We start from the raw sequence: 72,089 nt of genomic DNA, 5'->3' as shown, positions 1-72,089 counted from the left end.
AATGTAACCCTTTTCTTAACCCTAAGGGGTTAATTTAAATACTGGCTTAAATAAGAAACCTGGGTGCCCGGCAGTTGAATGGTGAATTTGTGTTTTTTCTTTAACTTTGAAACTGTTGCTAATTACTTTTTTTCCCTTTGTACAAAACGTTGCTCAGCAATTACTATGAAAATGAATTCTGTAAAACAGTTCTTATTTATATTTTTCCTCAGAATTTGTAACTTTGTTGAATGAATTAACTATTTAAAAAAACAATGAAATACCCGATTATAAGAGAAAAGGAATAACAAAGGTTTATTTGTACGCTAATAGGACAACGTTTTAAGGAAAAGCAATAAAGAGTGAAACAAATAAACAATATAAATTTATGAAAAATAGAAAATTCACAGATGAAGATAAACTCTTTTACCCAAGGGTATATGAAGGAATGGTTTTCAGTAAAGAAAAGATTTGTAACACCTTCTGTGTCTTAAGATTTGTTATTCGTCTGTTACTATACTTCTTAACCTTGTTTCCCTTACTTTTTAACCTCAAATCAAACCGAGGTGAGAATTCACAAACTTGTCTAGGTTGAACACCTCAGAAACAAGAAACACAAATTCAATGTCACACTTATCAGAAAGAAAAAAAACCCGGGGTTCACAATTTTATAATGTCTCTTTCAGTCCCGTATGCAAACTTGGTATGAATCAGTAACACAGTCACAAATGTACGCGTACTTTCACGTTGGGGCCCAGTTCGTTGGTGCACATAACAGCTGAAGAGTTCGGAATAATCCTTCACAGTAAACAAGGCTCAAAAAGGAATTCACTTACGTCCTTTCGACGATAAAGGGGCAATGTTGAAATCAATCACGACAGAAACTCGCTGCTTTCAGTCTCGCTCAGTTCTAGCACACGTCACCAATCCGTCGATCAAAGTCCCACGACGAAACCAAACGCGTCCAGTCCAGAACAAACTCAGCACCGCGAGTCCACGATGAGCTTTATCAACGCAGTCACTTTTCGCGTCTGTGAATGTCTTCTACTGTCGGCACACACGGGGTGACTTAACGATTGCAAATTAAACAACAGGGAAAGGGAAAAAATACTTAAACAAACAAACCAAGTAAACGAGGGTTGTTTCCTTACACTTTGGGCCTTATACTACAAATATAATCGGTCTCCAAAATGACGACGACACAGAATTTCAGGCACACGGTTCACATGCAGCCTCTCCTTGCCATGTGCGATGCTCCTCCCCCTTCTTCCTCGTATAACTCACGTTAGGACGCAACCTTAAAGAAGCTCAACAGTCATTGGCCCACAATAATACACTTGAATTAAACACATCATGTCAGTGGATATAAATAAAAACATCTGAAAAATGGAATAATGCTGACGCATGTATTAGAAATAAACAAAAATAAAATACATACATTTTAATATTCTGCATCATTAAAACCCAAGCATGTTTTAGGGGTCCCTACACAAATATAGAAACCTCTTCAGTAAGCTGGATTAACTGCATGACATATGTTACTGTACTTTATATGGCTGCTGTTAGTTTTTCATTCAGATAAAGTGCCTCCATTGACTGCAATTCAAATACTTTTTAATTTCAAACACTCCTCTTGTCTTACTCTTCATGAACTCTGTGTATTCTGGCTCAAGACAGTTAGGGTATGTCGAAAAACTCCAATCGTATTTTCTCCCTCAACTTCAAAAATCATTTTCAAAATCATCCTACATTGATGCAAAAGTTCTAACCCAGTCTTTGCAAAGTAAGCATGCAAAGATCAAACACCCTTAACAAAAAAGGTAAAACAGCGAGAAATAGGATGATTTTGAAGTTGAGGGAGAAAATACGGTCAGGGGTTTTCAACATACCCTAACTGTCTTGAGCTAGAATACACAGAGTTCATAGAGAGAGAGACAAGATGAGCATTTGACATTAAAAAGTATATAAATTGTATTATTTAATACAATAATACCCTTCTTCCTCAGCTGGGATCGTTTACAACCGCATTTGGAATCGTTTGAAACCACATTTACACGGCATTTTTGAAGTTCAAAATCGGGGCACTTTATCAGTCCATTATATGGAGAAAAATCCTGAAATGTTTTCCTCAAAAAACATAATTTCTCTACAACTGAAGAAAGAAAGACATGAACATCTTGGATGACAAGGGGGTGAGTACATTATATGTGAATTGTTGTTCTGGAAGTGGACTTCTCCTAATTCAACTGAAACATTTAAGGCAGCAACTAAACTTACATTTTTAAGTTGGAGTACGTAGAAATTTTTGGTGTCCTGTATGAGGAAATGATGCGTGTGGGGAAATGCGATTTAAAGATTCTGTACATTTTCCGAAACTATCGGTATACAGGTTATTCTTGTAATGTTTTCTATTGTGCTTTTTGTGTCTGTTTGGGGAAGTACTGTTTAAACATGCAGCGAACTGAATAGCAGACGTTGTTGAGTGTATGTGGGCAGACAGTTCTTTACACGCACATACTTTTACTGCATCACAAATGCTCATGTTTTTGTTTCGCTGCCTTTACAAAACAATATCTGGATTTGATGCCACAAAACCAGTTTTTTTCTATCCCCTATGCTAACTATACTAACTATCTTTACTTTTCTCAGCAGATTTTTCCCACTGTATAATTAACACACTACAGCGAGGAGCACCAGAGCAATTAAAAACCCCCAGGCCCCCCTTGCTTATTACAAAAGCCTCTACTTCACTCCACAGAGAGCTGAACTCTGTGACCTCTCACAGAGAGTGAGAGAGAGCGAGAGAGAGAGGAATGTTACTTGAATGTTTTCCTTTTTTTTTTTCACTTGTCACTTTGAAACTGGCTTGCCACAGCACACACATAATTAAAAGTATTTTAATTACAGCAAAACTGGTTTGCTACACTACTCAATATAAATAAGAGGGCAATATATTATATAAAAATAATGGGTCAGTTATATAGTAAGAATGATTATAAAATTGTGTGAGAGAACAATTGGTTACAATACTAATAATAACAAAAAGAAATCAGCACATTAAAATGATTTTTGAAGGACCATGCGTCATTGAATACTGGCGTAACCTTTTAAATCATTGCTGGTTCTACTGTATTTTTGATCAAATGCAGCCTTGGTGAGCATAAGAGACATCTTTCAAAAATATTTATAATATCTCGCTTTTAGATGGTAGTATATTGGCTGTTTACACTATTAATGTGATCATGCCTAAACTCAATAATAAATTAAAAAATAAATTAAGGTTCTTAACTGGCCATATCCACAGAAAGAAATAAAGTAAAACTATGGTAACACCTTTCTATGAAGCCCATATTTATAACACATTATAAGGGTATTCTTAAGGAATTAAAATGAATGCAAAAAATGGGTGAATATCCATTAATATTCATAGGAACAGTTTTAATGTATTATATTTACTTTTTTGTGGTTATAGCTTTTAAGAGTATGATGATTTAAACACAATGAACATGTTGCATCCACTTAAGTTACAATTGATTATATTTCTCATAGTTATAATGTATTATAAGTCATATCTTGTTACTTATGTTAACCCCTAAACACGTTAATAACTTTTTTTTTTACATAAAATCTCAGCAACTGTAATGAATCACAGGGGAACTGGGGAATGGCCATTTCCTAATATCATTAATAAGATAATATGTACAATATTTTACTGTAAATTAAATTTCTCTGTAACATTTCCAAATAATTTAACATTATTATGAATAAAATTGCTAGTATTTTTTTAAACTATATTTTATCCTTTTTTTCTTTAAAATCACATTCCACTTTCATTATACATTAACCTCCCAATGACATTCTATCTATCTCTTTTCAGAAGTAAAAGAAAAAGAAAAGAATACTGGGGTGGAACGGCATGTGATGTTTTCAAATTGTTCCTTAGTGCTCTGTCATATATCAAAGATATTGCCAAAACTCTGATAACAATAAATTGAACAGAAGATGGAACAGCATGAAAGGTTCTTTGTGGAACACACCCTGCAAAGACATCACGCTGTCATTCAGTATGTATCTTGAGGGCAAATTTCTGTCATTTTGATTATTCTTGCTGACTAACATGCAATTCTACATAGGTACACCTAAACTCAAAATATGAGACACTGAGAAACACAGCGATTAAGCATCCACCCAGAATCAACGTCACAATACTGTTCTCAGTAAGCAAAATACAATAACTCCCAACACTGAAACCAAATTTTTATATTTTTACACCAGTTTTGTCTGCATCTGAGTGGCTAGGCTATAGTTGAGACAGGCCTGTCTGTAACAAAACAGATCATAATCTAAGAGGCTGGATTTCAACTGCGTTTTGCCTTCGTGTTACAGATAGTAGCATGCAAAGTATGTGTGAAGAATTTGACCAGTGCTCTTGGAAAATTATTTAAAGGAAGTCCCAAAAAAATTCTTTTGTTACTCACCTCAAGCTGTCTGACTGTTTCTTACGTCAAAGGAACGTCAGGTTGTTCACACTGCTCTGTGATACTGTGGAAATAAATGTGCACTGAAGGTAACAAGCCAACAGACCAAAAAGACTGAGTTGTCCATTTGTAAAAATCTTCTTAGATTCATAGCTTATTTCCATATATTCAAATGTGGGGCTTTTACACCTCACACTAGTTCAGTGATGCAAATGCCATTGTCTGCCACTGCCACTGTCATTTCATAAGTTATCACAAGGTAATAAGTTTAAATGTTCATGAATATGAATGAGGTTTGAGAGCTACTGAGGGGAAATTGTCCAGTGAATAATGACTTATTTCGGTCTGTTCCTCACACAAGGGTAAAAATTCCTTCAGGAAACTTTGTGTAAGGCACACAAATAGAAAAAGAAAATCAAGTGCGTCCAATTTTCTCTGTTTTGCACAAAGCCTTTTGATTAAATATGAAATGAGAAGGTGAATAATTAACAAGGATTAACAGTGTTACTTTTCATTCTCTTAATCTATTGAATACCATACTACTATTACTCTGTTTCTGCAGTATATACCATGTATACTGTGCATATTTTCTGTACACATAAAATTATGTTAGGTATTGTATCCCACGATGCAATGCAATGCTCGACTTGACCTTCTATTTTCAGTGAGACGAATGAACCAAAAAAACCCATAAAAATGACATTTAAGTCACAAAATCCCAAGCTGATAACACCACTCTTTTTTTTTTTTAAATATGCAAAGTAATAAGGTCAGTTTTTGAAATGTTTATCATTCCGTAATCCAGTATGATCAGTGCTATTTTAGTATTATTTACATGGAATTAAAATAATTTGCAATATTCTGAATTAACTTTATATTTGTAATATTTTCATTTTGATTTCAAAATAAAAAAATACAGAAATAAATACAGAAATACAGAAAAAAAAAAACTGTAATTTTGTGAAATATTATTGAAATTTAAAATAACAGTTTTCTATCTTAATATACTTTAAAATATCATTTATTCCTGTGAAGCAAAGCTGAATTTTCAGCATCATGTTACATGATCCTTCATACATCATTCAAACAGTTTTGCGGCTTAATATTTTTTGGAGCCTGTTATATTTTTTTCAGGATTCTTTGATAAATAAAAAGTTTAAAAGAACAGTGTTTATTCAAAATAGAAATTTTGTGTTACAATAAACACTACTATTCTACTATTCTATTACTAGTCTGGGGTCAGTACATTGTTTCTTTCATGTTTTTTTTTTTTTTTTTTTTTTTTTTATACTTTTATTCAGCAAGAATGTGTTAAATGGATGAAAAGTGATAGTAAAGATTTATATATGTATATTGTTAGAAAAGATTTCTTTTTTTAACTTTTTATTCATCAAAGAAAAAAAGTATCACAGGTACCAATATATATATAGTGTATATATATATATATATATATATATATATATATATATATATACAGTAGTCAAAAATGAAAACAATGCACAATTCTTGTCTTGGGACAACTTTTATTAACTATAATAATAATTAACTATAATAGTGTAATAGCTATATATATAATAGCTATATAATATAATATATAATAGCTATATATATATATAGCTATTACACTGAATACTGGAGTAATGGCTGAAGAAATTGAAGAAATTGAAATGATATTTCACAAAATTACTGTTTTTTCTGTATTTTTAATCAAATAAATACAGCCTTGATAAGCATAAGAGACTCATTACAAAAAAATACAAAACTTTTGAATGGCAGTGTATATATACGTTACAAAAGTGTATAGTAGATACTGGCTAGTATTCATATTCACAAAGCAGTAACCTAGTATTCCATTCACTCAGAATTTCATAATATAGAAGACAGAATTTTATTTATATATCAGCCTCTTATCTGCTCTATTTTTGGAAGCTGACTCAGAGAGCTTTTTGTTACAGAATGTGTGCTCGATTGTTCAGTTTTTGTAATTCACATTTTTGTAGCATAATTGTAATACGGAGCAGGTCTGTTTCATGCCCATGTACTACAGACCCGTGATTCTAAAAAGATTTCCTTGTGTCTTCTGAGCCAACGGGAAAACCACTGCAAATTCCCGGCTAGCCTTATCTTCACAGACATCCTGCAGAGAATCCGATATAGGTCATGATGCCATTGTCCCAGCATGAGACACACTCTCACTTCTTCAGTTACTCTGTCCATCTCTATCTCTCTCTTTCAGAGCCACCTGCTACTCTGCCGCTGTCTGTTGTGGACCGGCTTTGAGCGAGAGCAGCTCAAAGGATCATGTCATGCCGTGTTACTCACACCTCTGTCTGTCTGGCTCCTCACTAAAGTGAAGTCTCGGCAGATGTAATCTTCACTTCCCAGACCTATTCGCACTCAACAGACATTTCACAGACTTGAATTGAAGTGAGTTAGGCCTCGCAAAAGAGACTGCTAAGATGTTCTGCCAGTACTCTCATTTTTCTACTCTGTATGAGGATATTTTATTCACTATGTTGGATATGTTTATGCCTGTGCATTTGATCAGTTGAAGTATACTTTGGTTTTTTACACGTGTAGAATGCATGCAGCACACGTGACATAAATTCCATCATCGGCATGGTAAATGTGCACTGTATATGTGCAGACAGTTTTGTCCAGTGTCTGCACTATTTCCCTCCAAAAGTTTTGAGCAATAAAAAAAAATGTGTAAAACATTCCCAGACAGTATTGTTTTATTGTGGTCAAAAAAGGCGCATGCGTGAGCTGTTAGAAAAAGAAAATTGTGTTGCAGGCATATTGTGTTTTTAACACCAAAAGAGGGTTTGCTTCAGTGCCAGCTATTATTACATGATATATAAGCCATATATAATAAATAATAATTGCTAAAAGCCAGGTGATTTAAAATTCATTTACTACAGTTGAAGTCAAAGTTTACATACACTTTGTAGAATCTGCAAAATGTTAATTATTATACCAGAATAAGAGGGATTGTACAAAATGCATGTTATTTTTATGTAGTACCGACCTGAATAAGATATTTCATATAAAAGATGTTTACATTCAGTCCACAAGAGAAATTAATAGCTGAATTTATATATATATAATTATATATTTTAAAAAAGTTAAAAAGTTTACATACATTTGATTCTTAATACTGTGTTGTTACCTGAATGATCCACAGCTGTGTTTTTTGTAGTTGTTCATGAGTCCGTTGTTTGTCCTGACCAGTTAAACTGCCTGCTGTTTTTCAGAAAAATCCATATTGTTTCCAACAATAACTGTATGATTTCAGGATCAATCTTTTCACAGTGAGGACACCCCTGGCTCTTAATGCATTGTTTTTACTTCTGAAGCATCACTGAGCGTTTGAACCTTCTGTAATAGTTGCATATGAGTCCCTCAGTTGTCCTCAGTGTGAAATGATGGAACTCAAAATAGAGTCATTGTTGGAAAGGGTTCAAATACACAAAAATGCTGAAAAACCAAAGAATTTGTGGGACCTGAAGGATTTTTTTTGAAGAACAGCAGGCAGTTTAACTGTTCAGGACAAACAAGGGACTCATGAACAACTATCAAAAAAAAAAACAGCTTTGGATCATTCAGGTAACAACACAGTATTAAGAATCATGTGTATGTAAACTTTTGAGTGGGTCATTTTTATAAATTCAACTACTATTTTCTCTTGTGTACTATATGTAAACATCTTTTATGTGAAATATCTTATTTAGGTCAGTACTAAATAACATGCATTTTGTATGTAAACTTTTGATCAACTGTATGTAGTGACCTTTTTCTAAGCAAGAGAAACTGGGAAAGTCTGCATGGTTAGTTCATCATCTGTATACTCTGGTTCAAAAAGGCAGGGCAGGGCGAAAAACTCCAACTCATTTCTCCTCCAACTTCAAATTCATCCTACATTGTTTTACCTTTTTTATATTTTTTATTGACTTTGCAATAACTGCAGTTTGGATCTTCAACCCATTGATCCGCATTAAAGTCCACTATATGGAGAAAAATCCTGCCGTGTTTTCCTCAAAAACCTTGATTTCTTTTTGACTGAAGAAAGATAGACATGAACATCTTGGATGGCATGGGGGTGAGTACATTGTCAGGACATTTTTATTCTGGAAGTCATCTAATCCTTTAACCAGAACTTAACCTGCCCTGGAAAAGTTAGCCATTACTGTGGTGATGAACACTGTTAAAAGCCAAGCCATTTAATGGTGATAAACCCCAGCACTGGCACAAACTATAATTGAACTCACCTACCTAGCCAGCCAAACTGGCTTCAAGGTATAGGCCCCTGGAGTCAGCAATTACAGTAGATGCCCATGTTGACAAATGCTTGTGAGTTAATGAAGTGAGTTTTTTTGTCTATACAATTTAAGTTAACCGGACAAATGTTGATTTTTACCCCACTGACTACTAGTGTTATCCACCTTTTTCTTCAGTGTGAAAGCAAGCATATGTGTGAGACTTCTGGTTCATTATCCGCTATAGGGAAATAACGAGAAAAATAATAACGTGCAGTAAATGGTAAAACTCTTTGCACTACAAACCAGTGTGTTCATAATTAAGATAATACATTAATATAAAATGGTAAGACACACCAATTTGCGATATCAAGCAGCAAAATTAGCTGTTTTGTACAACTAAAAATAGCTGGATGCAGACCCATACAAATTTACAAATGGCCACACCCACTTTTATGGGAAGAACAAGATGAATAGAGTATTGTTATAGAGTTTCTGTAGAGAATGCCAGTTGAAAGATTCTTTAGAATATTTTCTATTGTTTTCCAGCAGTCATACAGGTTTAGAACAACATGAGGGTAAGAAAATCATGACAAACTTGTGCTTTGAATGAACTCTCCCTTTAAGTAAACAAGAGCTGTACTGGAACTGAAAATGAAACAGAACAACAAGAAAAGTGGAGTAACAACCATTTTAAAGTGAATTTAAGAATAGTTCTTTAATCAAGTTTTATTTTTTGCTCCCCAGTTGCTGTTGAGAGAAACCCTGCTCTCAGCGATCCCTAGAGGAAAAAACACTCTGGACACTTTGCATTTTCAACAAAACTGCTCCTCACTCTAGGTAAATGGTGCTACGTATATTAGAAACAAGGTCACCGATAAGGGGGACAAATGGACCTTTTGTCCCAGGCCTAAGTGGGCCCCAACTGTGATTTCAGCTAGGGGGTCCATGATAAAGGTATTGTTCCTTCCTGCTGCCCTGATTGCAACTGTTTATATTATGAAATACATTCTTTTCAGCACTGCACTCAGTTTGTCTTCCGTTTATATTTCCACAGCATGAAGGTAAGATTTTTGAATGAACCGCTTATTTTAAAAATGTACCAGTCTACTGACATTTGTCAAGACATCTGCTTCAAACATTACAATGCTCATGATAACTTCCGTTAGAAGTTCCGTTAAAGGACTTCCATAACAAAATGTAGAGATAATTTACTCACTCCTTTGTCATCCAAAATGTTAATGTCTTTCTTTCTTCAGTCGTAAAGAAATAATGTTCATTTCAGGAATGCTCTCCATATAGTGGACTTCTATGGTGCCTGTGAGTTTGAACTTCCAAAATGCAGTTTAAATGCTGCTTCAAAGGGCTCTAAATGATCCAAGCCAAGGAAGAAGGGTCTTATCTAGTAAAACGATTGGTTATTTTCTAAAAAACTTTTTACAATTTATACATGTTTTAACCTCAAATGCTCGCCTTATCTAGCTCTGCGATGCACATGCGTATTCTGTGTAATCCGGGTCAATACAGTTAGGGTATGTCGAAAAACTCCCATCGTATTTTCTCCTCCAACTTCAAAATCATCCTACATCGCTGAAGAAGTACCGACACAGTGTTTACAAAGTGAAAATTTACAAAAAAGGTCAAACAGCGATGTAGGATGATTTTGAAGCTGGAGGAGAAAATGAGATGGGAGTTTTTTGTCATACCCTAACTGTCTTGAACGCATGTGCATTGTAGAGCTAGACAAGATGAGCATTTAAAGGGGTCATCGGATGCTAAGTTCACTTTTTCATGTTGTTTGAACATTAATGTGTGATGGCAGTATATGTACAAATCTACCCTATAATGATAAAAATCCATGCAGTGGTTTTTAATTAATCTGTAAAAATAATATCCCCTTTTTCAAATCGAGCCACACTGACAGAGGCCACTCCTACGATAGTTGATTGACATGAGCTCTTACCTCAGACCAGCTGTCACAGTTCAGTAATTTTCCTTGTTTTGATGCTGGAGTAGGGATGAAAGTTAGACAAGAATATCTCTGATTGAGCGATTTAGGTGTTGTGTTGCTGGATGTAATAATGAACATAGTAGTCGTCATTTACTCCCGACATCTGAGCTGCTGAAGATGCAGTAGATTACGTTTGTTTGTGAATGGAATGCGCCTCCCGATCTACATATATCCGTCTATGTTCGTGCGAATCATTCGTGATCCAGCTTCACTTACAGCAGAAGTGTGTATAAGTGTTTTTTTAATGAATCTTTGCAATCACCTTTCCTTATAACGTGGTAGTTAGGAAGTTTAGCGGCTAAACGTGGCTAATTGCGGCTAAAGTAAACAGACTCGTCACTCCACAGAGAGAAGAGAGGGGCGGGGTGAGCAGAGCTCATTTGAATTTAAAGGACAACCCCTTAGAATGAGATGATTTTTGCAAAGCTCATTTTGACAAGGTAAAAAGGGTGTTGTTTTACAAAACCTTTGAGAATTTTTAATCAAAGTATATTAGAGACTTTTCATTAAGACCCTAAAGAATCATATCAACTTGTGGAAAATGCATACTGACCCCTTTAAGGCTAAAAAGTGTATAAATTGTACATTTTTTTAGAAAATAACCAATCATTTTGCTGGATAAGATACTTGTTCCTTGGCTGGGATCATTTAGAGCCCTTTGAAGGTGCATTTGAACCATTTTGGAAGTTCAAACTCACGGGCACCATTGAAGTCTGCTATATGGAGAACATTTCTGAAATGTTTTCCTGAAGAAACATAATTTCTTTACAACTGAAGAAAGAAAGACACGAACATCTTGGATGACAAGGGAGTGAGTAACTTATCTGTAAATTTTTCTACAACTTCCACTTCAGCAGCTAATTACTCTTCAACAGCTATGCTTATAGAGCTACCGCAAAAACTAAAGTTCAAAGACAATATTCTAAAGATGGCTGCACGCTTGTTTGCTATCACGCATAAGGACTATATTTGTATTAGTGTACATACCGTATGAGAACTGCATGACACATTACAATAAATAATTAATGACTGTGCTTTCATAACCCATGGATCTAAGATCACAGGTTCCCCAATCAAATAGGTTCCCATAAATTTTTAATCACGGGATAGGTTGTAAGTGGAAGCAAAGCAGTGAAATTAGCATATTCAGAGCAGGCAGTATGCTAATTATTCCTCACGCCGAGGTCAGTGGAGAGACAAGCCGATGCATATGCATGTCTGCATCTGAGATGAGTCTAAAGCTCTCTAGTGTTCACTGAAATACAACAGGGGCTTTGCTAATGCATTTATGGCACTAAAAAACCCAATGCATTAACACTTAGATGATTCACCATTTATTTACCTAACTGATGCTGCTAACGATAACTAAACTGCTTGGAAAAGACATCCAAAAATATGGACAACATACTTCATTATTTTAAAAAAAGTAAAAAAAAAATGTGTAATTAGTGCTTATTGGGAAATTAGCAGGGATTTTGTTTGGGAAAGATTCCTTTTGCATCCTTTCATTCCCCCAGGCCATCTAAATACACTCCATCTTCTCAGCTGTCCTCGTCTACATGGTCACCATCTGCTCCATTTGCATGATGGGCATCACTGACCATGTAACCATGACAACTGCATAGAGGAGTCTCTGTGGCCTTAGCAATGAGTGTGGCAGTAGATGACAATGAGACTGCATTTGGAGTGTTAACAGCATTTGTGGTCACAAGAGCAGTCAGTCAAATTACCACTCGCAAACCTCAAGTTTATCCCGTGCTTGACTTTGTCATGTGTGAGTGTTTATATTCACTTAATTGCTGGCTGTTTGTTTCAACTTGCTATTTTTATTTCTCAGTCTCTTTGAGCTGATGAAGTCAGCATTACATTCTAGATCCACATTTGCTTCTAGAAAAGTTAGGGTTAGTGTTACACGTGTGATTAGGAATGAAGACTGCAAATATCTGTTTCTGTTCTGTTTAGTATAAGTTCTTATTTACATGGGGTACAAATTAAGATGCATATTTCCGATAGTAAATGCATATGAGCTAAGATTTGAAAACTTTTATACTGTATACTACAGTTGAATGTTTGTGTGTGTGTGTGTGTGTGTGTACACAGCCGTTCAAAACTTTGGGATCAGTAAGATTTGTAATGTTTTTAAAGACATTTTTTCTGCTTATCAAGGATGCATTTATTTGATTAAAACTACAGAAAAAAGTGTAATACTGTAAAATATTATTAGAGTTTAAAATAGTGGTTTTCTATTTTAATACACTTTAAAATGGAATTTATTCCTAAATTTTCAGCATCATTATTCCAGTCTTCAGTATCTCATGATCCTTCAGAAATCATTCTAATATGCTGATTTATTATCAGTGATGGAAACAGTTGTGCTGATTAATATTTTATTTTATTTTATTTTATTTTATTTTGTTTTGGAACCTGAGACACTTTTTTCAGGATTCTTTGATGAATAAAATGTTAAAAAGAACAGTTTTTTTTTATTTAAAATATAAATCTTTTGTAACAATATACACTACTGTTCAAAGTTTGGGTTAAAAAAAATATTAAGCAGCACAACATTTATAATAAATCAGCATATTACAATGATTTTTGAAGAATCATGTGATACTGAAGACTGGTGTAAAGGCTGATGAAAATTCAGCTTTGCATCACAAAAATAAATTATATTTTAAAGTATATTAAAATAGAAAACAGTTATTTTAAATTCCATTAATATTTTATAATATTACTCTTTTTTCTGTATTTTTGATCACATAAATGGAATTTTGATGAGCATTAAGAGACTTCTTAAAACAATAAATAAATAAATAAATAAATAAATAAAATAACTTAAAAATCATACTGATCCCAAATTTTTGAATGGCAGTGTGTATATATATAACAAATTACATTAATAAATGATAATATTAATAATAATAAAAACGCAAAAGCTGTAATTTTATAAAATATTATTACAAATTAAAATAACTTTTCTCTATTTTAATATATTTTAAAATATAATTCATTCAGACGATGCAAAACTGATTTTTCAGCATTATCAGTCTTCAGTGTCACATGATCCTTCAGAAATCATTAGATATTTATTATGATGTCTTTTTACTATTAAAAAGAACAGAATTTACTTTAAATAAAAACATATGGGACAGATACTAACAATGAATGCTAATGTGTTTATCTATTTATATTATAGTGCAATTACATTAGAAAAAGTGTGGTAATACTATGTGCATTTAACATTTATTTCCTTTAGTGGCCAGCCTAAGGCACACCTGTGCAATAACCATGCTGTCTAATCAGCATCTTGATATTCCACACCTGTGAGGTGGACGGATTATCTTGGCAAAGAAGAAGTGCTCACTAACACAGATTTAGACAGATTTGTGAACAATATCTGAGAGAAATAGGCTTTTTGTGTACATAGAAAAAGTCTTAGATCTTTGAGTTCAGCTCATTAAAAATGTGGGCAAAAACAAAAGTGTTGCGTTTATAATTTTGGTCAGTGTATATCATTTTTTTTTTACCTCTGATCCACCACGATGTCCAACTGTTCTGAGCGCGTTCACAACAGCCGGTGCCTGACGCATCAGCGTGCTCTGGCATAGTAGACGAACGCACGGAAGCGATCTGTCATGCATATACGTCACTTATCGTTGACGCCATGCAGAGAGATTGTGGGTAGGACGGCTACTCAAACTGGTAATTATTTGTGCTTATCCTGATTGTTGTAACTGATTAAAAACTAAAAGTTAATGTTTGTTTGCGCAAACTCATCCGTGAGTGCTGACTTTTCACCCACTCCCAACTTTTGAGCTTGATCGACTGAAGTTATGGTTGCTTGCACTTCGGCTGGATATCAACACAAACATGAAGTTACTAAGAGTGTGGAGGGTCTGCAGCGATCATTTTCCAGAAGGGGATAAAGTACTACTAAAATCATCTGCTGTGCCTATGTTTTTTTTTTTCGTAACAAACTGCGGTCACACACTGGTCCTAGACAGTTGGACATTGCTGTGGATCAGAGGTAAAAAAAAAAAAGGTTTGTATATGTTTTTTTTTTTTTTTTTTTTTGACTCTCAAAACTATGGGTCCCATTGACTGCGATTACATGACTGACAGACTGCAATGGTTTGAGTTAAAAATCTTTGTTTGTGTTCTACTGAAGAAACAAAGTCACCTACATCTTGGATGCCCTGTGGGTAAGCAGATAAACAACAAATTTTCATTTTTGGGTGAACTATCCCTTCAAGTTTCACTTTGTTCTGTTGATGTTATTTGTTCTGTTGCTTGTTCATTTAACTACTGTTTAACTGATTGAAAAGCCATGCTTAATAAAGAAACTTGAAGTGTAAATACATAGTATATTCATGTTTAATAAGATACAACCTTTTAAAATTCATATGCAATCGTATATTAGGTTTTTCCGTGGTACAGAGAATCACACATTTAATTGTAATGGATATGGACTACTGAAATGTTGGTATTCTGACAGCCATGAGTCAACACTTTTCAGTCATGTGTGTCCAAATATTTTACAAGCAGTGTACGTTTACAGTAAGCTGCTTATCTTAAACATCCTGTATTACTGGAAGTGTCATCAGGAGGTCATAGTGCTATCAGGGACATCCAAGAAGTGATTTCAGGTTTCTCTCTCACCTCACGTTCCCTTTACAACAGCAGGATAAGGGCACAGAGATGGCGAAGGGCCAGGGCACTTGCCGGGACCCGCATTGAGCGCCAACAGATCTTCAAGCCCAGCCATTCAGCACCCACTCCACATCCAGCCCTCTGCTCCCGACCCATCAGGGGCCTCCCCACCCGCAGCTGCTATTTGTGGAGAACAGAGGCTGCTCTCTCGTGGTTTCCCATTGCTCAATCGCTCTCACACACTGCTGCAAGAGACGCTGTAGCCCACTTCACAGAATCAAGGAATCATAGTCACTGGATACCCCTGAGAGACAGACTGATTGTCTCAGATTTGCGGTCTACTACAGTTGACAGTTTAAAGAGCATCTACATCACTGACATGTTAGGAACAGAGCGGCTGGCACTGTTGTTTCCCTGATATTACAGACGCTTGGCTCTTAAAATAGCTTTTGCACTGGTACAGACGTCACTATAGATGCGTAACGGTAACCTAGTTTATTCTAGAAAATGTACAAACTGCTGTTGGTGCATAGTATACATTGGGATTGTATAGGGATTTCTTTTTATTGTAAGTCTTTAATGCTCACAAAGGCTGTACTTCTTTGATTAAAAATACATTAAAAAATTTAATATTGTGAAATATTACTACAATTTAAAATAGATGTTTTCTGTTTTACTATATTTAAGAATTTAATTTATTCCAGCATCATCACTCCAGTGTCACATGATCCTTCAGAAACTATTCTGATCAAATAAAATTCCTTGTTATCATTGTAATGTTTGATAATATTTTTGTGGCAACCATGATACTTTTTTCCCCATGATTCTTTGATAGACAGAAAGTTCTAAAGAATATTTTAAAATTCTTTAAATGTGCAAAATTACTTCAGGCCACGCAACAGAAAATGATGTCATCAGTTATAAACGGTAAATAATCATAAATCCAAATGTTAAGATATATTATCTTCTACATTTTCCACACTCATACCTTTTTGAAGTTTGTTATACCGAAGCTAATTTATATTCACACAGTGAAAGACAGACTTCTACATGTTTGCATTTCTTTCCTCCTGCATTTGAATGGAAGTAAATGAAACAGTAAACACAGTGTGACCTAGTCATACTTTGAGAAAGTGTGATTTTCTTTTGAAATATGTCGATATGCCCTGTGATTTAAAAGATTTACAACGCAAATGTGAGACTAAGAGATGAGAAACACAGGGATCAATCTATATGAAATCAATCCAGATTTCCAGCAGGGTGTAACTTAAATGAAAAAAATGCAGATTGTATGTAAAAACATTTGCATATGGTCAAAGTCACTGTGCTTTTTTGCAACAGGGACGGCTGTATTTTTTTAAATGTCATGATATCTACACACCTACCAAACCCAGAAGTTTGGGAGTACATACTGTCACAAATTCATTTCCTCTCTGTTTAAACCAGACTTTCATGCCGAGAAATGAGCTAAATTAAAACCTGCTAGACGTGTTTTAAGAATGCAATTCTACGGGCCACATTGGAATCAGGGCGCGGCAAAGAGTTATTATTCCTTCTCTAACCTTACGCTAATAGCCTTAATATTAATCATAACAATTCTGCAATAAAAAAAGGGAAATACAGACCTCTTGTCCAGCCCTAGAAGTGGAACTGAAAGAAATCATGCAGCTGAGAGTGACTTACTCTCAGACCTTTTTAGGTGAACCACACTGATACAGTGATTGGGTCATTGCTGTTATGCAGTACCTTTGAAGATCTCTAACTTAAGCATTTCTATTAAAGAGTATAGAAAAATCTTAGAAATATTAGGTCAAGCTCAGGCACCTAAAATTTAATTATATCTTACATAAGATGGAAATGAAGAGCTAAAGTTAGCCATTGCTCAGAGAGACAGAGAGAAAAAAGAAGTTAACCATCTTTTAAAGTATTGATATTATAAAGTCGATTTCTGTCATTTTATCACAAAAGATGGGTGGATAAACTAAATAATAGCACAAAACTTATTAAGTACACAGCTAATAGTGATACTGTTTATTTCTTGCTGACAACAGTTTCACTTCCTAAAGGATGATGTCGTAAAGGAACTGGTTTATGAAAGTTAAAGCTAGTTAAAGTTTTGATAGGTAAGTGATAACAGAGATGTGACAATAACACATAGATAGATAGATAGATAGATATCCTAGTGAAAAATAAATGTATTTAAAATACATTTATTTTATGCTAAGTACATTTCTTTAAATTAAGTTTTATACATGATCTGAATAAATAAGCTTTCCACTTATGTATGGTTTATTAGGATAGGACGATATTTGGCCGAAATACAACTATTTGAAAATCTGTAATCTGAGGGTGCCAAAACAAAAATCTAAATATTGAGAAAATCGCCCTTTAAAGTTGCCCAAATGAAGTTCTTAGCAATGCATATTACTATCAAAAACTAAGTTTTGATATATTTACCGTAGGAAATTTACAAAGTATATTCATGAAACATGCTCTTTACTTAATATCCTAATGATTTTTGGCATAAAAGAAAAATCAATAATTTTGACCCATACTGTCTATTTTTGGCTATTGCTACAAATACACCTGTGCTACTTATGACTGGTTTGCGGTCCAGAGTCACAAATACATTTACATATTATGTACTTAATTAAAATACTCTGCAATTGTACTTATTATACTAAACTGATATACTTAAAGTCTGCTAAATTAAAACAACTAATTTTGTACTTAATGCAAGCACTTTAAATATTTTGCATTTAAAGACCAATATTATTTAAAGATCATACAATCCTCATCAGTACTGACATTAAAATATATTTTAGGAATAATATTAAGAAATGTGCACTGTGCACAAGTAGTCCTCCAAATAAAGTTTAAATACAATTTCTATATTAGTAAGTCTCGAGGGATGTGTCAGTAAATATTTTAATAGACTTGTACTATACTTAGTATAAAACACATACATTTTAAATCTATTACTTTTTACTGGAGTAGATAGATTTAATATTTTATCCCTTAAATTAAGACATGATGGGGACACGAAAATGTACTGCATAACAAGAATGACCCGTTTATGGACGTGTTAACCCAGAGACAAAGTCTACAGGAACTAGAGCATGCCTCAGCTGATTTAAATTAGACACAGAGGACAGTGAGACTATTTAGATAGATGCCCTTTGGTCTGTACAGCCCTGAAATCAGTGAATGCCAGATCTAAATGTTTTGATTAAATAAATATCTTGGCGTAGCTTTAATGATCAATGACACATCGTACACAAAGTATTTTTTCTCTCTTATTTGGTCGAACATGTGGTGATGCACAGACAATATTCTGGTCCCAACATACAATAAGTGGCTGTGCACAGTATGATGCAAACAGATACATTCCACTGAGCCATTAAGCATTGAACATAAATAACAGTTCGTACAGAATGAGTATCAGGCTGTTATCAGCACAAATGCAAAACATCAAACGTCTTTGGCGGTGGTTTATATTTTGGGCACTGTCAATAATGGCCTGCTCAAATCCTTAGCCTCCCCGGCCGTGCGAACGCGCAGGTATCCCAGCAGAGACATGGCATGCTGACAGTATTCCTCCACCTGTCTGATCTGCTGGTAGTTCAACACAGTTCTCCAGGCGCTGGCCGCCTGCGTGGCGTTCCTGGAGGAGACGATGAACGGTTTGGTGGAGGCGTTCGGCCCTGTTGTCATATTCATAGCAAAGATCTCAATGTCGTGATTGGCTGAAAGGTTAACGAAGCGGTAAACATTCCGAACAGTTTTAATGGGGTTCTCCACCAGGTCCTCGTAGCGTACCGTCATGTATTTGCCTTTGAACCAGTTGGGAGGGTGGAGAGCGGTTTTCAGAGTTCTAGACATTTGTTCGCAGATCACCTCCATGGCTCCAATGGAGTGGTAATCTGAGCCGTCTTTTTTGTTCATTTTGTGGTTGGGGTCCACAAATGGCACGCGACGAAGCTTGGGGTCTCTGCTGCGCACGACTTGCAAATTCTCCCGTATGAGCCCGTGTCGGGATTTAATCCTGGAGTTGGCCACCGCCCTGGGGTCTCGTACCAGATGAATCACTTTCAGATTCAAAGAAGGGTCCTCCATTAGAGGGGCCAGGACGTTGACGTCCAAAATGCGAACTCCTTTGATCACGATCGTGTTGTATTTTAAACACTCTTCCTCCAGCATCTGAAGGCTTTGTGGAGGACACTTTCTGCAAATCTTTTCGTCCACCATTCCCACCACATCCTTCCTGTAGGACGTGCAGAAGGGGTAGGAGCAGATGACCTTATTGATGGCGGCCCCAAACAGTCCAAGAGTGGTTATGTTCTTCCCTCCAGGACTGTTGTAGAGCTGAAAAACTGAGAAGTCACACCTGTAAAGAGAGCTCAGCATGTCCCTGGCCGCTCCTTGGAGGGACACGGCGTCCCCAGGGTACAGCTTCTGCCAAATATGCCACATGGGCTCGTACAAGAAAAACACGTCTGGGTTTTGGTTGAAGAGCTCCCCGAAAAAAGACGAGCCGGACCTCCAAGTGGTCAACACATACACCAGCTGCCTTTTCTTGACCTGCGGGGCTTTGTAAAGGTATCGGATGTCCGACCTGCTTTGGAAGTTCACTCCCTGCACTGGCTGGTTGCACTGCTGTGGCTCTTTGGTCCATTTGTAATTAGCCAGGTTCAGCATGGTCAAAGCCACCAGCAGAAAATAGGCCAGAAACATGATGATCTTCTTCCGCCGTAGCACTTTCATCACTATTCCAGGGTTGGCGATTATTTTGGTGTGGCTTCTCGTGCAAGACTTGTGTTTTCTTCCAAAGCCAGCATTCTTCTCCCATGGTGGTGTGAATTTTAGAGGGTAGGGTTTGTTTTTCATTTATGACACAGGAGAGCCAGTGATGTCCCAAATAGAGCTGCAGTCTATCACATGCAGCGATGATGGCATAGAAGAAAGCGTGACATCTGCCCCAAGTCCATGTAATCGATTATCGATTAGGTGATGCGTGGGAGAGGAGGGGATGCCCGACGCTCCAAAATACGAGACGAAAGGAAAACAAACCGCACCGCAATGCGCAGGCTTTCATTCGGATACCACAAAACGGATGCCGGTCATAATATTAAACAGCAAACAAAGCTACGTCGAGCACATCTCGTTTTGCTTACCGATGAAAAGCGCCGGGGGCTTCATCCCGAAAACATTTTGCGTCCAGGGCACTGGATGGTGTAAAATGGCGATATACTTGCGTGCGCGATCATTTGCGCTCAAAAGGAAGGAAACCCCGTCATCCTAAAGTTCCCTTTAAATAAACGGAATCAAAAGAAAAGCCATCTCCCGTCAAAGTGATACCCAGCCTTTGCTCTGTTGTCCGGGCGTACGCTATAACTAATTGGTACTGCACGAATTACATGGCAGCAACGGAACAAAAGTTCCACCTCCTCTAATCGCTGATTGGTGGAGTGAAGAGCGTCTTGGCGATTACTAATGACGCTATTGGTTCACGTCGACGTCCGTCAAATCCCACTGGTCCCAGCTAAGCCTACATAGCAACATGATGCACTATATATCATGATGTAAAACATTTGGAGACTTCTGTCACTTTAAGCACGATTTATAATCTTAGAATGTGTCTAAAGGACAAAGTATCAAATATTTCTTACTCTTACATTTCTATACATATTTAACACTTTTCTTTAAAAGGCGCTTTATGTTTAGGACTGTTTAAAGATATGCCGTGGATATAAAGTACACGTTTCATTAAATTGTTTAATTATTTAAATATATTTACATGCATTATGCATTTTATTATATATATATATATATATATATATATAATTCTATAATATTAATATTAATCTGAGTATAGAATGTTTTAAATTCAAGTTTTTAGACTGTATTTGTTACTTGCGTCTCTGGGCTGATCTTGGTGGGGTTTCCTGGATTAAAAACCGAGTATTAAAACACAGAATCCTTGGGATTAATATAATTGGAAGCAGAATTTTGTTACATAACTCAAGAACAATGACATAGTGAGAGTTAATTCACGACAAAGCACAACCAGTGCCTGCTCTGGTGCTATTCTTTGTAGTTAGCGCCACCTGCTGTTTATTCCTCTCGCCGTTCCCTTGCTATATTCAAACTCCCACACATTTAGGAATGATTTAGATTTATAAAATAAGGTTGGTATAGAAAAGGTGCTATTATTCACTCTCTCACATATGTGTTTGTGAGGGGGATTAGGATAATACAGTAGACAGACCGTTGCAGCAGCGCATTAGGCTGGAGTCCTGCCATATTGTGAAGCAAGTCATTGCTTCAACCCACTCAAAAAAAGTGGCATTGTGTTGAAATATTTTTGCACAGAAGGATTGAACACTAGTCTAGGTGATGCAGTCTTGTTTTCCTCTCTTTATTTCTCTGTTATTCTCTTTCATGGTGCTGTCCTCACCAGTAGCTGTCCATTCATTCGTCATGATTAGTATGTGATCTTCCAGATACCTTTTTGTGTGTGTTTTCAGTTGTATAGACTTGCATTAGAATCATGGCGCTAATCACAAGAGGACTCCACAGGGTATTTTTCTGGACCAAGAGACCAAATGGCTCATTTACAGGTAAGAGTCATGGCTGTTTTGAATTGTAATTTAAGTTTTTTGACTGATTATGTAACTGTTTTGTAATTTTCCCCCCACTGATGCATTTACTAAAACTCTGTGTGGCTAAAGGCCATTATAAATTCTTTCCATACATGTATCACAGGGTATTAGAGTTATACTGTAATCTGATATGATGCTGCTTACTGGCAAGGAAAATTGTCTGTCATACAGGCCTGTTTGCTGATGTAGCCCCATTATGTTAGTCCCCAAAATAAATAAATAAATAAATAAATAAATAAGCAAGTAAACAACCACATGATGGTAGTTTGTAAATAATAATATTATTATTATTATTATTATTATTATTATTATTTTAATCAATATATTTATTATTTTCACATCAACCATTGACAGAATCAGTTCAATATACATGTAAACATACTTTTCTGACCACCCTTCACCCCAGTCCCACCCTCACTAGACAGAACACTTAAATGGACATTATTGTGAGGCATTGACCTGATGTGTAAAATAAGAAGAGAGAAATAAATAAATAAACAATGACAGTGATAATAAATAAAAGATTAAAGTAAAGAAGAGTTACATTATCACATCAGCTTTGTCAGTCAATGTAACATCCAAATTATTTATGTATTCAATAAATTTGCCCCAAATCTTTTCAAACATTGATGACTTTTTTTTTTTTTTAGATTAAACATTATTTTTTCAACAGGAACATATATTATTATTATTATTGTTGTTGTTGTTGTTGACCCAGTTACCTTCACTATTCCTTGCCAGTGGCAGCATAAGTGTTGTTGTTGTTTTTTTGTTGTTGTTTTTTTAAATAAAATACAAGAATAAAATAAGATTGTTTTAGAAATAATTGTTCATACTACTACTATTATTACTACTACTACTACTAATAATAATAATGTAATTACACAAATGATGTATAAATAATTACAGTGTATACTACTATTACTACAACTGTTGTTGTTACCTAGCATCTCATTATTATTTATAACACAGTCTCATTGTGCCTTAATGAAACAACTCTGTTTAACACAAACATTTAAAAAATGGTTTGGGCAAATTATGTAATAACAGTTAAAGATTTATTGTTGTCATTATTATTATTATTAGTAGTAGTAGTAGTAGTAATATTGACCTAATTACCTTTACTATTCCTTGCCAGTGGCAGCATACGTGTAGTTTTTTATAAAATAAAATACAAGAATAAAATGAGACTGTTTTACAAATGATTGTTGATACTACTACTACAACTACTACTACTACTACTAATAATAATTTATATAAATCATGTATAAATAGTTACAGTGCCCTCCACTAATATTGGCACCCTTGGTAAATATGAGCAAAGGTGGCTGTAAGAATAAAACTGCATTGTTTATCCTTTTAATCTTTCATTCAAAAAAATCACAATATTCTAACCTATCATTTAAGTAAAACCATGGAAAGTAGGGGGAAAATCTCTTTATGTCCTTTATTCAAGATAACAGCTCTGTGTTTTCTTCTGTAATGCCTGAAGAGTTTGGAGAACACGTGACAAGAGATCAGAGACCATTCCTTCATACAGAAACTCTTCAGATCCTTTAGTTTCCCAGCTCCATGCTGGTGCTTCTTCTCTTCAGTTCACCTCACGCATTTTCTATAGGGTTCAGGTCAGGCAGCTGGAACGGCCATGGCAGAAGCTTCATTTTATGCTCAGTGACACATTTTTGTGTTGATTTTGATGCTTGATTTGGATCACTGTCCTGATGGAAGATCCAACCACAGCTCATTATAGAACTTCTAACAGATGCAGTCAGGTTTACATGTTTTTATCTGTTGGTATTTGCTAGAATCCATGATGTCATGTATCTGAACAAGATGTCCAGGACCTCTGGCAGGAAAATAAGCCCACAACATTAAAGATCCAGCAGTATATTTAACCGTGGGCATGGGGTACTTTTTGTACCAAACCTATCTTGAGTGTTTGCTGCCAGAAAGCTCTTTTTTTTAGTTTCATCTGACCACAGAAGCCATTCCCATTTGAAATTCAAGTTGTGTCTGACAACTGAATATGCTGGAGTTTGTTTTTGGATGAGCAAGGAGGATTTTTCTTAAAACCCTCCTGAACAACATGTGGTGACGTAGGGGCTGTTTGAATTTTTTATTTTTTTTTAGTCTTTTGGCCCCAAGACTCAACTAATCTCTGCAATTCTCCTACTGTGATCCTTGGAGAGTCTTTGGACATTTAAACTCTCCTCCTCACCATGCATTAGGACAATATAGACACACATCCTTTTCCAGGCAGATTTGTAACATCTTTAGTTGATTGGAATTCTCAATTATTGTCCTAATGATGGAAATTGGGATTTTCAATGCTTTAGCTCTTTTCTTACAGCCACTTTCTATTTTGTGAAGCTCAACAATCTTAAGGAAATTTGGCATTTGTGCTCCTCATATTAATAATCCTGTGAAACAGGAAGTTATTGCTGGACAATATCATACTCCTAGTCATTCTAGTGTGCTAAATAAATGCAAATATGAATGGGAATATACTTCAGAGATATTTTACTCATAACGTAAGTTTCCCCCCACTTTTAATTGTTTTACTTCAATGAAAGGTTAGCATTTTGTGAATTTTTTGAATGTAAAATCATGAACATAAACAAAGCAGATTTATTTTCATAGCCGTCTTTGCTCATATTTACCAAGGGTGCCAATATTAGTGGAGGGCACTGTATAGTGTATACTACTATTTAGGGCTGTCAACGATTAATCGCGATTAATCGCATACAAAATAAAAGTTTAAGTTTGCCTAATATTTGTGTGTGTACTGTGTATAATTATTATGTATATATAAATACAAACACATTCATGTATATATTTAAGAAATATTTACAAGCATATGTATTTATTATAATTTTTATATCATTTATATTATATATAAATAAAATCATTTTGTATATTAATAACATATTTCTTATATATATACACATTAATTTGTGTGTATTTATATATACATAATAATTGCACACAGTACACACACATATATTAGGCAAACTTAAACTTTTATTTTGTAATCGCGATTAATCGTTGACAGCCCTACTACTATTACTAATATCAATAACATATATGTATTTACAACATATATATGTTTTATTTTTAAGTATTACAGTGCTTGTGATATTATTATTATTATTATTATTATTATTACGTTTATTACTACTACAACTAATATTATTCATAGTAGTGTTATAAAACTATAATAATAATAATAATAATAATACATTTTTATTTAATTATATAAATTACATTATTATTATTGTTATTATTATTACATGTTTATTACCACTATTATAAAAGTAGTAATAAATGTGTAATAATAATAATAACAACCATTTATACATTATACTATTAGATGTTTATTACTACTACTATTAATATTATTCATAGTAATTTCATAAAACAACAACAACAACAACACCAATAATAATAATACATTTTTATTTATATTAATTACATTATTATGTTATTATAATTATTACAATTATTATTCTAATAGTAGTAATACATATGTAATAATAATAACAATAATAATAATATACAGGATTTATTTATGTTAATTACATGATGATGATTATTATTATTATACATTTTTTAAATACTCAATGTAATAATCATTTAATAATAATAATAATAATAATAATAATAACAACATTGTAGTACTTATAAATAAAAATAATTATGTTGTACATACAAATTTGTTATTGTTATTAGTAGAAGTAGCAGTATCAACAATAATTTGCAAAACAGTCTCACTTTATTCTTATATTTTATTTCATAAAATAGACACTTGCTTATGCTGCCACTCTCAAAGAATAGTGAAGTCACTATTAGGTCAGTAATAATAATAATAATAATAGTAATAATAATAATAATAACAACAATAACAACAATAATAATAATTATTATTATTGTTATTATTATTATTATTATTATTACATAATTATTAACTATTAATTATGTCTAAATAGTTATTATCATTATTGCAGGCCCGTAGCCAGGGTGGGGGGGGGGCTGTAACTGAAATGTTTTAATAAACAAGTGTTCTTTTAAATAACAACACACTTTTTAAATTTGGGGACGGAAAGACAAGAATTGCGTTATGGATTAAATAGTCATTTGAAGCTCGCCACACGGACCGTTTATCCGCTTGGATCACAGTTTAAACAGCAGCAGAGCGCAAGTTTACTAGAGCAGAATGCATTTACTCGTGAGCACTAAACAGCGCCGTAAGATCCAGAGTGAAGCGCTTGAATTCGGTGAAGAACAAAATGACATGGCGATTTAAACAGATGAAACAGCGCCGACAAACAGGAGAAACACTGTGCGCAACAATAGTCAGAATCATTTAATATGTATTATTTTTACTGTAACACTGACTGCACTATGGTATTACAGCAGAATTGTGGGACATATCGAACTGTGTTATATTATTATGTAGACATGTATTAAATCTGTTAAAGGAGTAATAGAATATAATTACAGTATTACAGTAAAGTTTGTGCATTTATACTAAGACCACTGTTCTTCATACAAATACCCAGAAGCCATGTAGTTCATTTTTATACCACGGTATGGAGGTAAATAATTATTATTAATAATTTCATCATACAAAAATAAGGTTGCTACAATTTTTACAGATGTTACTGTTTTTGATACTGAACATTATCTGAGCTGTAAATCAGGACATCAGTTTAATATATTACTAGACATCTTGCTTATTCCATATTAATTCTATTTCTGCAGGTCTTTAAAAAAGTAACAAAAAGCTTTAAATTTGATTTAAAAAAAAAAACCCTGCATAAAATTTCTTCCTTGATATTTGTATTTTGAAAAGGAGGAAAGACTGCATAGGGCTCAGAGGTTGAAAGGGGCCCAGGGGCTCAGAAAACTCAGTGGAAGGGTGTAGCATAGGTCAAGGAAGAACACAGTATATTCTGACCAGGGGCAGTTCTAACCTTTTTTTCAGACTGTCATCAACTTTTATTGCATTGCACAATGAACATGGGTTGGATTTCTTACTTTTGAGTTCTTAAAATGCACCAAATTAATGAATTTCACTTTAAAATGTATAAAATTTTCTCCTGGGAGGGCATGCCCCCAGACCCTCCTGCAGGGACACGCGTCCACCCACCATTTGTATAAGTGTCAGTATAAAGAATCTGTGAATTTATTTCATTAAAAATGCCATTCATTTAACTAACTGACTTATTGCTTTAGGTATTTGTGTATATTTACTGAACAAGGCGATATCTTGTAGTAAATACATTTGGTGAATCAAAAAATCATGCTTATTAGGATACCAGCAGACATGATAATACAGCACAAATTGGTGCATGAGTAGTCACCAAAATGAAGTATTTGAACCTCATAGTTAAATACAAAATGGTTGGGAACAGAAAAAGGTCCACTTTTTTTAAAAAAAAAGAACCCCCCCCCCTTCCGCTAGGCTGGCTACAGGCCTGTATTATTGTAGTAGTGTTATTATAGTAGTACTATAATAATAAGAATAAGAATAATAACAATATAGTAATTTATATACATAATATATAAATAGTTATTATTATTATTATTATTATTATTATTATTTAATTGTATGTTTTATTCTTATAATTATAATGACCAAGAATTATTTGCAAAATGTTCTCAGTTTGTCTCACCGTAATAAAACAGCTCTATTAAACACAATTAGAAAATGGAAAATGCAACTAGTTTAAGCAGTGGTTGTAACATTCTTGTTCAAGGTGTTTGTTTCCATTGGACTCTTGGCTCACTCTATAATGTTTTGTTGGTATCCACCGAGGCCTTTTATGGCTCTGTAATGGATCATACAGGGGACCTTCATAACATGCATAACCACTGAAGTAACATTTTATTAAACTATGGGTAACTATGAGTAACTAGGGGTGACATCCTTAACCTACAGTATATCCTGCAGCCAGGACCTTAGAAATGTGGTAACTGATCCTCTTCTCAGAGCAATCAATAATGCAGGTGGCAACCCATAGGCTGATGAGTCTCTTAAAGGAGTGAGCGCAGTATTGGGTATCAGTGAAATGCGCTTGGGCCCTGAAACTGCTGCTCTTCAATTCATTTGAAGTCATCCAAAAATATTTTTTAAAAGATCTTTTTAACTAAGTAGAACAGAATCTGCATTGCTTCTTTATTATGGATTGTTCAAAGCTCTTTTAGTGCCTGGCAACAGTTGCCTGGATCTCTTTACAGGAACAGGAAGTGAGAAGATTGTTAAGTGGTAAGTTATATAATATGTGTTTCTTTAAGAGTTTGTATCACTGACTCACCTTGAATAAGTGTGTTACCACCCATGATGACTTTTTATTCTCCTGGAAAGATTCTTTTGGCTGTTCTTCTAAAATTACATTATTTTTTTTATTTTATTTTTTTTCCCGTTTTCTGTGCTAATGTGTACGAGTTATCATACTGCTTACATCATCTGTGTTCACTTATGAAGTAATTAACCCCATGATAACGTTACATTAAAAAATGTTTAAATTTAAATTATATAATAATATTTTTATGAGTGTTTTTTTTTTTTTTTTTTCAAAGTTCAAAGTGGTCAAAGTCTAATGAATTTATATTGCTGATTAAGACTTTGGCAACTTTGAATTGATTTTTAAATTTATGACAAACATTTTATTTTATTTTATTTTGCACTGATGCTACATTTTGTAGCCTTTTTCCATCTACACTTAAATTATTTGTAGTGGATTTTTATAGTGGTTCAATTATGAAATGAAGTTGTACTTAGGTTTCTTTGCATCACACAATTTGCTAATGCTGTATTGTTTAGGGTCATGCCTAAAACATGAAGGTCTGCTGTCAAACATCTGTTAGCTGAGGTTTCTTGTTCCGTCTCCAGTGAGTCAAACAGCTCCGACGAGACGCTACGCAGAATACTATTGTCCAGCTCGTTCTTTTGTTTTATGGAAGGTGTTCCCTTCCTTCCAATCATCGTTTCTGCTGATAAGGTCTGATTACGAGGCTATCATGAGTGTCTCCTGTACTGTGTCGCTGTACTTTCGTTCTGCTTCTGTATCTAGTTATATCACCAATTAAACAGATCAATTCACATAAATCAAAGACGCCTTTATAGATTATTTGAGTTCAAGGGTGTGTTTGTGTGTGCGCATTACGCACAGCGTCAAGCTAGTTACATGAGCTTTGATAACCGAACCAGTGAAATGTGAAGCCGTCTTGTTAGGTCACCAAGTTATTGACAAGTGTCAAGCGAATGAGGCGTGGTATAAAGTGTACTCACGTGTCACAGCTAAAGTACAAATACCAAATGTCTTGACAGCTTCAGCTGACCCAGCGTTCGGTTGGGCGTTAAACGTTAACTCCAGATCTGTGTTAGTACGAAGCCATCGCCTTTAATAGACATCACGGGCCAAAGGTCTTTTACCTTACCTAACGCTATCTTCACAAGCTCCACACATGCTGTGGGAGAGGACACGAGACACTGTCAAGCACTCGGTTGGAATATTTGCATCATTTGGAGGTTAATCTCAAGTTGAGGTGAAGGACGTTTTGGAGAAAGGTATCGTTTTCATGTGATATAACTGCAGCATTCATTACGCTTTGATTTCACTGTCTTATCTTATTGAAACATGCTGATTTATTATTATGCGTTCATTAGCTTTTGTTTTGGAATATACTGTTTATTCACTAATATTTCTGTGATTGATGATTGAAGACTTGTATCTGCGGATCTCATAGGAAATAATGCTGGGGTGTTGACATGTCCTGTGGAGTGACATGCTAGACTTCATAGCATTTTGCTAATTCTCTTAAAGTTTTTTTTTTTTTCCTGTAGCTTTTATGTTGTCATGTTATTTGATAAGGTACATGGAATATTTCTAATTTTAAAAATTCATTTATCACACCTCACACCATTTAAAATGAGCAAGTAAAAGCAAAGGGTGATTATTAATTAATTAAAAAACAATGCTGATTTAAAAACATTTTGCAAAAAAAAAAAAATAAATAAATAAAAAAAAAAAAAAAAAAAAAAAAAAAAAAAAAATATATATATATATATATATATATATATATGTGTGTATATATATATAGTAGTAACAATTATTTCTTAAAAATATGAATGTTTTATTAATACTTCATTAAACTAATTAAAAGTGAAAGTAAAAAAAAAAAAATGACAAAAGATTCAAGTAAATGCTTTTTTTTTTTTACTTCAAAAAAATCTGTTATTATTAATTATAATATGAAATATTTCCTGAGCAGTAAATCAGCATTTACAATGATTTCAGAAGGATCATGTGATACTGAAGACTGGAGTAATGATGCTAAAAATTCAGTTTTGCATCTGAGGAATAAATTACAATTTAATATATATTAAAATAGAAAACAGTTATTTTAAATTGTAAAAATATTTCACAATATTTAGGTTTTTACTGTATTTTTAACTAAACAATTATTAAAAAAAGATATATATATATATATATATTACCAACCCCACCCTTTTGGATGGTAGCATATGCCAACTGTCAAACTACATTTCGTGAAGCGTTTTTACCAGTTGTGTCCACCATGGATTTGCTTATCATAGAGATACAGCAGTGGGCAAACAGGGTATATTGCACACAAACTCTCTATGTTGACCGTTTTGGCAGGTCTTTTGCATGGTGAGAGGTGCTGCGAGGAGAACAGCATGGAGACCAACGTGACACAGATCTCCAGAGAAGATCTGGAGGACCTGAGAGAGGCTTTCAACAAAATTGGTCAGTTAAATTCTGTCTGAATCTCACAGTAAGTTTAGTGAACTGTTCTTTAGAACGTGATCGCATCACCTGACTTAGTGCTTGTGTAGTGTCAAACATTACCAAAGACTGGAATAACTGACTACGTACAATGTCTTTTTTATGGCTGATCGTTGACAATTCTACACACATAATTGAAGAAGTATTATGTCAAACGTTTGCTGCAAGAATGAATAACTGTCATTGCAAACTGTCTTTGTCTTTCTTTGTAGATATTGATAACAGCGGCTATGTAAGTGATTTTGAACTTCAAGAGCTTTTTCGACATGCCAGTTTTCACCTTCCCGGATACAAGGTACGGGAGATCGTGGAGAAGTTCATGGCAGCTGACACCAGCAAAGATGAGAAGATCAGTTTTGAAGAGTTTGTTGCAGTAAGCCTGACTATGTGTTTTTGTATTATGTTAAAATGGGTGAAGTGCCTGATTTGATAATAATGTCACGTACTTTCAAAGCTAAGATCTTACTTCATTCTTCAGATGTACCAAGAGCTAAGAAGCAAAGAGGTGAGAGAAACTTTCCGCAAGTGTATCTCCAGGCGGGATGGGATTCGTTCGTTTGGAGGAACGTCAAGGATCTCCAGTGAAGGAACTCAGCATTCTTACTCAGGTGGTGCCGTTTACATCCCCTAGGCAGTCAAAATGAAACAATAATATGCTTTAGTGATGTTCTTAAAGCGACAGTTCATCCAAAAAATCATAACTCACCCTCATGTCATTCCAAAATTCATAAGTACGTAATTTGTCTTCAAGACACAAATTAATATATTTTTGATGAAATCCAAGAGCTTTTTGACCCTGCATGGACAGCAACACAACTACTACATTCAAGGCCCAGAAAGCTAGTAAGGACATTGTTAAAGGAGTCATCAGATGCCCATTTTCCACAAGTTGATATGATTCTTTAGGGTCTTGATGAAAAGTCGATAATATACTTTGATTAAAAATTCTCAATGGTTGTGTAAAACAACACCCTTTTTACCTTGTCAAAATGAGCTCTGCAAAAATCATCCCATTCTGAGGGATTGTTCCTTTAAATGCAAATGAGCTCTGCTCGCCCCGCCCCTCTCTTCTCTCTGTGGAGTGACGAGTCTGTTTACTTTAGCCGCATTTAGCTGCGTTTAGCCGCTAAACTTGCTAACTAGCACATTATTAGGAAAGGCGATCGCAAAGATTCATAAAAAACCCTTATACTCACTTCTGCTGTAAGTGAAGCTGGATCACGAATGATTAGTGCGAACATAGATGGATATATGTAGATCGGAAGGTGCATTTCATTCACAAACAAACGTAATCTACTGCATCTTCAGCAGCTCAGATGTCGCGAGTAAATGACGACCACTATGTTCATTATGACATCCAGCAACAGAACACCTAAATCGCTCAGTCGGAGATATTCTTGTCTAACTTACATCCCTGCTCCGGCATCGAAACAGTGGAGGTCGGACTGTGACAGCTGATCTGAGGTAAGATGCTCATGTCAATCAACTATCGTGGGAACGGCCTCTGTTCGGTGTGATGCCACATTGACAGGCATCTGAGAATGGCTCGATTTGAAAAGGGGATATTATTTTTACAGATTAATTAAAAACCACTGCATGGATTTTTATCGTTATAGGGTAGATTTGTACATACACTGCCAACACACATTGATCCGATGCCCCTTTTAAAATTGTCCATGTGACGTTAGTGGTTCAACTGTAATTTTACGAAGCTACGAGAATACTTTTTGTGCACAAAAAGTATTTTTGTTGTTTCATAACATTACAGTTGAACCACTGATGTCCCATGGACTGTTTTAATGATGTCCTTACAACCTTTTTGAGATTTGAGCATGTCAGTTGCGCTGCTGTTTATTCACAGTCAGAAAGCTCTCGGATTTCATCAAAAATATCTTAATTTGTGTTCAAAGATGAATGAAGTTCTTACGAGTTTGACATGGAATGACATGGGGGTGAGTAATTAATGACAGAACTGTAATTTTTAATGCACATTTTTTGGATATTATGAAGAAACAAGTATTCATTCATGAGAATGCAATAACTTGCTCTTGTCTCCACCTCTGTTCTGCTATGTAATGCCCCACTTTCACCATCCAATGAATTCCTGCGTTATAAAATCAAGTCCAGCTCTACATATTTTCATATTAAATATCCTGTTTCACTTGGAAATGCTTATAAATAGCCTCTGAGTAAGTCTTGTTGTACTTGAGCACTGCTTCAGAAGAGTCAAAACCTATTTGAAACAGGATTTGTCAATGAATGACCCTTGACACATGTAGACCAAATGTATTTTTGCTAATGTTTTGTTTTTGAAACCATTCTCAGATGAAGAAAAAGTGGCCTTTGTGAACTGGGTCAATAAGGCCTTGAGAGATGATCCTGACTGCAAGCATCTGATCCCAATGGACCCGGAGACTGACAGTTTATTCAAATCCGTGAAAGATGGAATATTGCTGTGGTAATATAAGAATAACTGTGTAATGTTTGTCACGTTTAATGCACAGAGTTCATGTTTAATGACCTTTTGGCCGTCTCTTTACAGCAAAATGATCAACCTCTCACAGCCTGACACCATTGATGAGCGGGTCATCAACACAAAGAAATGCACTCCATTTACAATGACGGTAAGCACTTTCACCTTTGAAACCCAACAGTGAGTGACATCAAAATGTAGATCTTTGAATAACTCAATTAATGGGTGGATCTCTCTCTCTCTCACACACACACACACACACACACACAAAGAGAGACTTGTACAGGGCACATTTTAAATCCAAAAAGGAAATAGTATTTTGCTTCAAAATGCATAAAGAATAGTCTGTGCAAATGATATTTAGACATTACAATAATGAGAATTTGTACAGACAGGTTATTTAATGTGCAGTTTGTGACGTGAAAATGGCACAACTCTGAAAAGATGATTTCTTTTGTTTCTTTTCAGAGCACATTTGTCTTTATTTAAAATATTGAAATATATTCAATACTTTCTATTTTATTTATTTATATAAATATAACCTAGACATGTTCTTAAGCAGTTTTGTAAGATAACCTTGTTATGCATTTTTATCTTTCTTTTATATTGCTGTGTGCTGTTAGATAACACTAAGAATGATAGCTATGTAGATATCACTATATCATAGTATATCATTATAGATATAACTACATAGATATAATGCTAGCATAAGCATCCACATCAGATGTTATATTTGTCATTACTGTATAAATGTAATGCAAATATAATTTATTTTTTCAGCATTGCAATAATAAGAAGCACATTTTTACATTACTATAATGAGAATTTGTGTGGAAAAGCAGTGTTTGTCACAACACAAGTTTCTTTTTTGTACACATTTTAAATTAAAAATATTTAAATATATTTCCTAACTTATTTATGAATAAATATTGTCTTTCGAATAAAAAATGTGTGGATTAGAGACCAATATTTTGACGACAAATGTGACCCTGGACCAAAACCAGTCATAAAAGTGTTTTTTTTTTTCTTTTTTAATTGAGCTTTATGCATCACCTGAAAGCTGAATAAATAAGCTTTTTATTCATGTATTGTTTGTTAGGATAGGACAATATGGCTGAGATACAACTGAATCTGAGGGGGTAAAAAAATCAAAATATTGAGAAAATCGCCTTTAAAGTTGTCCAAATGAAGTTTTTAGCAATGCGTATCACTCAGAAATTAAGTTTTGATATATTTATGGTTGGAAATTTACAAAATATCTTCATGAAACGTGATCTTTATTCAATATCCTAAGTTGTATTGTTGGCAATTGCTACAAATATACCCGTGCTACTTATAATTGGTTTTGTGGTCCGGGGTCACAAATACTTCTATTGTTTTATGCAGGAGAATTTGGTGTTGGCTCTTAACTCTGCGTCAGCTATCGGCTGCACGGTAGTCAACATCGATGCTCAGGACATGAAAGCAGGAACGCCTCACCTCGTGCTTGGCCTCCTCTGGCAAATCATAAAAATTGGCCTCTTCGCTGACATTGAGATCTCACGCAATGAAGGTCATTCCCGTGCTGTAATAGTCTAAATTGTGTTTTTTATAATCACAGTGCTGTCCAGTGGGATACTGATTGCTGCTATAAAAAAATAAAAGCATGCATGTACATGAGTGACTGATTTATGCCTCTTAAAAGGGGTTTCAGTAAAATGTGTCTGTGTGTTTATGCCTGTGTAGCTCTAATTGCTTTGCTGGAAGAGTCAGAGGACCTGGACCACCTGATGTCAATGTCCCCTGAGGACCTTTTGCTGAGATGGGTCAACTATCACCTCAAAGCTGCTGGCTGGCAACCAATCAGCAACTTCAGTGATGATATTAAGGTACTTTATAAGCTTCGTCACAGAAGTCATCATTATCAGTTGCTACTGAAAATTTGCATCATTCAATTAAAACTAGGCTTTGGACTGAAGTTTACAATACACCAAATGTACGTATCAAATATATATATTTAGTTTACATACACCAAAATGCAAAATGTTAATTATTTTCCCAAAATAACAGGGATCATACAAAATGTGTTTTTTTTTTTTAAATTTAGTACTGACCTGAATACGATATTTCACATAAAAGATGTTTACATATAGTCCACAAGAGAAAATAATAGTTGAATTTATAATAACCCCATTCAAAAGTTTACATATGCTTGATTCTTAATACTCTGTTGTTGCCTATTTGTTTTTTGTTTTTTGTTTAGTGATAGTTGTTCATGAGTCCCTTGTATGTCCTAAACAGTTACCTGCCCACTGTTCTTCAGAAAAATCCTTCAGGTCCAAAAAATTATTTGGTTTTTCAGCATTTTTGTGTTTTTAAACCCTTTCCAGCAATGACTGTATGACTTTGAGATCCATCTTTTCACAGTAAGGACAACTGAGGGACTCATATGCAGCTATTACAGAAGGTTCAGTTGCTCACTGGTGCTCCAGAAGAAAAAACGATGCGTTTTGAACAGAATGAAGATATGTACGTTTTTCTTATTTTGCCTAAATATCATACTTTTTCATTTAGTACTGCCCTTCAGAAGCTACAGAAGATACTTACATGTTTCCCAGAGGACAAAATAAGTTAAATTTACCCTGATCTTCAAATTCAAAAAGTTTTCACCCCCTGGCTCTTAATGCATTGTGTTTCCTTTTGAAGCATCAATGAGTGTTTAAACCTTTTGTAATAGTTGCATATGAGTCCCTCAGTTGTCCTCAGTGTGAAAAGATGGATCTCAAAATCATACAGTCCTTGTTGGAAAGGGTTCAAATACACAAAAATGCTGAAAAACCAGAGAATTTGTGAGACCTGAAGGATTTTTCAGAAGGACAGCAGGCAGTTTAACTGTTCAGGACAAACAAGGGACTCATGAACAGCGATCACTAAAAAAAATCAAGCGTATATACACTTTTGAACGGGGTAATTTCAAATTCAAGTTTCAACTTTTATTTTCTCTTGTGGACTATATGAAAACGTCTTTTATGTGAAATATCTTATTCAGGTCAGTACTAAATAAATAAATATATATATATATATATATATATATATATATATATATATATATATATATATATATATATATATATATATATATATACACATACAGTCATGTGAAAAAGTTAGGACACCCTATTGAATTCCATGGTTTTCCGTATCAGGACATCATTAAAAAAAACTGGTCCTTTGCTGGTCTTAAAATTTTGAAAATAAATCTTTAGATGAACAACAACACATGAAAAATTGCACCGTGTCATTATTTACTCAACAAAAATAAAGCCAGAATGGAAAAGCCATGTGTGACAAAGTTAGGACACCCTTACTGTTAACATTAGAATTAAGAGGGTAAATAACAGTCAAGCACTGCTATTCAAATACCTTTGATTAACTGATCATCAGCAAGTCTGAGCGCCTCTATAAAAGCATAAGCTTTGGCAGTTTGCTCGTCTAGAGCCTTCAGGTGTGTGTTAACACAATGCCAAGGAGGCAAGACATCAGCCATCTTAGAGAAGCAATTGTTGCTGCCATCAATCTGAGAAGAGTAATACGGCCATTTCCAAACAATCTGAAGTTTATTCACAAGTGGAAGACATTTAAAACAGACACCTCTCCTTCCAAGAGTAGATGTCCCAGAAAATTCACCCTGAGATCAGACCGTGTAAAGCTCAGAAAAATGGCAGACAACCCAAGAACTACACCTCAGACTCTACAGGCCTCAGTTAACATGTTAAATGATAAAGTTCATGACAATACCATTAGAAAAATATGGGACAAAAATGGCATGTTTGGAAGGCTTGGCAGAAGAAAGCCTCTTCTATCTAAAAAAACCCCACTGCAGCACAGTTTAGGTCTGCAAAGTTGCATCTGAACAAAACACAAGTCTTCTAGAATAATGTCCTTTGAACAGATGAGACCGAAGTGGAGATGTTTGGCCATAATGCACAGCGCCAAGATTGGTGAAAACCTAAAGAGCATATCAGCACAAACACCTCATACCAAAAGACAAGCATGCTGAAGGAGGGCTGATAATTTTGGGTTTGTTTTGTGGCCACAGGACCTGGGCACCTCACAGTCATTGAGCTGGCTATGAACTCCTCTGTATATCAAAGTATTCTACAGTCAAATGCAAGGGCATCTGTCCGACGTCTAAAGTTGGGCTAAAATTGGGTCATGCAACAGGACAATGATTCCAAGCACACCAGCAAATCTACAACAGAATAGCTGAAAAGAAAAGAATCAAGGTGTTGCAATAGCCCAGTCTAAGTCCAGATCTCATCCTGACTCAAATGCTGTGGTGAGAGCTGTGCATAAGCAAATGCCCACAAACCTCAATAAACTGGAGCAACGTTGATAAGAAGAGTGGTCCAAATTCCTCCAGAACGATGTGAGAGACTGATGAAGTCACAAAGAAAATGAATGCTTCAAGTTATTGCTGCTCAAAGTGCATCTACAGGCAATTGACTCATAGGGTGTCCTAACTTTGTCACACATGGCCTTACCCTCTTGGCTGTATTTTTCTTAAATAAATAATGACACTGTGTGATATGTCATGTTATGATGTTTATCTGAAAATTTACTTTCCAAATTTTAAGACCTGCCAAGGACCAGATCATTTTTTATTATGTCCTGATACAGAAAACCATGAAATTCAATAGGGTGTCCTAACTTTTTCACATGACTGTATATGTATGTATATTTTTTTTGTTTTTGTTTTCAAATACTGTATGGGTTATATGCTTAGTAAATTAATCACAGGCCTAGATATGAAAGCCTATACGCAGTATAAAAGCCCAGCTTTTGATCTGATCTGACATCAAATCCTTTGAACTGCCATTTCCATGTCAGTTAAGATTGACTTCTATAACTAAACAGAGCCTTTTTCTGCTCTCAGGACTCCAGGGCATATTTCCACCTGCTTAATCAGATCTCGCCTAAAGGAGACGGTGATGACGAGATGAGGATTGACATTGACATGACTGGTTTCAATGTAAGTCATTTTGAATGTTTGGTCAGCGGCCTTTACCTTTTTACTGAGAAAGTCAACATGCTGATATGTTTCCTGTGTCAGTGTTTGTTCCAGCTCTTAATGACATGATGTAGTGCAGATAAGAAATAGGGTGACTTTTTGATACCCAAGAATGTTTGCTAACAAAACAAAGTCAAGGGAAATATGAGAACTAAAGACAACAAGACAAAGACGCAAAGAAAGGGGATCGGATATGAGTGTTGGGTTTGTTTTTGTAAATTGGAATTGGTCAGGTTCTTTCTGACTACATTGTTCTTATTTGTGGTGAAAAAAAATCAATATTACTGTTGCACATATTTTTAATTTAAAATATTGAAATACATTTGATTTTTTATTTTTATTTATTTATTTTTTTGGCGGGGTGAAATATATCCTGGACTTGTTCTTGACCAGTTTTGTGAGATTCACCCTAATCATGGTTGTGTTCCACTTCACTTTTAGACACACTGAAATCCTTTCCACTTTGTGAAGTGGAAGAGGGAAGTTTATATGGTTTATGTGGAGTGAGCCTACTTCATTTTTACACTTCAGACCACTCCATATACCACAATGCAACATGATTGTGACGTCACCGCAGATCACGTTTAATTTTCCCCCACCCCACAAAGCTATAAATTATTTTTTAAATATTTAAAACAGCCTTATATACATAGAATGCTGCATCAAACAAATTTGTAAAGAAAATTAATTTATTAATCTTACATTTGGCCATCGGCCATCTTACTATTCCCTACTGGCAGAGAGCACTATTGACTGACAGTAAAAACCTTGACCTAAAATCACCCGATCTGAAGCGTATGAGTCACACGGAATTATTTTTTCTTCAGATGGTATCTGCAATGTTTATTATCTTTCCAGGCAAGATAAGCATTATATTTAAATCATTTAAGTGGGTGTGTCAGCTGCACACTTGCCGACAGGTAACTGATCCAACACAAAATATTTGTGTTTATTTATGTATTTATGCAGGAAATATTAAATATGTATAGTATCAGAAAATGATTTTAAAATACAATATACTACAATAATAAAACTGTATTGTATACAATACAATAATATTATTACATAATAATAATATTACAATACAAGCTTGTTATAAAGGCTTACCATGCATCATCTTGGAAATAAAGCATCATGTCTTTATGTCAGTAATGTATGTACTTAACATTATTTCTCTGAATAAGTTATGGTGCACATATTTTTTATGTTCTGATTAAGTAACATCTATTTTAGGCTCTTCAAGCTTACACATATTCAATGGTGTTTTACTGGCATTACAGTTTCCATAGAAGTAAAATATATATGTTGTTCAATGAACTATTAATTTAACCAACATTTAAATCTTTAATGGATTCAAAATTAATGCTGTTAATTAAATTATTGTTGAAACATTTGTAAACATTATAGCCTTCTGTACAGTGAATTATTGTACATGGCAAATTAGGGTTTGTACATACAAAGCACAAATCTTTATTCAGATTCCATTAGCACTTTGCCATTTAAAATAAAGGATCTCATCCATCCGATGTTTATCATGATCATCTGATGTATGCTACTATGCAGTTGAGGTCAAAAGTTTACATACACTTTTCAGAATCTGCAAAATGTAATTTTTTTTTTTTTTTTTTTTTTTTTTTTCAAAATAAGAGGGATCATACAAAATGCATTTTATTAGTACTAACCTGAATAAAATATTTCTTGTAAAAGACTTTTACATGTAGTCCAAAAGAGAAAATAATAGTTGAATTTATAAAAATGGCCCCCGTTCAAAACTTTACATACACTTCATTCTTAATACTGTGTTGTTGAATGATCTATAGCTGTTTTTTGTTTAGTGATAGCTGTTCATGAGTCCCTTGTTAGTCCTGAACAGTTAAACTGCCCACTGTTCTTCAAAAAAAATCCTTCAGGTCCCACAATTTTTTTGATTTTCAGCATTTTTGTGTATTTGAACTCTTTCCAACAATGACTGTATGATTTTGGGATCCATCTTTTCACACTGGGGACAACTGAGGGACTCATATGCAGCTATTACAGAAGGTTTAAACACTTACCCCGGGGTGTGAAAATTGAAGATAAGGGTAAATTTAACTTGTTTTGTCTTCTGGGAAGTATCTTCTGTAGCTTCTGAAGGGCAGTACTAAATGAAAAAAAGTATGATATTTAGGCAAAATAATAAAAATGTACACATCTTCATTCTGTTCAAAAGTTTACACTCTGTGAGCATCAGTGAGCGTTTGAAACTTCTGTAATAGTTGCATGTGAGTCCCTCAGTTGTCCTCAGTGTGAAAAGATGGATCTCAAGTTATAGAGTCATTGTTGGAAAGGGTTCAAATACACAGAAATGGTAAAAAACCAAAGAATTTGTTGGACCTGAAGGAATCAAGTGTATGTAAACTTTTCATCATGGAGAAGCCCACTTCCAAAACAAAGATTCACATATAATGTATTCACCCCCCTTGTCATCCAAGATGTTCATGTCTTTCTTTCTTTAGTCGTAAAGAAATTATGTTTTTTGAGGAAGATATTTCAGCCTTTTTCTCCATATAATGGACTGATATGGTGCCCCAATTTTGAACTTCTAAAATGCTTAAATGTGGCTTCAAACAACCCCAAATGCGGTTGTAAACGATCCCAGCCGAGAAAGAACGGTCTTATCTAGCGTAACGATCGGTTATTTTAATAAAAAATAATACAAATTGCTATACTTTTTAATGCCAAACACTCGTCACTGTTTTTGTTCCGGTTCATGACAGTTAGGGTATGTCGAAAATCTCATGTTCTCCCTCAACTTTGAAATCGTCTTATATTGCTGTTTTACCTTTTGTGTTAAGGGTGTTTGATCTTCTTTGGGTTGCGGGTATCCCGGTTTTATATATAAATAAAATACGTCACCAGATTTTAATTGAAAGGATTATTCCCGCTTTCCTTACACACCAGTGCATTAACAAACTCACAAACATCAGTGTGTATAACAAATGTATTTTTTTGCTAGTAATTAATTTAAATGTCTATAACATTATTTTTAAGTGGTTGAAAACACCTAATCTTTGTGATATAGGCTAAAAGCACTGAGCGTGTCTGTTTGGCTCAGCACCAGACAAGGCGCAAAAGCACGTTGGAATTTAGCAGTTTAAATACACCTGTGATTGTCCGCATCGAATGGTTAAAATCAACAAGTTTTGGGGGTTGGAGTGGGTCAAATAGAACCTGAGGTGGTACAAATCAGATTGGAGCGGTACCCTTTGGTTGAAATCGCATTCAATTTAGCTTTTCGCATTTAAAAATCGATTCCAGGGGTAAAGGGGTCGGTCCTTCAGATCATTGCAGAGGGGGGCTTCACGTCGTCATAGGGGGGCTAATACACGGGGTTCAGGGAGAGAAAGTCAAGGCGAGTGTTTGAAATTAAGAAGTATTTAAATTGTATTTTTTTAATGAATATAACTGATTGTTTCGCTAGATAAGACCCTTCTTCCTCAGCTGGGATCGTTTACAACTGCATTTGTGATCATTTGAAGCCGCATTTAAACTGCATTTTGGAAGTCCCAAAATCGGGACACCATATCAGTCCATTATATGGAGAAAAATGCTGAAATGTTTTCCTCAAAAAACATAATTTCTTTATGACTGAAGAAAGAAAGACATGAACATCTTGGATGACGAGGGGGTGAGTACATTATATGTGAATCTTTGTTTTGAAAGTGGACTTCTCCTTTAAACGTCTTTTATGTGAAATATCTTATTCAGGTCAGTACTAGATAAAAAATATCATGCATTTTGTATGATCACTCTTATTTAAAAAAAAAAAAAAAAAAAACATTTTGCAGATTCTGCAAGGTGTATGTAAACTTTTGACCTGAACTGTATATAATAATAACTAATTACATGATTAGGATGTTTACATTTTAAGTATGTACAGGGATACTTCAGATACAGTATAAAAACGCTGACTTTTTAGGTGATGTTTTCTCTGTAAATTTGTACGATTTCCTTATTAGTTAAGTAGAATGTATGGGAATACTAGGGAATACTAATATTGCGGCGTGGTGGCTTCACTTTTATGAAGTCATGAGCAAATCCATTTCTCTGTTATAGATCAGTAGTTCTGCCAGTAGTGGGCACTCATGCAGCGTAATCAATGATGATTATCTAAGTCAGTGAAATGGAGAGATGTTAGCAAAGGAAGGGTGTACAAAACAACAACAACAAAAACCAGAAATGGAACACAGCCCAAGTGTAGTGTTAGTTATGGCAGGTCACATTAGTGAAGCTGACATCAGCTGCCTCTCAGCTGATCCACGTCTACCCATAATAATAAGATGCCTATCACTGCTTCCTTATGTAAGTTCTATTCAGTATTTTTTTACAGCTTATTGCTTTGCTCAGGAGCAAATGACCCTCCTTCATCCCTAGCTCCTCCTCTCATCCACAGTCAGGAGTCGGCATTTGATATTCCTTGTTGAGTCAAACTCTTTATCCTGAAACACACTGTTACATGAAATTATCACTTAGAACAATAATGATATCTGCTTACAATTTTGGTTTTATTTTGCATACTCTAGGCGGTTATTGCTGCTCTCCCTGCTTCTATTCATACGTGGCTGCATGGATGGACAGGGAGTGTTTAGCCAGAGCAAAACCATACTGCCAGTTCAAACTGTATGCTAACTGTCAATCATCTTTGATGATAATTAGGGGTCCTGACAGAAATATAGTTCATTTATCTTTATTGACTTTAAGACCTGCTATAGCTATATAGATAACACTAACTATCCATATCACTGCATGATAATCTTCTGTTTATCAGAAACACTCTGCAACTTCGTCATCTATCATTTTAAATGGGTCAAATAGAATTATTTGTGGTGCAAAATTCACTACTATTGCACTATTATTTCAAAACCCTTAAGCCTATGTAATTAAACTCATCATAAATCGTTAGTGCTACACACATAAATGATACCCCAAAATATCATCAAGAACATATTGTCACATTTTACTTCACAAAAAAAAAAAAAAATAAAATAAAATAAAATAAAATATATAAAAAATTGTGGAAATTTGTGGAAAAAAATGTGGAATTATTTTCATGATAATTGACCACATTAATACTATAATAATACTCATCATAATGCATTTATTTATTTATTTTTTTTTTTACAGTTATTCTTAAAGGTGATTCTCATTACTATTGACACCCCAAATTATGCGGCTTATTGAATTTACTCTAAAACTGGTAAAATTTAATTTATTTTATTTTATTTTATTTTATTTTAATAATTTAATTTAATTTAATTTAATTTAATTTATTTTTTTCCAACATTTCTCACTTTCATTTACTTTAACTTGATATATTAAACTAAACTAAACTAAACTTTAATAACTTTAACTTAGTTGAAATAAATATGAAATAAAACTTATAAAAATGAAATAAAACTATATAGACATTAAAAACTAAATTAAACTAAAAACTATATATATATATATATATATACAGTGGTGTGAAAAACTATTTGCCCCCTTCCTGATTTCTTATTCTTTTTCATGTTTGTCACACAAAATGTTTCTGATCATCAAACACATTTAACTCTTAGTCAAAGATAACACAAGTAAACACAAAATGCAGTTTTTAAATGATGGTTTTTATTATTTAGGGAGAAAAAAAATCCAAACCTACATGGCCCTGTGTGAAAAAGTAATTGCCCCCTGAACCTAATAACTGGTTGGGCCACCCTTAGCAGCAATAACTGCAATCAAGCATTTGCGATAACTTGCAACGAGTCTTTTACAGCGCTCTGGAGGAATTTTGGCCCACTCATCTTTGCAGAATTGTTGTAATTCAGCTTTATTTGAGGGTTTTCTAGCATGAACCGCCTTTTTAAGGTCATGCCACAGCATCTCAATAGGATTCAGGTCAGGACTTTGACTAGGCCACTCCAAAGTCTTCATTTTGTTTTTCTTCAGCCATTCAGAGGTGGATTTGCTGGTGTGTTTTGGGTCATTGTCCTGCTGCAGAACCCAAGATCGCTTCAGCTTGAGTTGACGAACAGATGGGCGGACATTCTCCTTCAGGATTTTTTGGTAGACAGTAGAATTCATGGTTCCATCTATCACAGCAAGCCTTCCAGGTCCTGAAGCAGCAAAACAACCCCAGACCATCACACTACCACCACCATATTTTACTGTTGGTATGATGTTTTTTTTCTGAAATGCTGTGTTACTTTTACGCCAGATGTAACGGGACACGCGCCTTCCAAAAGTTCAACTTTTGTCTCGTCAGTCCACAAGGTATTTTCCCAAAAGTCTTGGCAATCATTGAGATGTTTTTTAGCAAAATTGAGACGAGCCTTAATGTTCTTTTTGCTTAGCAGTGGTTTGCGTCTTGGAAATCTGCCATGCAGGCCGTTTTTGCCCAGTCTCTTTCTTATGGTGGAGTCGTGAACACTGACCTTAATTGAGGCAAGTGAGGCCTGCAGTTCTTTAGACGTTGTCCTGGGGTCTTTTGTGACCTCTCGGATGAGTTGTCTCTGCGCTCTTGGGGTAATTTTGGTCGGCCGGCCACTCCTGGGAAGGTTCACCACTGTTCCATGTTTTTGCCATTTGTGGATAATGGCTCTCACTGTGGTTCGCTGGAGTCCCAAAGCTTTAGAAATGGCTTTATAACCTTTACCAGACTGATAGATCTCAATTACTTTTGTTCTCATTTGTTCCTGAATTTCTTTGGATCTTGGCATGATGTCTAGCTTTTGAGGTGCTTTTGGTCTACTTCTCTGTGTCAGGTAGCTCCTATTTAAGTGATTTCTTGATTGAAACAGGTGTGGCAGTAATCAGGCCTGGGGGTGGCTACAGAAATTGAACTCAGGTGTGATAAACCACAGTTAAGTTATTTTTTAACAAGGGGGGCAATCACTTTTTCACACAGGGCCATATAGATTTGGAGTTTTTTTTCTCCCTTAATAACGTAAACCTTCATTTAAAAACTGCATTTTGTGTTCAATTATGTTATATTTGACTAATAGTTAACGGTTTTTGATGAGCAGAAACATTTAAGTGTGACAAACATGCAAAAGAATAAGAAATCAGGAAGGGGGCAAATAGTTTTTCACACCACTGTATATATATATATAACCTATAATAGTATCTCGATGATGGAAATCCAGTACGATAATTTAAAATCATGCAAATGAAGTCTATTTTTCTGGCCAAAGAAAGTGACTCAGAATACTGAATGTGGGTGTAAAATGTGTTTGTCGAGTTACACCCATATATTGTCCTGTTATTGTGCTACAGAACATTCATTAATCACATTGGGCCAGATGTCTTCTAGATAATCACCTGCATTACAGCAGTGCTTCAGATCTATCAGATGGAAATGTAGTTATTTGGGTTAAATAACTGTCTGTTTTAGGAGCGTGATGATGAAAAGCGAGCAGAGCTGATGCTGAGGCAGGCGGATCGTCTGGACTGCAGACAGTTTGTCACTCCCAAGGATGTGGTGTCAGGAAACCAGAAACTCAACATGGCCTTTGTAGCCAATCTTTTCAACATGTACCCGGCCTTGAGCCGACTCGCCAGCAATGGCATTGATTATGCAATCGAGGGTGAGTTGCATTACTTTTATATGTGAATGTGCCAAACGTGTGATGCAAGAAAGGTGTTCTGTATGCAGTCTGGCAGCCTGTAACGTATCAAAGAGCTTGCTGACTGCCTGTGATGAATGATGCTGCATTATCTTTGCTCTACATCTGAGCTCACATTCTGTCTGAATTACCAACCATTGACATTTCCCATCATCAACAAGAAACATACTTAAACAGCTACAGTACGTCCATCATAATACATTCATAATGACTTATCACAACCTTTGATTGATTAAAAAGAAGTCCATCATGTTTTAATCTTTATTCAGCAATTTATCCAGCTGTCATATTGGATGTATTGTTATTATTATTATTATTATTATTATTATTATTATTATTATTATTTCTAACAAAAAGCTTAGTGATGTTATTATTATTATTAATAATAATAATAATAATAATAATAATAATACATTTTCTGCACAGAGATAATTATATAAGAAAAAAATAGATGCTCAAAAACATCCAAGGAAACAATTTACTGTTGACTTTATTATTATTACTACTACTAACAAAAGGCTTGATGATTTTATTATTATTATTATTATTATTATTATCAACACAAGGCTTGATGATTGTATTATTATTATTATTATTATTATTTCTAACAAAAAGCTTTACATTTTCTGCACACATATAAATGTCTACAAAAATAGATGCTCAAAAATATCCAAAGAAACAATCTACTACTAACTATTATTATTATTATTATTATTATTATTATTATTATTTCTAACAAAAAAGCTTAGTGATGTTATTAATAATAATAATAATAATAATAATAAAACATTTTCTGCACACATATAAAATGTCTACAAAAATAGATGCTCAAAAATATCCAAGGAAACAATCTACTACTAACTGTTATTATTATTATTTTTATTAATATTATTATTAACACAAGGCTTGAAGATTTTATTATTATTATTATTATTATTATTATTATTATTATTCTAACAAAAAGCTTGGTGATGTTAATAATAATAAGAAGAATACATTTTCTGCACACATATAAATTATGTAGAAAAAACAGATGCTCAAAAATATTCAAGGAAACAATCTACTACTAAATTATTATTATTATTATTATTATTATTATTATGCATTTCTAACAAAAAGCTTGATGTTAATAATAATAATAATAATAATAATAAATAATACATTTTCTGCACACATATAAATATATAAAATAGATGCTCAAAAATATCTAAGGAAACAACTAAAACTATTATTAATAATAATAATAATAATAATAATAATAATAATAATAATATCATCATTATTAATTGTATTAATATTTTTTAAATACAAATTATTATAATTTTTAACACAAGGCTTGATGATGTTAATAATCGTTATCTTAATAAAGATAATAACAACAACAAATCTTCTTCTTATTTCTAACACAAAGCTTGATAATAATAGTAAAGTCAAAAAAAGAAGTTGACAAAGAAGAAAAATTTAGTCAAACAAGTTAAATAAGATAAAGAAGAACAAAAACTTGAAGAAGTCAAAGAAAAAGAAAAAAAGCCAAAGTCAAATAAGTCGTAGTTCCTTTAGTTTATAGAGGAAACAACATTAAAATATAAAGTGACTTGAAGCAAGGCAATATGTAAGGTTTCAAGATGTTCCGTTACAGGCTGCATTTCATGAACTACATAATTACTGAACTGTTCTTATCAAGGCTATTATGCCATTAATTGCATGTGAAGTGTTTTGAGCGAACAGCAGGGGGCGTCCTGTGTCTGTACTGCACATGTGTGTTGGAGGGTCACATGTGACATTAGTGATAAGGAGTGATTGGGTTCATCTCACTGTCTGTTTATCTCTCTTCTGTCCTCTTGATCTGATTGTTTCTCCTCCATTCTGTCTCCTTAAATACAGTAGCGTATGTCATCAAACCTGCCGATAAGCGGATCTGCCAGAACACACTTAACTACCTTTTTTCCATTTACAATGCAAGGGAAGATAAATGACTATTTTACCATCACGCCTTTGGCTCCATTTATAACACTATTAATTCAGTCCGCAGCCTGGTTTTATTGTTAATTATGACAAAGGTCTATTGTGCTAACTAAGAGAATATTTAGCTCAGAATTATGTAACAGACTATCATTATGTAATCATTCTGGAGCACTTTTATCATTCATATTTAATGGGCTTTATTAAAAACTTATTTACCAGGAGCATATCATGGAAAACAGCACCTTTTTTTAAGATTTAGCTTTTCCTCCCTGTTTCAATGAGAACATTAATGAAAACAACTGCAAAACAGATTAAGATATTACGGTTATGACACCACAATCATTAGCATATGAGCACCCAGATTTATATATCAAGGTCAGTCTGGCAGCAAAGTAAACAACAGTTTAATTCTGTGAGAGGGTGGTTAATTTGAACTTATTATGTGAGGTCAATATAAACATGGACATCCAATTAAAATAATCAACATCTTCTAAATGAATAAATACAATGCATCTAAAGTGCATAATGGTCCTTAAAATAAATACCAGATGTATAACACAGTGGTGTGTCTTTCCCTACAGGGGAAACAAGAGAGGACAGAACATTCAGGAACTGGATGAATTCTCTGGGAGTTTCTCCACATGTCCATCGTCTGTACAAGTAAGAGCCATTTGTTTAGCTTATACAGTAATGCCAGTAACAGCTGAAATATCAGGACTAATCCTGACCCTGGAATCAAAAGCTAAAAACAATATAAAACAACAGTGAAGAAAACATCACGACATATAGGGTGAATTAAGGGTGACTGGGACATAAGGTAAAATGGGACAGTATAACTATACAGAATTTATTTTCTCACCTAAAAACTTTTTTTGCTGAGTCCTAGGTGTAAGACCTAATAATTAAAATGGGATGCCCTCATTGGTGTGACATTTTGTAGGTGGGTGGGGCATGCATCAAACAGGAAGTTGACCATAAAAAAGCGTTTTGGATAGATTTATGAACTGAGAAATAAAGTTGAACAGAAATAAACATGGGCACTTAATAATGATGAACAGAAAAAAAAAAAAAACTGCATATACAATTATATTAAAGTATAAATTAACTTGTGCAATACTGTAAATATTCTTACACTACCCTAAATCAATAAAAAAATATGCTGTCCCAATCACCCAAACCTTGTGTCCCAATCACCCAAATGTTACAAAAAATATATTTTGGGCTCAGTTTACAGAAAAGTGTATGCCACACATCCTTTCATTCTAATATAACATTGTTTCTTCCTCAAATGGGTAGCTAACATCTTTAGTATTACAGAAATATATAATGTGTTGGGCTGACGTTTTAAATTTATGTCAAGAAACAATAAAAAGGCTGAATTTCAAAAACTGTCCCAATCACCCTTAATTCATCCTAGAGGGGAGGTTGAGAGATTCATTGAACTAAAATATAGAAATAACTGTATACATGATGTTATGTACAAAATATTGTCATTGTTATTTGTGGTTCTTGCTAAGGCAAGTCTCAATATTGTCAATTGCTTAATTTAGTCATATACTGTAACTTGTGTGTATATTTCAGGTTCATATTTATTCATTTAACAGATGGTATTATCTAAAGTGACTTAATATACAGAGCCAAATTTAAAGCATAATAAGTTGAGTGCACGTTTGAATAAAGCAATTGTTAGAATGGTCACGGATCAGCAGTCTCCACGTAAAACTGATTGTGCAGACCAAACTGTAAATTGTAGAGAGCTGAAACGAGAGTTGGGATGGTAGTACTCACACCGCCTACAATGTGACCAAGGCTCACTACAGTGAACAAAAGTACAAAATCGTTCTAAACTCCTAAACCATCAGTCGTACACTTTAAAAACTGCTGGGTTAAATGCAACCCATCTCTGGGTAAAATATGGACAAACTACAAAATATGGTTATTTTGACCTAGAGGTTGGCTTACTACCCAGAAGGTTGGGTTAAACATTTAACCCAACCGCTGGATCAAAACAACCCAATCGCTGGGTATGTCCATATTTTACCCAGCGCTAGGTTATTTTTGACCCAGCAGTTTTTAGAGTGTAGGCTCAAGTGTCTTATGTCGTTGGAATTCTTGGCTTACGCTGGACAAACTGTACGCCTCAAATCCGATCCTGACCCTGTTGAAATTTTGGGGTATTTTGCATGTTTTGAAAAACCTACTTTTGTGAACTAGTCTTAGTTTTTTCGCCTGAAAAGCCAGTGCAGAATGATTCTTTGGAGAGTGAATATCAATAATTATCAAAAAAGTTGAACTTTCGACTTACTGTCGCAAAAGGATGCTAAATTGTTTGAAAGGGGCAGAGCCACTTTTAGTAAAGTAAAACTCAGAGCACTTATATAAAGCCGGGATCACACTACAGGATTTTTTAGCCTGATTTTGCCTCAATTTTCCCCTCCTGAGAATCGGAGCAAAAATCTTGTTGAGCACCTCGATCGGTCCCGATGTTCGGCACGGATTATCTGGTAATGTGAGACATTCACAGATCGAATCTTGCACCTCCTGATCTGTTCTCACAATCAAACATGTTTGATATTGAGGATTTTAAATCAGGATGATCACGGCTATGATTACGTCAGTACTTTCACAACAGCCAATGCGCGAACACAAGACAGCTGCTATATGGTCCATTGGGTAGTGGAGATGGAGGAAACTGCTTCTCATGTTTTTGTAGTAACACTGTCTGTATAATATGTTGAAAACATACCACAACCGCATGGAGTAAGGAAAGCTCTGGAGTGAAATCATCTCAGTTTTCAACATAGCGGGTGAGTGCATAAAGCTGCTAGTACGCTAACTAACATTTGTAAACATTAGTTGTTGAAATGACGATCTGTTGTGTAAGATCATGTGAGGCGCTCCCTCCATCATGATAATCTTAATAATATCTTGTAGTATGTGATGCAACCAGATTTTCAAATCTTGTAGTGTGTGCATAATTTAGTTTCAGGAAAATAAAAAGATTCTCTGTGCTGCAACCAGATTTCCTAATCAGTTAGCCCAAAATCCTGTAAGTGCTTAAACTAAGGGTCACAGGAAAAAAAAATCATGGAGCTTGGCCACTTGGTGGTGCTGTAAAAGGGAAAAAAAAAAAACATAAAAATGGCTATAACTGGTCCAAAATGTCACAAGTGTCTACAAGGATATTTGCATATCTTAAAAAACATGGCTGCCATTAGCTGATGAATTTTGAGCACCTGTTAAACAAGGTTAAAGGAGCCCATTTGAAACGAAACTCAGTGGGCCTTTTCGACTCATGGCCTCAAAGGTCTGAGAGAAATTTTAAAGAAATCGGCCCTGGGGGGTGATATTGCATTTTTCAACTACTTTTGCGAACTAGTCCTAGGTGTTTTGCCCCGAGGAGCAATATCGAATTTTTCAAAGTCGAAAACAATTTCCGTGGTTTTTCACACAAACAGGCAATATTTGGACGATAGGGTTAGGGTTAGATACAATAGACCTCCTCATTCTGGACAACTTTGCCTCTAGAACCACTGCTGTCAATCATATTGTTTGTTAAGTGATTGAAAAGATGTAAAAAAAAAAAAAAAAAATTACTTTTGTGAACTAGTCCTAGGCTTTTGCCCGAAAAGCCAGTGCAGAAAGATTTTTCGGACAGTGAATCTTTTTTGGAGAGAGATCAATAATGATCAAAAAAAAAAAAAAAAAAAAAAGGAAACTTTCGACTCTCCGTCGCAAAAGGACGCCAGTATGTTCGAAAGGGGCAGGGACACTTTTAGTAAAATGCCTATTACTCCTGAACATAATGAGATATCTCTGCAAAAGTCAGAACACATGTAAGAGCACAATTTAAGGGTCACAGGGAAAAAAAAAAACATGGAGCTTGGCCACTTGGTGGCACTGTAAAATGGAAAAAAAACATGAAAATGGCTATAACTGTGGAACCATATGTTCTATCAACATGAAATTCGGAGTGCAAAACCAGTCTTAATCTGAAGTGCCACAAGTGTTTACAAGGACATTTGTGTATTTCAAAAAACATGGCTGGACGGAGGCGGATCGTAACGAAACTCAGTGGGACTGTTTGACTCATGACCCCAAAGGCAATTTTTTTAAGGGCGTAATCAATTTTACATTTCACTTTTTTTTTTCTTTTTCACATACACACTATATCCGCATTATACGATAGAACTCCTCATTCTGGACAACTTTGCTGCAACTTTTGCTAAGACCACTGCTGTCAATCAAATTGTTTGTTAAATGATTGAGAAGTAACCTACTAAAAAAAATACTTTTGCTAGTCCTAGGTTTTTTGCTCAATCTAGGAAAAAAAAAACACTGCGGTACAATTCTCTGGACTCTCTAGGCCAATAATTTTTTAAAAAAGGTTAAAAACGACCCTTTAGGAGGCCATAACGGTGACGTTTAGAAAAGGGGCCTGCCCAAATTTACCCCAAATCCTATAAAGCTCTAAGGAAACTCAAAACTTCACAAAACCTGCTAAGCACATGTGACAGGTGATTTTAAACAAGCATGCAAAGTTTTTAAGAAGATCGAACCACAGCTGGTGCTATAAGTCATAAATGTTAAAAACATTATATTCCCATGGTAAATTACCTGGATTTGCCAAAAATGCTTTTTAAATCATTGGTTTAGGTGGTTACAGGCTAGCTAAATAATGTCTTTTTCATATGTGCTTAAATGGCTTAAAGCACTTGAGCCCCGGGAATCACTGCTTGCAGCTATATTTCCACTTATTTTTACTATTTTTAGATTAAATAGAAGTTATTTTTATTGAGTTATACTAAGTAACTAGAACGTTTTGGGGCTGAAAAGGTATAATATACAATTTTAACACACCATATGTGCTATGGATATGAATAAAATCTCAGATCATACAGTTTATCATGTTGAATTTGGGCTATTACTTACTTTTTAGACTATTAGGTGATTATACATACAGTTTACATCTGGTGAATATTAAAACAGGTAAATATATCATGCTACTATGAAGAAACATCCTGACAAATCGGTGGTCTGTGCCTTTAAACACAACTGATAATAATTCATTGTCTTTACCTGAGCACAGCATAAAACATTATAACCACAAGAGTGAAGTTCATCATTACCATCTTCTTCTCCAGTGATCTGCACGATGGTCTCATCATTCTTCAGTTGTATGAGAGAGTCCAGGTTCCTGTTGACTGGACTAGAGTCAATAAACCTCCCTATCCAGCACTGGGATCCAACATGAAGAAGGTTTGTACAAGTTTTATACTAGAGTTTCAAAAAGTATACAAAAAGCTAATGAATGAGATAAAACAACTGGATCCAGTCAGGGTTTTATTTTCTACATCACATTAATAATCAGTCAAAAATCTGTTTGTTTCTGACAGCAAATTAAATACGGCTGTATTGCAACATGTTGAATTTGTGTCCCTGCTGAAATGATTTCTACAGCTGCCTCAGGGTACCAGCTAGATCAGTTTAAAATTCAAAATGCACGCTTTATTCATCAAAAACGCTATTTATGTATGGAGACCTGCAGTTGTTGGGGTTGAATTATACATGTCATGTTAATTTGGTTGACATATGTTTGTTTTGTAGCTTGAGAATTGTAATTATGCGGTCGCACTGGGCAAAAAGGAAGCAAAGTTTTCCTTAGTAGGAATCGGTGGGGAGAATATCAACGAAGGAAGCCCCATGCATACCCTTGCACTGGTCTGGCAACTAATGAGAAGGTATTTCTTTGTTTTTACAGTAAACATTTCAACACAATTTCATGCCACTTCCTAACTATTTTACCTTTTGGCAATTTTGTGCAAAATTTGTATGAATTCGTATCAATCTATTATTATTAGAATTTTTTTTTCCCCATATGATCTACTCATGCCCCTTTGAGGGTAACTTTTAGTGGTGGACCTTTATTCTAAAACCAAACTGTACAAATTCATTTGAAATTAGTTATGATTAGACTGAAAGGATTACAGCTTAACCCATATGGCAAAAGAAAAAACATTCCAAATATATATTAAATGTTGTGAACAGAATTGAAGTTCTAATTTAAAATATATTTCTTCTTTCAAAACATCTTTTAAAATATATTGCAAAATATACTTCTGAGCACGGAAATACAAAATTATTAAATTATTAAAATTATTACATTGAAATTATTAAATTTATTGTTAAAAATATATTTTGGCCAATATAAATTTATTTAGATAATATATAAAACATAGCATATACAATGCCTTGCAAAAGTATTCATACCCCTTCATTTTTGTCACACTTTATGTTGCAGCCTTATGTTAAACTGTTTTAAATTTTCTTTTCTTTCCACATCAATCTACACTCCATACACCATAATGACAAAGCATAAAACAGGTTTGCAACAACTTTGCAAATTTATTAAAAATAAAAAACTGAAATTATTCCATTGCATAAGTATTCATACCCTTTTCTGGGACACTTGAAATTTAGCTCAGGAGCATTCGTAGCGCTTGTAGATGTTAGTACAGTTTGAGAGGAGTAAAACTGTGGCATTTCATTTGAATGAGTATGATTTGGAAAGGCACACACCTCTCAATAAAAGGTCTAACAGCTGAAAATGCATATTAGAGCCAAAACCAGACCTGACATCAAAAGAACTGTATGTAGAGCTCAGAAAGAGGATTACATCATGGCACTCATCTGGGGAAGAGTTCAGAAAAAAATTCTGCTGCATTGAAGGCTCACAGAAGCATGTAGCCTCCATTATCCATAATGGAAAAAAGTTTAGAACTGGGACTTTTCCTAGAGGTGGCCAATCTGAGCAACTGATTAAGAAGGGCCTTCATTAGACTGGTGACCAAAGAAGCTGATGGTCAGTCTAGCTGATCAATCTAGTTGACTCCATTATCATATATGCAGATGGGAGAAACTTACAGAAGGAGAAACATCACTGCAACACTCCACCAATCTAGTCTTTATGGCGGTTTGGCCAAACTCAATCCTCTCCTCGATAAAAACACATTAAAACCCACTTGGAATTTGCAGTGAGAAATTAGATCTCAGATAGTGAGAAACAAGATTTTCTGGTCTGATAAACCTTAATTCCAAGCATCATGTATAGGGAAACCAAGCACTGCTCATCACCAAGTGTGCTGGTAGCAGCATCATGTTGTGGGGCCGTTTTTCAGCAGCAGGGACTGAGGGACTCATCAGAGTAGAAGGAAAGCTCAACACAGCAAAATACAAAGATAGACTAGTCCAGAGCATTCAGAACCTCAGACTGGCCTGAAGGTTCACCTTTCAAGAGGACAATGACCCTAAGCACATAAGCACACAGCAAGGATGGCTTATAGACAACTCTGTGAATGTCCTTAAGTGGTCCAGCCACAGCCTGGGCTTGAACCCAATCAAACATTTCTGGAGAAACCTGAAAATGTGCTTCTGCCCCATCTAACCTGACAGAGCTTGAGAGGTGAAGAGATGAGGAGAAGAATGGCAGATAATTGTCAAATGCAGATGTGCAAAACCTGTTGCATCACACCCAAAAAAGACTTCAACTAAGTACTGAGTTAAGGGTATGAATACTTATGCAATGTACTTATTTCAGCGTTTTATTTTTTATAGATTTGCAAATTTGTCACAAATATGTTTTGTGCTTTGTCATTATGGTACACTGAGTATAGACTGATGTGGAAAAAAAGGTAATTGAAAGCAGTTTAACATAAGACTGCAACATAAAAAAATGTGTGAATACTTTCGCAAGGCACATAGCCATGTATAGCATATATATAGCCAAAAAAAGTGAGAAAATGTAAGTACATAAAAGTAACGAAAAATATATGTAGTAAATATATTAAAAAATCTATTAGGAATATACTTTTTGACCATTGTTCTACATATGTTCAGCAGGATATTCCAGTGTTTTCAGCAGAAGTCTTTTATGCTCAGGCTGCATTTATTTGATCCAAAAATACAGTAAAACAGCAATATTATACAATATTACAATTTAAAATCCTTCTATTTTAATGTATTTTCAAATATAATTTATTCATTTGATGGCAAAGCTGAGTTTTTATGATCATTACTCCAGTCTTCAATGTTACTTTTTTTGCCATATGGAGGTGGTCATATCTATTTTTTGATGAATATTCACAACATATTAGTTATTTTGTCTATTTATTACAATGAATTACTCTTGCAGGTACACTGTGAAGGTTCTGTCTGACATTGGTGATGGAGAAAAAGTCACTGACCAAATTATTATCAACTGGGTAAACGAAACCTTGAAACAAGGCCAGAAAGATACTTATATTAGCAGCTTCAAGGTGAATCCCATTCACTATCACTGAATTCAGTATCAAACATGCCTAAGTTTAAATGGAATTCCACTTAAACCATATATCATTGCAGGACAAATCAATCAGCACTAGCCTGGCAGTGATTGATCTGATCGACACCATCATGCCCAAAGCCATCAAACACGAGATGGTTAAGAGAGGAGACCTGACGCCAGAGGACAAGCTAAACAATGCAAAGTAAGTTCCCCCCACGGCTCCTCATAAATTACCCCGATACACATCTGACGCCAAATTGCCTGTTGTCTCGCCACCAGCAACCTTATCCGTATCTCTGCTTCCCACTCACAGATACGCAATCTCAGTGGCGCGAAAAATCGGAGTCAGGGTGTACGCCCTGCCCGATGACCTTGTGGAGGTCAAACCCAAGATGGTGATGACGGTGTTTGCATGCCTTATGGGAAGAAGCTTGAAGAAAGTAGACGGCTGACCTTTCTTGAAGGACGCTGTCAGAAAGCACAACCCTCACTTTGCACTTTTTCTTCCTCTGACTTTTCTTTCGCCTCACTCACCAATACTTTATTGCATTCGTTTATTTTTAAATTAATATTTCTTTACATTTAATCTTTAATTACTTGACCTCTTATTAATTACATTTCACTAATCGTTTAATTTCTCCTATTATTCAAAGACAATGTGGTTTTTGGTTTTCTTAAAGAAATAGTTCACCCAAATATATACTCAACCTCAGGTCATGTAAGATGTAAATGACTTTATTTCTTCATTGGAACAGATTTGGAAAAATGTAGTATTACATCTCTTGTTCACCAATAAATCCTTTGCAGTGAATGGGTGCCGACAGATAAAAACATCACAATAATCCACAAAAGCTGCATGTTTGTATTAAGCAAATCCATTATTAAGATGTTTCACTGATGGTTTAAGTCCATAACACATTATAACACTGTGTTTACAGCTATTTGTTTAGAACTGTTATGGCTTGATCTATGCATATTTCTCTCCTGATTCAGATGAGATGTTTTCTTTAAAGAAAACAATATTATGAATAGAAGACTGGTATTCTATCCGGAAAACAGACGATTTGAAGCCTGTTTATTACTTATTGTTATTTATTACTTATTGTGGTGTTTTTATCAGCTATTCGGTCTCTCATTCTGACGGCACCCATTCAGTACAGAGCATCCATTGGTGAGAAAGTGATGTAATGCTACATGATGATGCAACAAACTCATTTGCTTCTTGGACAGCCTGAGGGTGAGTACATTTTAAGAAAATTGAGATTTTTGGGTGAACAGTTCCTTAATAATTGTGAATAACTGTTTCCATTTATTCACTGACTCATTGATTAAAATGATTCTTTCAGTTAGGCCGGACTGTAAATAGTTGGATATTTTTACATTACGTAAATAAAGGTGCCCACAAGAAATATTTGAGCCACGTATTCATTCAGATTGTTATTTAATCAGGCTTAGATGCAGCTGGCAACCTTTTTTGGCTTACAGTCCCGCATTTTGGATGTTAGTCTAAACAATATTTGCTCATCCAGGGAAGCGTGTTGTGTTCCAGAGGAGGATATTATACAGTGAAATGTGAGTTGAAAGCAAATGGCAAAATCGAAATCTTTCAAGCCATTTCAGCTCTCCAAATAGACAGAAATAATAATTAAACCAGCATCCACGTCATTTAACAGTGGCCAGAATTGTATGTATGAAAGCAAACGCTTTCCTGGACTCTGCCTCCTATTTACATTCATCACTGCCACTGTTGAGCGAGTCCAGCTCTCCTCTAGAGAGCGTTTCTCTCAGTGTCATTGTGAAATTCCAGATGTGTTTGAGTTTCTGGGATAATTTCAGCCGAGCTGACTGTTCCCCTTTGACAATTGTACCATCACGTAGAGCCAGCGTTCGATTTCACCCAGGAGAATACTGGAAGCCCCCTCTGGGCACAGTGGATTCACTTAACAATGTGCCTCATTCTCTCTACTGCATTATGTTACTGTAGAGAAACACTAGCAGATCTCAGTATTTAAATGAGTTTGCTACCTAGTTCCAACACTAATATGCCAGTTTAAATGCCAAAGTAGAAAACGATCCACTGTCTTTATGAAGCAAATCTCAAGACTATTGTTCTGCATAGTAAAAAATGGCATGTTTGGCACATTTCATATCCCTCATGTCCCCAGTGTAAATAAAATATCAAATATACATATTTAAAAAATGGAATCATGGTAGTTTTTAATGGTTTCAGAGTTCAAATATCTGGAATGACTGAGGATCTTTTTGTAGTAACCTCAGCTGACATGATACCAATTTTACAGTGCACTTCATTTCGACAACATTTCATTTTGTCATCTTCAATCTCTGTTCACTCATTACAACACTAGATAGATTAGATAAATGTCAGATTCAAAGGCCAACATGTCCAGATCTCCTGGAACGTAAATGTCACCACCCCGCAGCTACTGCAAATGACAGAGTTTGTGTTGTAGCGAGTGCTTTACGGTTTCTAGCACGCTCTGCAACAATTCAGATCTTCAGTTGAACTAAATTCGAGGGAAGCATTGATTCATGTGGTCAGAGATGTTTAAAACAGAAAACTAAACAACATTTGAATGATTTTTTTCTGTTTTGTTGGAGTAAATGTGTTTCAGAAATATTAAAATATTAGACCAGTCTTAAATATTGAAAGAGTCCTTCAAGTATGAATGTTATCAAAAGCATGTACATCAAGTGAATCACCTAGTTAATAGAAATAAACAGCTATGGAGGTGACCTGTGCACATTAGCAGCGTATATTCTTCAGCACTCCCAGATCTCGTTGCTTCTTGGTTTTGAAGGCCATCACGAAGTTGTGAGGAGAAACAACACCTTGACCCTGTTCATCTGTCTGTCCCATGACAATGTAGTTAAGCCCTGAAACACAAGAAATGAGTGATTTAATGAAACACCACTTTCGTATGTTGCTCAATGTTGCACAGGTTCTGCTTTGACTATCTTTGGAAATGTTTTTGCTGACAAAGCAAAAAACTAGAAATATTGCCTCAACTGCACAATGCTTAATATTAAAGGGAAAGTTCAACCAAAAATGAAACTTCTGTCATCATTTATTCAACCTCAAGTTATACCAAAGCTGTATGAGCTATTGTGTTAGGAACATTAAGACATTCATACAGGTTTAGAACAACCTGAGGGTTGAGAGTATATGATGACAGAATTTTTTGCAAGATTCAAAAAGTTAAAGAGAATCTCTTTAACTTCTTGTTTACTGAACTATTCTATAAAAGCTCGACCCGAGTTTGAATACGCCTTTTGCTGAACTCAATCTTCTCCCTTTTCACATCACATATGTCACCCGGAACCACAAAACCAGTCATATTTCATTTTTTGAGATTTATACATCATCTGAAAGCTGAATAAATAAGCTTTCCACTGATGTATGGTTTGTTAGGATAGGACAATATTTGGTCGAGATACAACTACTGTATTTGAAAATCTAGAATCTGAGGGTGTAAAAAAAATCTAAATATTGAGAAAATCGCCTTTAAAGTTGTCCATATTAATTTCTTAGCAACACATATTACTAATCAGAAATTAAGTTTTAATATATTTACAGTAAGAAATGTACAAAATATCTTAATGGAACATGATCTTTACTAAATATCCTAATGATTTTTTGGCATAAAAGAAAAATCAATAATTTTGACCCATACAGTGTATTTTTGGCTACTGCTACAAATACACCCATGCTACTTAAGACCAGGGTCCAGGGTCACATACCACATCGGAAAGGCATTAATTTTCAATAAAAATGATGGAAATAATTGAAACGTGGGAGATAATGTGCCTCAAGGATGTTTATCGGTTAAGGTTAGGGTTAGGTGTAGGGAGGGCTTTATTGTTCCAAAGCCGCATCCATTTAATAATTTGGATAAAAATAATCATTTACACTCAATACATTATTACTGCATACTGCTTCATAATGTACAACAATAATGAGATGCAGATATCTGTCACTATTTGCACTAAATAGTAAGTGCTATTATTACAAAGAAAATACTTTTACATAGTGTAAATATAATCCATTGCTATTTGCACTTTGTGTAAATATCATCTATCCCTAGTGAAAATATCCCTGCCTAAATAGATTTGCAATAAATATGTAATATCGAAAATGTTTGTAAAATTTTGAAATTAAAGTGTACTTGAGAGTGTTTATTTCATAAGTATTAAAAGAAAATCAAGTACAGTTTAGAGAGACGGAAACGTCTTTTTCCAAAAAATATGTATGTATGCAAATTGTGTAATATCCAAGGTACACATTTAGTAATCATAGTAATTGTCCAGTTAATTCTCATATTGTGTTTTCAGAAAGTTTTGCAATATTTGTCCTCACCCCAGATAGGATTATGGACATATATATATATATATATATATATATATATATGAGGATATTTTGGTCGTGACTGTTTCAGTAGTGACAATTCAATGGGATAACATCCAAAAAACAGAGATGTCACTACTGAAACAAATGTTTTGGTAGTGATAATTTTGTATACTTCTGAACCTAGCTCAATGATGCTAATCAGCACATGGTAGGTTAGCACAGTTCTGAACAGTGGTACACATATAATAACTAAATGTTATGAAATAACATTTTTTAATGCTTAACTGCATTAAAAAAGGTGTTTGGTAGTGACGTTCCTTAAAGTTATACACAGATTTTTCTGACTTTTGAACATATTTACCTAAAATGATGAAACCTACTCACCATGTAGCTATGAGAGAGAGAGAGACAAAGAAATAGTTCCTGATCATAAATTTATGGGTGTAGTTAAAATCAGTCTTGGCCAATGGACTAAAACATACACTTTCAGTAGTGACATGAAAATGCGGGATACATTGTTCTTACATAAAGTTTCAGAACTTACAAAGAAAATATATACACACATATATACTTTTAAAAACAACAATGGAAAAAGAAATAAAAAATTATTTCAATATCATTTTCATAAGTTGAAATTTAGGGTTTAGGGTTTGGGACAGCCACCTCCCAATTGAAAGTACCCAATAAATGATGATTTAAAATATATTAAACTTACTAATATTTTTAAACATTATTGTGGGTTTCAATAGATAATAAAAGGTTCTTAATAATCATCTAATATTTGAATACTTAAATGATTTTTAAATGTGTTTTTTGATTGTGGGACAGCAGTTTGCACCAGTTCTGTAGAATGGGCCCATATACATTTAAGATTTAAAGTGCACTACAGTTTACATTCAGTACAATTAAGCATGCCATCATTCCTAGCTCTGTGATGTTTTTGAACTAGCAACTAAAGAAGGTTTAAAAAAAAAAACTCTACTTGTTTGTGTTTAACTGTTTTATAACAGAAGAACACAGCCTTGTTGATATACGTTCATAACAACTTTTGCTCATGCTCATGTGAGGCAAAGCATAGAATATTTTGTTTAATCCCTTGCTTTTCACTTAAACAAAAAAATCCTTAATGTTAAACTTTTCCTATGAACTGCCAAAAACAGTCCCTGCATATTTCAACGCACATTCCTCTATGGCACATTTTTTATAAATTTCTCTCAAAACAAAACAGTTGCTTCGCAGAGTTTCCGAGCAGTGGCTTAATATTTCGACACTAAGTGAGCTGAGGTAAAGCATGGCACAATAAAGTCACATACCATCCATGTGGTTGAAGAGAATTATTATTCTAGCTGTCCGTGATTCAAGCAAACCAACTGAGAGGCTCTCCTGAGCGAGCTTAAATTACACACCGTGACGCTGAAATGGCATATCCTGCCTGAAATGTCTCAACACATACAAATGGAGCCAAAGGACTATGGGGGAGCTTGAAATTTGCAAACTATCACCTTCCAAAATCCACCTCAATCAACTATAAACATCTGCTGGACTCGCTGGATGTTAGTTTAGACTGTGATGGTTTCAATTAAAATGATTAAGGTCGGAAGGTTTGTAGAACAAGGTCAGTGTAAAGATACTCGCCTCGTCTGACCAGAGGGCATTTTTTACAGAGGACCGTGATTTTGGTGCTCATGGTCTTCCCAGCCTGTTGGATGGCTAAACTTCCTTCCTTGTAGAGGTGCATGATGGAAAAGGTGGCGAGGATGCTGCGGTCCCTCACGGCTGCTGAGATAAGTGTGGCAGTAATCACTGTGGGGGAAAAAAAAGACTATGTTCACTGAATCATGGTTTCGTCTTTGAACAATTGCATAAAATGCATGCGCATGGTAATGTATAAAGTACGTATAGTTCTGCTATGCATGCTGCCATTTTTACTGCGCTCAGCAGCTTTACTGCCACTGCAATTAAAAAAAAGAGCTGAGTCTCAGTATCAGCCTCAACACATTTTCCATCTATAAGCATTATTAAAACAGAGATGGCGGCTGAGAGGTTTAGTTAACTTACAAAACCAGCATAGTGCATTATTTCTGCGAATAGAGTTAGGTTTACATCATTTTAGATGCTTTTGAAATTTTCATTTAAAATATTTTACTTTCATATTTATTAATAGTTGAATGTATATTAACTATTATTGTTTTAGGAAACATATTTTATTATATCAAGTTATTATAAATTAAAAAAAAAAAATTGCAATGTTTTTAAAGTTTTTTATGCTTACCAAGGCTGCATTTATTTGATTAAAATATTATGAAATATTACTACAATTTAAATAAGTTTTCTATTTTATTTCATTAAAATGCTATTTATTTTTGTGATGCAAAGCTGAATTTTACTGAACATTACTCCAGTCTTCAAAGTTACATGACCCTTCAAAAATCTTTCTAATATGCTGATTTGGTGTTCAATTATTATGCACCAATTAATTATTATGGTGAAGCTGTATAGCAAAACAATGGTTAATGTGTGGTTACTTTAGTTTAACTATTTTATTTATTTTTATTTATTTGTAGTAAAACTGTGTTTAATTTATAATATTCATTAATGTACATACGTAATTAAAACATTAACGTTAATGAGTGCAGAAATGAATGCGAGTAATCTTACCTGATACTGATATTACAGTACGTGATCTGGCTCTTGATTTTATTATTGTTATTTTTTATTTCTTTGCCGGGAGGCAAACATATAAAAAATGTGCATGGTAAGAGCATCTATGGTAATTCACGTTGGCCAAAACACACAAGGACAAAATTGTGGAAAAAATATTGTCAGCAAACACACAGATGTGGCAGATTCGGACGGGATTAAAATCGCAAAGTGCGTCTGTGAAACACAAATTTCTCTAACGACCCCCTGTAAAACTAGTCCGTCCGAATAGGGCTTTTGTGTGTTTTTCTCCCTACACGCTCCCCGTGACCTAGTTTCTCCCATATTTGATTGTCATTCCATTCATCTTAATTATCCTCATTAGTTCCTTGTTACTTAAGCTCAGTATTTCCTGTGTCCAGTGTTCAGTGTTGTCTATGTATAGTGGTTGTGTTCCTAGTTCTCTGAGGTTTCTGTGTTTGAGTTATAATAAATGTGGTTTCCTGATCCTGCATCGTGCTCTTCACAGCAGCCACACGTGACATTATTAATAATGCTTCTTAATATTAGCAATGTGTTTTGTTTTTTTTTTGGCTTAAAATGTTTGTGAAAACCTAGGAAAGTATTTTAGAAAGTTGAAAGAACAGAATGCATTTGGGGAAAAAAAAGTCTTTATTGTCATTTTTGATCAATTAAATCTGTCCTTGCTGAATAAAAGTATTAATTTCTTACTTTTTAAAATCATACTCACCTCAACTTTTTGAATGTATCACAGTTTCCACAAAAATATTAAGCAGCAAAAAGTGTTTTCAACATTAATAATAAAAACTGTTTCTTTAGCACCAAATCCGCCTATTAAATAATTTTTGAAGACTGAAATAATGGCTGCTGAAAATTCAGTTTTGCATCACAGGAATACATTACATTTTAAAATATGTTCAAATGTAAACTTGTTCAAATGTTTACTGTATTTTTGTATCTATATCAAATAAATGCAGTCCTGGCGAGCATAAGAGTATGGAAGTTCGTTTCTGCCCGTTTATCTCAATTCAGACTTTTAGGCCACGTTTACACTGTCAGTTTTTGGGACTGACAACCGCATTTACTTACGGGCGTGAGTCTCAAAATGTTTCATTCACACAGCAGCTTACAGTAGATTTTCGAATACTGTCTGTATTCAAAAGACAGTATTACCACTTTCTTTTTTCACAGTTTCTCACAATTGCGAGTTATAAAGTCAGAATTGCGAGTTCCTCAGAAAACAAATAAAAAAAAGTCACAAGTGAGATATAAATTTGCAATTCTGAGAAACAATTTTAAGTTTATATCTCACTTTATTTCAATTCTGGCTTTATTTCTTAGAATTGCAAGTTTATATCATGCAATTCTGAGGAAAAAGGTCAGAAATTTTAGTTTATCTCGCAATTCTAACTTTATAACTTGCAATTGCGAGTTTATGTCTCACAAAAAAGCCATTTTGAGTACGAGAAAGTGAGAAAAATGTCAGAATTGTGAGATAAAAAGTTTTTTATTTTTTATTTAGTGGCAGAAACAGGCTTCCATATACTAAAGTGACTTCTTTCAAAAACATTAAAAAAAAAACTTTATTTCAAAAATGTCACTGGTATTGGGTATTAAGTATTTTTCTCAAATATAATTTTGATAAAGAGTAGTACAGATTTTCTCTTTTTTTTAAGAAAAGGATACTTTATAGGTAAAAAAGAATAATTTGTTTAATGCCTTTGTAAAAGCTTTAAATGTGTGAAAAAGTCGGTGAGCGCTGATGCCTGAAGCTATACTATCAAAGAAATTCCCAGAATTCCTGCTGTTATTTGGGTTTGCAGAAAGCAAAAACCACAAACAACAGCCACTTACCAAAGTTACTAGAGCAGTAATGGCTTTCAATTGTTCCAGTCCTTTTGCATTTCTGCTTGCAAAGATCTTCTGAGTATGTAAGAGCTTGTTGGAAAAGAGAGTGGAAAGATTAGCTTTAATAATGCCCAGCTACAGCATGTGCTTATATACACTAAAATGGAGTATAAAACACAGCATAAGTCACATACATTTATTTCTGTTAAACCACTTAAGCTACAAAATAGGAGCACATTAGTCTTCCCATGTGACCGGACTAATGCATTCCATATGAACCAAACATAATAAATCTTCAATACATTCCAATGTCATTACCTACACACGTTTATTCCCATAATGTACAGCAGTTTTACACCGTGCCGCTACTTGCATTTTTCATTTGAAATGAAACCTTCTGGAAAGTGGGTTGTGGACTGACCTGCGGGCTGTGTGGTGGGTGGGATAGTGCTCACGGGGGTGAGGGGGGCACTGGCGGTGCTGAGACTCCGAGATTTAAAGCGGTAATGGCCGATAAATCCATCCGCAGTTAGACTCAGGTCTGACAGAAACATGATGAACAGATGATTGCCATCAGAATAAATTGGCCTACAAGACAAAAGAAATAAATAATGTTTAAAATTACCATATATCTTTCTAAATATCTCTCCAAAATAAAGCTTTATCGACCATGCGGACACACTATATTAATCACAAAGAGGTTAGTAGGTGTACCTAAAGAAGAAGAAATTGCATTGGCTGATTAACTGTATGATACCATTCAAAATTTTGGCATAATTCAAACTTGTTTTTGAAAGTAGTACAGTAAAAACAGAAATATTGTGAAATATTTTTTTACCATTCCAAATAACTGCTTTCTATTTAAATATATTGCAAAATGTAAATGTATTCCTGTGATGCAAAACTCAATTTTTAAACAGCCGTTACTCACATGATCCTTCAGATACCATGCTAATATGCTGATTTGGTGCTCAATTATTAATAATGGTTTATAATTATCATTTATTATCAGTGCTGAAAACAGGCTTTACTGCTTAATAATTTTGTAATTTTGTGGAAACTATAATACATTTTTAACGATTCTTGATGAACAGAAAGTTTATCTTTGGTAACATAAATGTTTGTACTGTTACTTTAATTTACTGTAATTGCATGTAATTTATTACATTTTATTTGTCCTTGCTAAATAGTATTATTTCTCTCTCTCTCTCTCTCTCTCTCTCTCTCTATATATGTATATATATATATATATACTTTTTTTTCTTAATCAAATAAATGCAGCATTGGTGAAATTGATAGACACCTTTCAAAAACATTCCAGGCTGCTGACCAATAATGTTGGCCTATTACACATTAAATAGAGTCTCAAAATGCAATAATGTTGCATCAACCATTGAAAAATCCATATACAGCCTAAATACTGGAGGTAAATGGTGTATTGGTGCAAATAATGTGATGGACTGAGGGTCTCACATGGGTGGGCTGTCTCCACAGAACTTCCCGATCTTCCGTGACTCGTTCGTTTCTTCACCATTAAACACAGCCACATGGTCATAGCGGCAGTAGCTGTCTCTCTCCACATCAAACTTCTCGAACTTCAGCTCAATGATCTGAGAGAGGGAAGATACTTTGCAATTTAAATAAGATATCTATTCATACTCAACCTGTCAAGGTGCTGTCAGTGATGCATGGCTTGTAACATGATCTGAAAAGCTCAGAAATAATGAATTATCACCTGGTCTTGAGGAGCAACAATATGCCAGGAACACGTTACTCCTGCTGGGTAGTCTTTATCTGGCCAGTTAGGGGTCTTTATGCTCCCGGAGGGTTTGTCTAAAAGACCCCCACAATACCGGTCACCTGCCATGAACAATCATTAGACATTAGTCAGATGACATGGAAATAATACAGATTTGAGACAAAACCTGCTAAGAGGTAATAATGGAACAACACTTTTAAAAAGTGATTTTTCACTATTATTTACAACAGGATCTGTATCCCCTAATAAAAAATAAATATACTAAAATGTATTTAAAATACATTTATTTAATGCATACTACAAATATATTTACATATTATGTACTTAACAAAAATACCCTGCAATTGTACTTTTAGTATACTAAACTGGTATATTTAAAGTCTGCTAAATTTTGTACTTAAATTATACTTAAGTATATTTGATTGTGCTAAAGTTGAACTATTGCAAATATAATTTTGCATTTAATGACCGATATTATTTAGAGATCATAAAATCCTCATCAACAGTGACATTAAAACATATTTTAGCCTTAATATTAAAAAGCATGCATTGTGCACAAGTTGTTCACCAAATAAAGTTTAATTACAATTTTTATATCAGTAAGTCTTAAGCGATATGTCAGTAAATATGCTAATAGACTTGAACTATACTTATATAGTATATAGTATATATATTTCTTACTTAGATTTTTTGTCTTGTTTCCAGCTAAAGTATCTAAAAATTCTTCATTCAAGAAGGATTTTCTAGACAAGTAAGAATTATTGTCTTGTTTTCAGAAAAAAAGAAGCAAAACAACCAAGTGGGGTAAGCAAAATAGTCTTGTTTTCTGCTTGAAATAAGATTATTTTGCATGTTCTAAGCAAAAACTCACTTAATTTCCTTCTAGATTTAGATTTTTTTTTTAATATTTTGGCTGGAAACAAGACAAAAATATATGTAAGAAAAGCATTTTTGCAGTGTACAATAATTGCATTTTAAACCTATTACTTTTTTACTAGCGCTGTCATGGGTTTAAAAGATTTTCGTTATAATAGTCAATAAAAAACAACGTGTGCACTCCTCTTCATGTAAAAAAAAAAAGCAAAAAGCATTTTGAATGTCTTCAGCATGTTTTAGAATTACACAAAAATCAAATCAAATCAAACTCCTCGCACGCATTGTTACATCCGTCAAAAACTAAGGCTGGCTGTCGACTGGAATATTATAAGTAAAAAAAACAACATAACACATTTATGGACATCAATCACTTCACTGAATACTTGCCAGGTAAGAAATAAATAATTATTACTTTACAATCCATTTGTTTTTAAATAAACACTATTTGAATATCACAACATCAATGTCTGTCAAAATAAACATGCACAATATACGGTAGTATTTACAAGAAGCAGAAGTCCAGTGAGTACACACATTTTCTGAAAAAATTAAAAATAAATAAAAACACACCCCAGGACGTTTTTGACTACATCACTGCGGCCTGAGCAGCTTCAACACACTGTCTGTCAAAGACAATAACGTACCTAATACATAACGACTAATAAAAGTACAATTGTTCTTCACTTGCTGAAGTTATACAGTAGGTTTGTTTCTCTCAGCTTCTTATTTGTTTAACCCTTTAAAGTAATTATCTAAGTTTGACAAAGACACATTTTGACATGATTTGTTACATTTAATCACCCCTGCAGATTTTGAGCCATTTATTTACTGAGGTCTGTAGTGCTGTATTTTAAGATAATTTTTGGAAATTCAGGTCTGAGTTTACAGTGCCCAAAACAGACTATATACCCTATTTTTCAGATTGACTGATGAGCAAAACAAAACGCAGTCAGGCTGAATTTAAATAACAGGGAAGGCCTAGTTTCTATATTTGGATTGTAATAAGTTGGTAGCCTCGTTACCTCTTTCATTTGGGCGAATCGCTGAGTATACAGCAAGGAAACCACTCCCAGCTGTGTTGGCATCTGACACCATGACCACTTGCATCTTGTTTCCATTGGTGACCAGCGCTCCGGGTCTGGCGGTACCACAGAAGCGGCCGAGACGCTGCCCGTTGATGTGGCCGTCATATACATCAACATAGTCATATCTGCAAAGACTATCACTCTCAAGATCCAGAGCTCTGAACAAAAGGGAGACAACCTTCCCTTGAGGAACCTGAAGATGGTTAAATGAGAAGAATCAAGTCTCATAACAAGTGGCATAAAAATGTGAACAGTTACATTATATTGTGAGATCAGTAAAGAATGAAATTTTTAGCATGAATATCTACCCACATCTTTACACAGCTGATGCCAAATTTACACTGCAAACGAACACAGAAGCTCTTCTGAAGTGGCATTTAGATTTCTTTACACAGCCTTAACTCTGCTGTGTAAAGATGACTTAAAGTTGCTCAAAAGACGCAATGACGCATAAAAGCCGGACTAAATGCCAGTTCTGACCCATCTCAGCTCTTAATATCAAAGTATTTTGTTATCATTGCTGTATAAATGTATTTATGCCACTTCTGAGCAGCTTTGAACAGTATGCGTAAAGACAACTAAATGCTACTTCAGAAGCGCTTTTGCAGAGTAAATGTAGCAAACAGTCTCCAAAAAGACAGGGGGGGATGAAGATTCATGGTGTGAAACATTTTCTTTGAGAGGAAAGATATTTAAAGATTGACATCTCCCACACATCTGTCCTTACAGTAATTCTCCACACACATTTGTTGTTGGGAGGGTAGACACCGGGGTACCCCTGACTCCCAATCAGTCCTGTGTCTCCAGTAAAGTTTCCGCCACATGTGAAAACTGGTCTACAACGAGACAAATGGGACAGCACATAGTTTAGTTTGGAACTCATCACGAATTTACAGTTCAGTGTACGTATTTGTGTAATTATATGCACTATCAATACTAGTTAATGCCTAATATGCTTTGATTTGCTATTGTAATAAATTAGTAAACAACACGTATGTACTACGTATGTACAATGTTACAACAAACCGGATTCAGCGTATTCTTTATTTGTAAAAACTATCACGTCAGAGACTTAAATGCTTTTTTGGAGCATGAGCGTTCTAAATATGTATTTATTTCCACATACCTTCGATTTCGTTGCGTGGAAACGACGCTGAACAGGAAAGCGTTCGCGATGATCCAGATTATAATCCTCATTGTATGAGGCGCGTTTGAACAAATGTGACATTCAGAGAAAAAGAGAAGTAAATTCTCCAGAGATACATGCTGCTGACTGACTGACTGCTGCCTATGAATGTGCTGTTTGTTCTGCGGGAGCTGCACGGAGCAGTTTCCCTAAAACCCTGTAAGTGAAGGCAACTCGTGTCACATTCACCTTAAAAGTATTGTGGAGTTAGTTAAGTATTACAGCTGCCGCTGTACTTTTCTTTAATTAGGCGCCTAAATGCGACTAAACTTTAGAATGTGTTTAGATCATGCAAATATAGTCTAAATGCAGTTCAGTTTAATATCAGGGATCTAAATGTGTTTTGCGCGAAATATTAGTTACTTAATGTGTGTATGTATGTGTGCATGTAACTTTTCATTCGTATACAGTACTTACTTACGAAATAACACTTTTAAATGCTATAAAGTGTGCTTAATCCTCTGATTTACTTCACGCTGATGGAAGACCACTAGATGTCTACCTTGCACAAGATTTTATCAAACTTGATACGTATTTCCTAGTGTACTTTAATACATCAAACTGTGTCATGCAAAGATTATAATTGTAAACACAATCTCAGCTTAGACCAATAAATACTAAATAATATATCAGTGGAGACTATTCCGACTAAATTAGAAAAACATTATAAATGGCCCTGTTGAAGACCTCTGGCCTTTATTATCTACGTTTTTTTCAGCTGTTTGTCTGGTGCACTTGCTCTAACTTGTTATATGGGCAGTTTCTGATTGGTTATCATAAAAATGTATTGATTAATGACGTTTGCACATGTTGCATGATAGGCCTACTGTATAAAGCAAACCTACGGCATTACCTGTAGCATAGGCTGGAAATCTGATTACCACTGAAATTCCAAAAGCAGTCAAGGGGTTTTGTGTTACCAGTAACCAGGTGCAATGCAACCAAATGCTATTATGTTTTGGGGTTTAATGAGCCAAAGTCTTCCCAGAGGAAAACTTTATTGCTCTAAGGTTGCTCTTTCATAGCTCAGGAGATGAGTTCTCATTTTTGTTTCATTTAGATATTAAGTTTAAAACAACTTAAAGGAAAGTACAAACAGTAGACGTATATCTTCTATAGATTTCTGAAAGCCTATTAGAGTCACGTGATATCACCACTGTTTTTTTCTCAGAAAAAAAAAAAAAAATCCTGAGACTTCTCAGAAGTCTCCATTTGCTTTCCAATTAATCTCTTTGTCATCTAGGAAAACCTATTAAGATATTAAAACAGATCTCATTTATTATTTTACTCCCCCGTGTGCTCTTCTAATTCTGAACAGATTGAGTCACAAGGCACAGCGTGCATCCTTTTCGAAAAGACAACAACCCTTATCAGAGAGCAACATGTGGGAGGAATTCTTGCTTTACCCTGAATATTACATACAGATTTGAGCAATTTCCTGCTGACCAAATGTTTGTTGATTGCCCTCTAGCATAACTTGGCCTACCGCAAAATGAGGATAAGTGATTTTTACAACTGTAACGTGGTCATGAATGAATCCGGAGACGTAGGATCCATATGCAACCGTTTATTATACAAAGAGGAGTTAAACAGGCAGAGTTCGACAACAGCAGACTGGTATAGCGCAGGCAAATCCAACGGGGTAACAATAGTCCAGGCGGAAGGTCGGGGCAGGCGGCGATCAAAGGGGATAATCCAAATAACAGGCGAGATACAGTACAGGGCAGGCAGCACAGGTTCACATAAACAATAAACAGTCCAGTCGGTAACGAGAAGGCAGTCCGTGAAAATAACGCTCAGGATTGCTAGCATGGCCAAACAAAACTTCGCGAGGAAGCCGCCGAAGCGGCGTCCTAAAATGGCCGACCGAGCGGAAGTGACCCGGGCGGCCCGGAACCGGAAGGCGGGGTCCCAGGTACGGGGTGATGGGAAATGTAGTGTATTAAAAGTCCGGGGATGGTTCCCGCTGACGGCGGTCGGAGGGAGCCACAGAGACCGCGTTTGTGAC

General features: G+C 34.7%; 3 protein-coding genes across 4 annotated transcripts; 1 reads left to right on the top strand and 2 right to left on the bottom strand.

Annotated features, from left to right (window-relative positions):
* Positions 1–15,117: 15,117 nt before the first annotated feature.
* On the bottom strand, positions 15,118–20,832 carry chst2a (carbohydrate (N-acetylglucosamine-6-O) sulfotransferase 2a). The gene has a single exon (XM_051096339.1). The coding sequence runs from the start codon at positions 20,259–20,261 to the stop codon at positions 18,867–18,869; it is 1,395 nt and encodes a 464-aa protein (XP_050952296.1). The 5' UTR covers positions 20,262–20,832; the 3' UTR covers positions 15,118–18,866.
* Positions 20,833–21,722: 890 nt separating this feature from the next.
* Positions 21,723–57,711, top strand: pls1 (plastin 1 (I isoform)). 2 transcript variants are annotated; one of them, XM_051133210.1, is made up of 16 exons: positions 21,723–21,994; positions 30,703–30,810; positions 31,062–31,222; positions 31,328–31,457; positions 33,175–33,307; positions 33,392–33,473; positions 34,709–34,874; positions 35,048–35,190; positions 38,238–38,333; positions 45,781–45,973; positions 48,559–48,637; positions 53,122–53,236; positions 53,585–53,718; positions 56,169–56,292; positions 56,378–56,502; positions 56,614–57,711. In XM_051133210.1, the coding sequence occupies exons 1-16, from the start codon at positions 21,925–21,927 to the stop codon at positions 56,750–56,752; spliced, it is 1,998 nt and encodes a 665-aa protein (XP_050989167.1). In that variant the 5' UTR covers positions 21,723–21,924; the 3' UTR covers positions 56,753–57,711. The 2 variants fall into 2 exon arrangements, with proteins under 2 accessions (XP_050989167.1, XP_050989178.1); XM_051133221.1 differs by lacking the exon at positions 21,723–21,994 and adding an exon at positions 29,410–29,609.
* Positions 57,712–58,848: 1,137 nt separating this feature from the next.
* On the bottom strand, positions 58,849–70,213 carry pcolce2a (procollagen C-endopeptidase enhancer 2a). Its single transcript, XM_051133235.1, has 9 exons — positions 70,022–70,213; positions 69,623–69,731; positions 68,833–69,088; positions 66,911–67,035; positions 66,649–66,785; positions 65,597–65,763; positions 65,182–65,265; positions 62,302–62,469; positions 58,849–59,195 (listed from the first exon to the last, which is right to left on the bottom strand). The coding sequence occupies exons 1-9, from the start codon at positions 70,090–70,092 to the stop codon at positions 59,065–59,067; spliced, it is 1,248 nt and encodes a 415-aa protein (XP_050989192.1). The 5' UTR covers positions 70,093–70,213; the 3' UTR covers positions 58,849–59,064.
* Between the last annotated feature and the right edge of the window lie 1,876 nt (positions 70,214–72,089).

This window comes from Labeo rohita, chromosome 2 (assembly GCF_022985175.1).
Source record: "Labeo rohita strain BAU-BD-2019 chromosome 2, IGBB_LRoh.1.0, whole genome shotgun sequence".
In the NCBI taxonomy this organism is placed as follows: domain Eukaryota; kingdom Metazoa; phylum Chordata; class Actinopteri; order Cypriniformes; family Cyprinidae; genus Labeo; species Labeo rohita.
The sequence above is the reverse complement of the archived record's forward strand: the minus strand, read 5'-3'. Positions and strand labels throughout refer to the sequence as shown.

Coding starts and splice junctions, on each gene's coding strand:
- chst2a (XM_051096339.1), bottom strand. CDS start 20,261: ATGAAAAACAAACCCTACCCTCTAAAATTCACACCACCATGGGAGAAG.
- pls1 (XM_051133210.1), top strand. CDS start 21,925: ATGGCGCTAATCACAAGAGGACTCCACAGGGTATTTTTCTGGACCAAG. Junction 31,223..31,327: donor GTTTTGAAGAGTTTGTTGCA/GTAAGCCTGACT, acceptor TTCATTCTTCAG/ATGTACCAAGAGCTAAGAAG. Junction 31,458..33,174: donor AACTCAGCATTCTTACTCAG/GTGGTGCCGTTT, acceptor AACCATTCTCAG/ATGAAGAAAAAGTGGCCTTT.
- pcolce2a (XM_051133235.1), bottom strand. CDS start 70,092: ATGAGGATTATAATCTGGATCATCGCGAACGCTTTCCTGTTCAGCGTC. Junction 69,089..69,622: donor AATGTGTGTGGAGAATTACT/GTAAGGACAGAT, acceptor AACCATCTTCAG/GTTCCTCAAGGGAAGGTTGT. Junction 65,266..65,596: donor ACCCACCACACAGCCCGCAG/GTCAGTCCACAA, acceptor TTTTCCAACAAG/CTCTTACATACTCAGAAGAT.